This window comes from Ambystoma mexicanum, chromosome 4p (assembly GCF_040938575.1).
Source record: "Ambystoma mexicanum isolate Mex_15411 chromosome 4p, UKY_AmexF1_1, whole genome shotgun sequence".
NCBI lineage: Eukaryota > Metazoa > Chordata > Amphibia > Caudata > Ambystomatidae > Ambystoma > Ambystoma mexicanum.
Genome location: NC_090927.1, coordinates 451,474,322 through 451,546,410, shown reverse-complemented (window position 1 = coordinate 451,546,410; position 72,089 = coordinate 451,474,322).

The following is a 72,089-nucleotide window of genomic DNA, read 5'->3' as shown; positions in this document are numbered from 1 at the left end:
AAAATTACACATAGTTCATTTCGTCTGGCACATTGCGGTTGGAAAAGTGGCTAACAAGTCTCCTGTGGCACTTTATTTCTGGCGTATTTATTTGTACATTGCTATTGTAAATGAGCGCTCATTCCTGTGCCTGATGCAGGAAATTGAACATAGTCTCCAGCTCTTTATTTTCTCCAGATGCAACCTGTACTAACAGTGGATCAGTGTTCAGAGACATACTAAGTACACCCATGTATGCCTACATTGTTGGGGTCTCTTGTTGCAGAGAAGCAAGACAGCCAAAGTGACAACACAGATTGACATGTTTATGCACATTTACTCCTACGTCCCGTCCCCATTCCTCCATACTATATGGGCGTCCCTCGCTAGGGATGGGAGACGGAACCTTTTTCACCAGAAAAATCATCTTCCCCTTTAAATTTAGATGCACACGGGCGGGGCGCCCTGGGAGTATGCGCTCCCCTGACTCCGCCCACTGGCACCACTCCTCAGTCCTTTTTGCCATGTCGACGGGAACGGTCCGCTTTCACCAGTGCACCTGGGTTAGGCCTCCAGCCTAGTAATTCCATATGCTCTTCCCCGGAGAAGTACTTTTCTCTTCTTTTTTCTTGTCTTTAATCAGGTACCTGTTCTCTGGTGCCATGCTCCTCCCCGGCGCATGTCGATGTCAGCGGGCTTCAGCAGGTGCCCAGCCTGCGAGCTTCTCTTCCCTACGTCTGACCCCCATGCTCTCTGCCTCCGCTGCCCTGGTCCCGAACACGGCTGGGAGGGCTGTCGCGCGTGCAACGCTCTGACACCACATGCTCTGAAGAACAGACTAGCTAGGTGCACGGCGAGCTAGGTGGAGGGAGCTTTTCGGAAGGTCGCCTCCAGAAGACTTGAACAAATTCGTCAAGCACAAGACCAGGCCTAAGGTAGGAGCACTGTTTTCATCCGCACCCCACAAAAGCGACTCCTTCCCCAGAAAGCGCATGAGCGGGAGGGACCTGTCAGGTCCTAGTACCAGTGCAGGTACCGAGGCTGCTTCAGCTAACGGCCACCAGGCCGAGGGGTCCCAAGATCCTACCAGTGACTACGCTGAGGGACCGCAAGTTTCTATTATCAGGTGTCTACCCGAGGGGCTATGCCCTAATGCCGGATACATGTCTAAGGGGGCGCCTGTACGCAGCAGTACTGGTGCTACAGCCGAGGGCACTCTGCCTACCAGGCCCCATTCTGAGGTGTCGGGTAGGCCTCAACCTCCACCGCTAAGAGTCCTTGAGGAGGCCAGGCCCAGAGAGGCTAGCGCCACGACGCAGGAACGTGGCATGCATCCTGACAGAATTGTCGCTGGGCCAGACAAAATGGCAGCTCGCCCGTCACCATCCCCCTTTGGGGACCAGGTAGGGGAATGAGTTTCCAGGTGGGACAGGTCATCGTCTGGCACGTGGCCCATGGCGTATCCTGCAGTGTCGCAACGCAGATAAGCCCTGCATACAGCAAGTCAGAATGTGCCCAGGTCTCAGCAACCTCAGGCCCCGCGCCCATGACCGCCCCACTAAGCGCTCCGCCTGCATGTGAAGACAGGTTTTTTGAAAAACTCCTGACTCTCATAAGGTCTCCGCAGATGGGCACCATCCTCAAGGATGTTATCAGGGACATGCTCCCTCTGGTACTGGCTCTTGTTCTGGCATTGGAACCGCTGGCAGTTGGCATCAGAGAGGAGGGGAAAATACAAGGTGTTCAGTACTATGGAGTAACGTAGAAGTTAGGGTTGTACGTAGATGACCTATTGCTGGTGTTATAGGACCTAACGTCTTCGATGCCTTCGCTGATGGAACAGATAGGCGAGTTTGGTCAATTTGCAGCCTACAAAATAAATTGGTTCAAATCAGAGGCCATGCTTTGCTCTCTCTCCTGTCTTGAAACGGATTTAACAAACTACGATGCAAATGGTGCCCTCAAAAAATCCTCAAAAAATGCTGCACTTAGGATTTTGGCAACCTAGCGATATGAACGAAATGATGGAGGTGAATTTGAAAATGGTTGTGGACAAATTGTCGTTAGATTTGATAAGGTGGGAGTCTCTCAGGCTATCGTTGGGGGGGGGGCAAAGTCAATGCCTTGAACATGAGGGCAGCCCCACAGATCAACTATGTTCTTAGCATGCTTCCCCTGCCACCATCGAAGTTCCTAATGAAGAAAATTGATACATTATGTCAAGGCTTTTTGTGGGAGCACAAACTTCCCAGGTTGAAGCTGTGGCCTTCCAAGTGACAAAGGGGATCTGGGCGTGCCTGACTTCTCTAAGTATCACCATGCTTTTATGGTCCGTCACATGTTGACTTCATTAAGAGAACCTTTGATGATGAATGGCCAATCGCGGAAGCCATCATGAGTGGTCCATTGGAACCAGCCGCTCTGCTAGCTACTAGGAATGGCAATAAGAGAGTCTCCCCTGCTCTGAACGAATTCCTGCATAATTGCTGGCAGGACCGATCAAAGCATTTTTAACAAGAGGTATTATTTACGAAAGGGGCATCTATTAGGTTGAATCTTTCTATCAGGATAAAAAAAGATGTTATTCTGGCCCAATTGGTATCCAGGAGGTATAAGATGGATTGGAGATTTGTTTCAGAATGGAACCTGGATGTCCTTTAAGAATCTGAGAGATGTTCACGGCCTCGGTGACTGTACATAAGGAGAGTACAGAACTCTCTGATCTGCAATACTAATAGAAAAACTTGCTGATACTGACCTCCATGAGAATATTGCTCGCTTGACTGGACAGTACCACATGGCCATGGCTGTCTACAAGCTATTAAGTGGCACTTTGGAATGGACGCTTTGAAACACAATTTACTTGTGACGAATTGGAATGGCCGCTTTGAAACACAATTTACTTGTTGTATAAGCGCCTAACAAATGCACAATAAATTAATACCTAAATCCTAGAGAAATGGTTGGGCTGCCTTTCATCTGAGATGATGGAATGGAATTGGGAAGCACTCTGTAGAAGTGTCCCAAAAATTCCTGTTAATGTTGGTGAAAGATTGAGGCAGATCAAACTGCTTAACCGGATATATTGGCCTCCAGAGAGGATTTGCAAACAGGGACTTTGTATCTCCAATGCCTGCTAGAGGTGTAATAACAAAGTTGGGTCGTTGGAGCATATGCTGTGGGACTGCAACGAAGTGTGAACCTATTGGAATGAGGTCACAGAGGCGCTGAACCACATTTTGGGTTTGGATACGGAATATGGCTTTGATAACATGATCCTGAAAGAAGATACCAAGCTCGAGGGTTTGACCTATTCACAAACAAGTTGGCTTTTCGGGGTGTCTATGGTGGCCAAAGGGATTCTATGTCAAGACCAGAGGCAAGCATTATGCTTCAACTTCTATTTATTCCTCTCTTCAGCAGTTTCAACAAAAAATCAACTTCTTTAAAATATATCTTTTTTTTTTGCAATCTACATTTTCCTCTTAACATAGTTCCTCATGTAGTCCCTCTCATTTCCTGTTATGTGCTCCTAGTCCTTCCTGTTCCCTAGCTCCACCTCTTCTTTTCCTGCTCTTCAGCCAGTTAAATACCCTTTGCTAAGAGCAACATTGTCATTAATATTTAAGCGCTATAACATCAAGCAAGCGACTGAGAATCTATCTGATACTAGGGACGCCAGCGCACAGACAACCAGAGCGCTAGAGCGTGAACAGTGAATACTGTAAATCAGGAGAGCAGATCGGAGTAAATGCCGACGAGTGTACACGAGGAAAGCGGAGGAGGCAGAGCCTGTGCCCCATTCTCAGCACATCAGGGATCCAGCAGCCTGCTGCCTAGTTGAAGAAACGGCCCCTCCCTTAGCAGGGCGGGGCCTCAGGAGTCTCGCTCGGAGGGGTGGGGCCACAGGAGCAATCATCATGAAGGCAACTCCAAAAATAAAGCGACACAACGCTCGACACTGTAACGGATAGCCGCACCGATAGCAACACACAGAACGCTGCCCATTATCAGCGCAATCCGCATCCTAATCTCCCAGCGGAAAAGGTTGCATACGCACAGACCGCTGCCTATTATCAGCGTGATCCACATTCTAAACTCCCAACGGGAGAAGTCATATACACACGTTAGCTGGAGGCATAAGCTTACAAAGAAACGCAGAAATAAACACCAGCGCGAATCGCACTAAATCCTCTCTATAAGAGGAGAAGATTTTCCCCTCCTAACTCGAGGGACACGTTTAAAGGAAGCAAAGCAAACAGGTGCTGGCCACATATAGAAGCTCCACAGCGGCCAGTGGATGTGCCCCACAACCTGCACTCACGTATAGGCACAAGCACCCCAGGTAAAGAAAAATGTCAGAATTTGAATGGATTGAAGAGCAGGCAGAAGACATGGCTCACAGTTTTAGAGTGGTGCTGGGAAATTCGCTAGTCGAAGCGGTGGCCCAGGAGCTAAGACCCCTGCAAGATGGCTGAGAAAAGCGCTCGAAAAAGAAGCTAGGAAATGTATAAGAGCGGAATGTCCAAGGCCAGAATTACTGAGAAAGTAGCAGTTGCTCCTGAACTGGACCAAAAATTCTGGCTTTTGTATCCAAAAAGTCTAAAATCCCCCGAAAAAAGATTGACAGAGCATGGAGGAGCTGCCAAGAAAAGGTACAGGACCTCACAGGGCCTTTAGCCAAAATCATGGATTTAGCAGAATATTCCAGAGACACCAGGGAAGAAGTAGACCCAGATACTCTAGTGGATTGGGTGCAGAGAGTGTTATGACTCCTGGGGAACGCAAACTGTGCTATCGCCTCAGAAAGGAGGCAAGGACTCTTACTGGAAATATATTCTAAATTCGGAGACATAGCTTCTTATGAAGCAGGCAAAGCGGCCCAGGGACCTTTCTTCGGAGAGACCTTCGAGAAGGAAATGGGGAGATTTTTGGGGATATGCACCTCCCTAGAGAGAGCCTAAGCCTCAATTAGGAAGATATTTCCCAGCAGAGTTTTCGACGAGGTCGAGCGACCGGTCGCTATCAAGGCACAAGAAGACCTCAGAATAACAGAGCCCAGTATTGGGAGAATAAACAACAAGACGCTTTCTTCCCTGTCAGGGGTCGATTCCTGAGAGGCCGTCGAGGAAGAGGACCGGGAAGAGGACAGAACTTCCTTGCAGGTGAGACACACCACATACTCACCAGTGGGGGGGACACAGAGAAATTTTGGAGGAACTGGCATGCGCTTTCCAGCGACGCCTGGGTGCTACAGACTGCCAAGGGCCTGGGCATAGAGTTCACACAAGAACCACATCAGGAGCATTCACCACCCCCCTACACAAACTCAAACAGAGAGGGAAAGCCTACACAGCGACCTACAACACCTAGCACAGAAGTGAGCCATCGAGCCATGCACAAAACACCACCGAAGTTCGTAAGCAACATGTTCTTGGTCCACAGGAAAGAGAAAGTGAGACCAGTGATAAACTTGAAATAACTGAACAGCTGAGTGACTTACCGTCACTTCAAGATGGAAGGGATTCACCAGCTGAGGGACACTATAAGACAGGGCGACTGGCTTGCAATAATTGACCTCAAGAACACGTACCTCACAGTAACCGTCCAAGAGCAGTTTCGACCCTTTCTAGCTTTCGACTGGGACGGACGATACTGGCAATTTACGACAATGCCCTTCGGACATGTGGGCTTTCACAAAACTCATGAGACCGATAGCAGCAGCGATCAGGGAGAAAGGGATCGGATGATCATCTACCTGGACGACATCCTGCTACTAGCAGGAAGCAAAGAAATTCTCAAATATCAGACAGATCGGGTAATAAGACTAATCTCATCCCTAGGATTCCTATTGAATCAAGAGAGGTCTGACACTACCCGGAAAGAAGGATAGACTTCCTCGGATTCATAGTAGACACCAAGACAGCAACTCTAGAAATGCCAGCCAGAAAAGTAAGAGACATCAAGAGAGAGATAAGGGGAGAACTAGTTTAATTGAGAACACTAGCGAGGGTAGTGAGACTGTTAGCATTGTCTATTCAGGCCATATTTCCAGGGCTCTTACACTACCCGGCCCTGCAGGGACTAAAGATAAGGCACTTACAGCAGGGGCTGAGATACCATCAGACAGTAGCCCTAGATCTCAAAGCAAGAACAGAACTAGAGGGAAAGTCATATTTGGAGACCGTCCCGACCTGGTGATAGAGTAAGACGTGAGCAGAGCAGGCTGGGGAGCATGGTACGGGAAGCTGGAAACAGGAGGGAAATGGAGCTCAGAGGTAATCCAACTACATATAAATTGTCTAGAACTGTTAGCGGGATCGTTCGCGATCAAAGCTTCCACAAAACACAGATTGAATTCAGGTATTCTGTTGAAGATGGACAACATCTCAGCAGTCAAATATATCAATCACCTAGGAGGGACAAAGTCCAAGCTCCTAGCGGAACTAGGTAAGGACTTACAGCACGACTGCCTCCAATCAGGGACCTCAGTGACAGCAGAGTACCTCCCGGGAGCGCACAACGTAGTCGCAGACTGGAACTCCCGACACTTGTTGGATTCCAGCGATTGGAAACTGAATGGGGAGATATTTCAGCAAATAGAACTGTGAGGCCCAATCCACACAGACCTATTTGCATCCAGGTTGAACGCACAGAAGAGCAGCTACAGCTGGAGGTTAGACCCGACAGCGAGAGGGGCAGACGCCTTCCTACAAGTCTGGAGCAAGAATCTGCTCTATGCCTTTCCCCCCGTTTATGATGAGTTTTAGCAAAGACGCGCACGGAAGGAGCAAATCTGATTATAGTGGCGCTGATATGGAAATCACAGGTATGGTTTCCGGCACTCATGGAACTATTGACGGACTGCCCGAGAATCTTACCAGCAGGAGAACACCTGCTCACTGACCCAGTTGGGTCATTTCATCCTCTGAGAGTGAAAGGGACTCTCCCACTAATGGCTAGCACGATAGCAGGAGACGCTGGGCCCTGCCAGATATTTCAAAACAAGCTGTACAGCTCATCGCAAAATCGTGGGCGCCATCCACATGGCGGAGCTACAATGCGGCTTGGAGCAAATCGTCATGATGGTGCAGAAGGAGAAATGTTCATCCTGTTTCTGCCCCTGTAGTAGAAATCCTAAATTTCCTAGCAGACCTGTTACAAGACGGGAAAGCGTTTCGAACAATGGGAGTGTAGAGATCCACGATTTCAGCAGGACACCTTCCCGTGAACGGAGTGCCCGTGGCGGAGAGCGAAGCGGTAGTGAGACTCATAAAGGGAGTTTGCTGCAGAAACCCACCAGAACCAAAGTACATACACTTATGGAACGTAACAGTGGTGCTGAAGCTCCTTGATAGCTGGCCGGCGAACAGATACGTGTCTCTGAAACAGTTATCGACAAGCTAGCCATGCTCCTATGCCTAGTATCATGCAGGAGAGTAGTGGATGTGAAAGCACTAGAAGTAGACAGGAAAGCTTTCGGGTCAGAAGGGCTTACCTTCACCCTCGTCAGAAGCACTAAAACAGGGTCCACATCTATCTCATACCCCTATTTACACGATCATCCGAAGTGGTGCATAGCAGCATGCATAAAAGAGTATGAAAACAAAACAGAAGATATGAGTCTGGCAGGGACGACACAGTTACTTATAGCGCAATGAAGACCATACAAAGCAGTAGTGGCAGCCACCATAGCCAAATGGGTGCGCAAGGTCATGCAACTAGTGGGGATAGACCTGACTAAGTTTGGGGCACATTCAGTGAGAGGAGCTATGGCCTCTAAAGCTTTAGCATAAGTTAGCGACGCTACAGGATATCTTGCAAGCAGCTGACTGGGTGAGCAATGGCACGTTTAGGACTTTTTACTTTAAACCTATCCAGTCAGTAGTGGCAGCAGTAATGGGAAGCTTTGAACAAGCATAATGCTCCCCTCCGGTCTTGACATAGAATGAAGAGGTTATAGGTTTTGAATGCCAAAAGGGTCGAATCAAAAGGACCTAAAACCAAAGGGTCGAACTTTTGAATTTTTTATTTTAAAATTTTGGGGGGGGGGGTTCCCCCCAAAACCCCTTTTTTTGCGGTAAAACCGCTTTTTTTCAAAAACGGAAACTCAAAAAAAAATATTTAAAGAAAAAACAATTTGACCCTTGTTTTAGGTCAATTTGAGTCGACCCTTTGCCATTCGATCCTTTTGCATTAGGTACTTTAACTGGACACCAAATGTGGTACGTTAACTGGACTCCAAATGAAGATTACCCCTTGCTAATTGCGCATGAAGCTTTCATTCTATTAAAGACAAGGATAATATGATCTGATAGTTTATTTATATAGCGCCTATACACAATGTGTTTCAAAGCGCTTCCAAAGCAAGGGAGGGAACAAGGGAAAATACAATGATATTCTTACAGGCCATGAACAGTAAGGATGTGAAATTAACTATCATACTCGGCCTGACGACATTTGAGATAGTGCAAGAGCTAAGACATAGATAAGGAAGGGAGGGGGAGAGTGGGAAGGAAATGGAAACAGACAGGCGACTACCGTACTAGGCCTGACGACATTTTTGGTAGAGCCGGAGAAAAACAAGAAGTGAGGGAGAGGGGTGCAGAAAGGTAGGGGAGGAAAAAAACAAGCGACTATAAGTCTAGGCCTGACGACATTTCAGATAGTGCTGGAGGAGGTGTGGGGAGGAAAAAACCAGTAAGGGGAGGGTCGAGGAGGGAGGAGACAGACGAGGTTGCTATCATACTAGGTCTAGGTAATGCTCGCCTCATACTAGGTCTAAGGAGGCAAGCATTACTTTCCCACCCAAGGCAAGCACTGCTGTGTATATGTGAACATGTGTAATAAAGCATTGGCATTTCTTCCTATACAAAATAGGGCAGTGCATTCTACACCCTAAAGCATGTCTTTTCTATCCTGATAGGAGAAGACCAGAAGAACAGTTGAGCTGGGACGACAGGAGAAGCAAGATTAAAGAGTCGACAGGGCAGCCGGGATGAGAGAAAAACAGTTACAGGATAACCTAGAAGTTTGTTAATAGATCTCAGCGTTCCGTTGAGTTGGGATTCTTCCAGTTATAAGTTCGGAGTGCAGTTCAGAGCATTCAAAGAAGAGGTGGAGCTATGGAACAGGAAGGACTAGGAGCACATGACAGGAAATGAGATGGACTACATTGGGAACTATGTTATGAGGGAAATGTAGTTTGCAACAAAAATAAATGTTTTCAAGAAGTTGATTTTTTGTTGAAACTGCTGAAGAGAGGAATAAATAGAAGTTGAAGCATAATGCTTGCCTCCTTATCTTTAATAAAATCAAGACACCCTGTACAATTAACTGGGGTAATCTTCATTATATTAAGTCTGTGTGGCTACATGAGATGAATTCCCACTCCAGTATTGACAGGGATGTTCTGAGATGTCAGAAGAGGAACAAGATGTGTGAAGAAATTTGGAGTACATTTTTGCAGATGGACTTGGAATAATCCCTGTTTGGGATGCTTATTGGATGGTCTCTTTTTAAAAAAAATGTTTAATTTTGTTTCGCCCTTTTCTCTCTTCTCCTTTCCACTCTTTCTTCTTTGTCCTATTTTTCCTTAATAGGCAGCCTTTGTATTTCATTGTGAATGCTTTAACTGTGCTAAGACCATACATTTTTATTTAAAAAAAATGTTAATGAGCACGTGTTAGCAGTCCACAGCATCATATTTGCATTAAACGTATGAGCCATGAAACAGTTGGTGGATAACAGCACAGGTTGGTAAAATTAGAGAAAATAACCGTCCTGTGTATTATGTGCAAGTGTAATGTTATATGCAGTATAAAGAGGCTTTCATATTAGAGGAAGTAAAATGTTGCTCAAACTTGCATTCACTAGTTTTCTTTGAAATGTGTTTCTTTTTTGTTGGGCTACCACACAAATACCCTGTCATTTTTGTCCCCCTTCCTTTGTGTTTTATCACAAGTTATATTTATAAAGATGCTACATGCCTGTCAAACTGCATAATCTCTAATAAATGCTTATTTTATACTGACATCAGTTATTAGGAAATTAAATTGTGGGTTTGTGGGTGCCAACTTTTGATTGCACTACAGGGGCTGAAATACCCCCATCTCCGCTGAATATAAACATGCGACCAGATCAACACATTTTATAGCACTTGTTTTTAATAAGGAACTGCAAAAAGTCATATAATTAACAACCAGTTTTTAATATATAACATCCCAGCAACGGTCTCTCAGCCTGCTGAGCTACCCCTGGGCCTTCTATTGTAGGATGTGTCTATGGATCCTTCAATGTACTAAAAATCATTGCATTATCAAGAGTATTTTGTACAGATATTGCTGCTCCACATTGTGGAGTGTGTTGCTTGGGACACCTGTAAGCCGAAACGATTGTATTAGAGTACAGATCGGGAGAAATGGCATATGAGTAGACACACAGCTTGTAGGTGTTGTTTGGTTATTTGCCCACCCATTGACTGCCCATGGGAATGCTAATCCCTATGGCAATTTCCACACAGTTCCTGCCCCTGCCTGCCCAAAACAACGTCCTCAGAAACACTTTCAGCTCGCTTTAATCAAGCCTTAAAACCAAACTTGCTCTCTAGTTAGCGGGCCTCATTTCGAGTTAGCCGTTAATTCGCTGGCGATTCCGTCATTCCGGTAGCACCGTTCCCAGCAACTGCAATGATGGAATCACTGGTACATTACAACCTTGCAGGAGCGCGCAACCCGCATTGCCGGAATCGGTATTACCCGCATGATGGAAACACTGGCAAAATCAAGAAATGCCTGTGGTTCCTCAAAGAAAAATGCTGGTAGCAGCGATTCTGGCACTATAATCAGAGAAGCAAAGGAGCAACCCATGATGGTAACACCAGTAAGCGAATCAGCGGAACCGGAAACAGCATCATCCCAGGAACTGCAAGCTCGGCGGCTGCCATTTTGAAGAAGTCAGTCCATATAAATCGCCCACTTCCTTTAGCCATCCAGTCACAGAAACAGTGACAACTTGGCAGGATCAGCACAATCATGTGTCCCTGAGGTCTGTCAGCACATGTTACGCTTCTCTGACCCTGAGCTGACTGTGTTGACCAATACTATAGTTGCCAATGTAGATTAACTATTTGGCACAGACAACCAGTGAACCAGCGAGCACAGAAAGTGGCCCAGAAGGTCTTGGCAGTAGGCCCTGTCCCCCCCAGCGAATAAGACTGCCATAAATGGTGGGACGACCTCCACCTCTGAGTGAGGAACCTGTTCACGGCACACAGGAGGGAATGCCTTGCGACCTGAGGGAGGAAAGCGACCCCACTGAAGCTGATGTCCTGGGAACAGACATGCAGCACGGTGCTGCACATGGAAGGGATCGAGGCAGTAGGAGCGGCAGAGGCCTGAGCTGAGATGCAGAGGACGGTGAGTACAAAAAGCCACATCAAAATACTAAACATGAGATGCATGTGAAATGCACCACACACATCATTGAGTCAGGTCCAAGTGGATGCCAACGATACATGACTACAACATGAATATGGGCCATGTTAAGACAAGCATTGCACCCAAAATGCATGCACACACACATATGGGCACATGAGTACCAGTCATGTACATAAAGAGACAATATGAGAAGTAACACATATACAAAGCACACACCAGTACAAGGCAGCGTGGCAGAACTCGGACAAATGTGCATCTATACCACACACACATGCACGAATCAGAGCAGTCCTGACAACCAGACAATATGTACTGTGTATTGCAAACCCGTTGAGGTGACACACAGGTGAATAACTGCATGTCCATCTCATCCTGACAGGCACATCCTGACAGTGACCATGCCAGACCCTCCACATCCCAGGAAGCCACACAGAAGAAGGTGACTACACTACATCACAGCTGACATCGGCTGCTGCAGCGCAGCCCTCTGGCCTTGTGGCCCAACCACCTGCATCAGCAGTGCAGCCCTCTGTCACAGTGGCCCAACCACCTGCACCAGCAGTGCAGCCCTGTCCCAGTGGATCAACCAACTGCACTGGCAGCACAGCCCTCTGGCCCGCCAATACATCCATTGCCCACCCAACATCAGCCACTGTCACATCCCAGCACATCGACAGACGATTATGTGGTATTCAAAGCAGGGGACAGTACGAACAGGTCCCCAGACCACACCACATACGACAGGCAAACCTGCATAGCCCACCACCACCTCCAACACCAAACATCCGTGAGATGGATGCACGCATCTGCAGAATCGAGCACAGGCATGATGAGATGGCAGACATTGTCAGGCAGCAACAAGAGTCCCGTATGATGTTGGAATGCATGCAGGCCAGTAGCCGGAGCTGTGCCCGTGCCCTGGGACACACAACCTCCGCCCTGGTGGTTCTAGCACAGAGGGTCTGGGAGGGAAACAACGGCGTTTCTGCTCTTGCTGAGTCTCTCACGCACACCATGCAGGCAGCCCTGGATTATATGGGTGTTCAGGGATCAGACCCCCCTCCAGTGTTACCACACCAGCAAGCTCCCATCAGGGCAGCCCAAGGCGCCGCTCTCATCAGCTGTCAGGGTCACCAGCACAAGGCAAAGCCTGTGACATAAATAAACATAGGGAGTGACTATGAACCACACCATTAATAACACTATGATTCATGGGGGTGTTTGGTGAGGGAGGTTTGGGAGGGAGTGTTTGGGAGGAGGTTTGAGGTGGGAGTGTTTAGGGAGGGGGGCTTGGAGAGGGAGTGTCTGGTGAGGGGGGTTTGGAGTTGGAGTGTTTGGGGAGGGGAGAGGGCAACGGGCATAGATTGTACATAGTTCCACCTAATAGATATATCTTGTTATGCACGTACATCAATGACTGGACATTCCTTATTTGTGTCGTCTGATTTATTGGTTGCATGTCACATGCAGTGAGGGGCATGGGTTGTGCACAGTGGATGGGTAGTCAATAGAAGTTGTCAAATATTTCCTGATGCGCTACACTCCTTTCCCTGACACCAATGCCTTATTTCCGCTATGCCAGTGTTTCAGGCATGTGTCCTGGTAGGTCCCGCAAATACCGTTGGCTTACCGGCATCAGTGTTACCGGCGATACATCTCGAAATGCTACGGTCCGGAAAAAGTGGCGGTAACTGGAATTACCCGCACTTTATTTCCAGACTGGCACTTGTAATGACCCTATAAGTGCTCGTCAGTGTTTTTTCGAATCAGTCTTCTGAGAGTTAATGACTTAATTGGAGCTCTAAACCCACTACTCCCATCGACCACTCGATTTATAAGCACTATGCGTGTGCTTCACTGAAGTCCTGTTAAAAACAAGCATTGGCAAAGCCAAACTTTTTGGCTTGTGCATACATATTAGGCATTTGCCAGGTATTGTTATTAGATGCACAGGTACTTGCACCATTTTGCACCTGCTATCATCAATGGCCAGTTAATACCAAAACAGCAGTGCCTGGCAAGTGCCTTTCCCATGCCTACACAAAGGCCCAAACTGTTGGCATTGACAATGCTTGTTTTAGTCAGAGAAAAGCATATGTAAACTCAGGGGGATGTTTGGGGCGAAAAGCATATGAGTAGGAATGCTCACCAGTACTAAAGCATGACGCCACACCATCAATTCAAATGTAGGTTATTTATGGGGGGAAAAGTGTGTTGGGAGTTTGGGTCTTTTACTGTCCATAGTTGTAAAAATGAAAAAGTACTGTAAAATTACACATAGTTCATTTCGTTTGGCACATTGCGGTTGGAAAAGTGGCTAACAAGTCTCCTGTGGCACTTTATTTCTGGCGTATTTATTTGTACATTGCTATTGTAAATGAGCGCTCATTCCTGTGCCTGATGCAGCAAAATGAACATAGTCTCCAGCTCTTTATTTTCTCCAGATGCAACCTGTACTAACAGTGGATCAGTGTTTAGAGACATGCTAATTACACCCATCTATGCCTACATTGTTGGGGTCTCTTGTTGCAGAGAAGCAAGACAGCCAGAGTGACAACACAGACTGACATGTTTATGCACATTTACTCCTACGTCCCGTCCCCATTCCTCCATACTATATGGGCGTCCCTCGGTAGGGATGGGAGGCGGAACCTTTTTCACCAGAAAAATCACCTTCCCCTTTAAATTTAGATGCACACGGGCGGCGCGCCCTGGGAGTATGCGCTCCCCTGACTCTGCCCACTGGCACCACTCCTCAGTCCTTTTTGCCACGTCGACGGGAACGGTCCGCTTTCACCAGTGCACCTGGGTTAGGCCTCCAGCCTAGTAATACCATACGCTCTTCCCCAGAGAAGCACTTTTGTCTTCTTTTTTCTTGTCTTTAATCAGGTGCCTGTCCTCTAGTGCCACGCTCCTCCCCAGTGCATGTCGATGTCAGCGGGCTTCAGCAGGTGTCTAGCCTGCGAGGGTCTCTTCCCTACGTCTGACCCCCATGCTCTCTGCCTCCGCTGCCTTGGTCCCGAACACGGCTGGGAAGGCTGTACCGCATGCAACGCTCTGACAGCACATGCTCTGAAGAACAGGCTAGCTAGTTGCAAGGCTAGCTAGGTGGAGGGAGCTTTACGGAAGGTCGCCTCCAAAAGACTTGAAGGAATTCGTCAAGCACAAGACCAGTCCTAAGGTAGGGGCACTGTTTTCATCTGCACCCCGCAAAAGCGACTCCTTCCCCAGAAAGCGCATGAGCGGGAGGGACTTTCAGGGCCTAGTACCAGTGCAGGTACCGAGGCTGCTTCAGCTACCGGCACCAGGCTGAGGGGTCCCAAGATCCTACCAGTGACTACGCTGAGGGACCGCAAGGTTCTATTACCAGGTGTCTACACGAGGGGCTATGCCCTAATGCCGGATAAATGTCTAAGGGGGCGCCTGTATGCAGCACTACTGGCGCCACAGCCGAGGGCACTTCACTTACCAGGCACCTTACTGAGGTGTCGGGTAGGCCTCAACCTCCACCGCCAAGAGTCCTTGAGGAGGCCGCGGCTAGCGCCACGACACAGGAACGTGGCATGCATCCTGACAAAATTGCCACTGGGCCAGACAAAATGGCGGCTGGGCCAGACAAAATGGCGGCTCGCCCGTCACCATCCTCCTTTGGGGACCAGGTAGGGGAACGAGTTTCCAGGTGGGACTGGTCATCGTCTGGCACGTGGCCCAGGGCATATCCTGCAGTGTCGCAAGGCAGATACACCCCACATACAGCAAGTCAGAATGTGCCCAGGTCTCAGCAACCTCAGGGCCCTGTGCCCATGCCCGCTCCACCAAGCGCTCCGCCTGCCTGTGAAGACATGTATTTTGAAAATTCCTGACTCTCATGAGGTCTCCGCAGATGGGCACCATCCTCAAGGATGTTATCAGGGACATGCTCCCTCTGGTACTGCCGCCAGCACCCACAGCCACCTTGACCTTGGGTTCAGCGCCGCCGGGTCCAATGCAGCCCCGGCTGCCTGCGTCAGTCCCCACGGCACCGGCTCCCCTGCCTCTGCTAGTCACATCAGCCCCGTATCTGCTGCCGCATCCCCCTCCGGCACCTGTCAGTATGCCGCAGCCCCCTGCATCCAGCACTCCTCCAGCTGCACCGGACCAACAGGACACATAAATAGACACAGAAGAGGAGGAGGACCCCGACACGCACCCATCAGCCAAGGCCTTTCATGAACTGCTGTCGGCGCTGGCTGAATACTTGGGGCTTCCACAGCCTGAGGTGGAACAACCAGAGGACGGGATCTTGGCAGAGGACCTCAATCTACGCCCCACGGCTAGAACAGGGATTCCAATGCAAAAAGATGTGGTGGCGCTTGCCAAAAAAGGATGGCTTAAACCTCCCTCTACACAGCCTACCAACAGGCGTCTCAACGCCAATTTTAGGCAAATGGAGGGGGACCCCCTCTTCCTGTCGACACACCCCCAGCATCGCCGCGGCCTCAATCTACTCCATGCCTCAATCGACCTCGGCTACAATAGCCTCTGCACTCCTGGGTAAGGAGAAGATCCTGGAAGCATACGGAAAGAAAATCTATTCCAACGCTTCACTTCATCTTCATCAGTCCAACGCTGACGCCATGCTGGCGGCTGTCAACCAAAGGCTCTGGCAAGATAGAGCCGATTTCCTTCTGGAACTCCATGTGCAGAGCCAGGCGCGCTTCAAGGCTGGGCTGGCTGAAGCCAAAATTGTAGCGCAGCATATAATGGAGTCCACAGTGGCTCACATTGACACCTCAGGTCATGCCATATGTATCACGACTGACATGAGAAGGACGGCCTGGCTACGGGCGACAAAGTTCAAGCCTGATGTCCAGGGCCGTATAATGGACCTGCCTTTCGAGGGTGGTGATCTGTCCCATTCCACTACAGACAAGCAACTTGATAAGAACAGTTCACAGCCTGCCAAATCCTTATTGATCCTCACTAAGGCTACTCCCAAGGCATATAGCCAGACGAACCAGCGCTCAGAGAAAGGTTGGTCTTTCTGAGGTTTCAGGGGCTTCGAGGAGGAACGGTCTAGGCAACCGGACAGATCCCCGAGCCAGCACAGGTGCAAGCAGCACAAGGCGGCTCACAAGGGCTTATTCCAGACCCCCTCCTCAGCCCCAGCCTCAGAGTGCAAAAAAGCATGACACAGCCATCCGGATCCATGAGGCTCCGGTGTGGGGCAGGCTTTCCCTTCACTCTCAACGCTGGTGTGCAAGGTTCACGGCCCCATGGATCCTTTCTGTAGTATCCACAGGTTTCCGGCTCCCTATCCTTCCTTCTCCTCTCTGCTCCCCTCTGCTTCCACAGATTGAGACAGCAACTCTGTTGGCGGAAATTCACCCGCTCGTAGAGTCAGGCAGTGGAGGAAGTCCCATCTTTCCAGCCTCCCTGCGGGGTCTGGGCTTCTATTCACGGATTTGCGCCATACACAAGAAGAACCAGGCTGACCTGAGAGTTGTGTTGGACCTTTCCACCTTGAACCTGTCCCTTCTTCTTAAAAAGTTCAAGATGGTTACCCCAGCGCTTATAGCAGAGACATTGTGTGCAGGAGACTGGATGTGCTCCCTGGATCTGAAGGATGCCTACCTACACGTCCCGATCTGGCAGCTCCATCGGTCCTTTCTGAGGTTCAGGATCATGGGTTTTTATTTCCAATACAAGGTTCTGCCCTTTGGCCTCAATTAGGCCCCCAGGGTCTTCAAAAGACTGATGAACGCAGTGGCAGTCCGGCTCAGGGCCTAGGGATCACCATGTCTATCCATACCTAGACGACTGGCTCGTCAGGGCAAGATCTCCGGAGGCAGTCCACCACACCGCCTCCGCCCTGATGAATACACTACACGAGTTGGGATTTTCAATCAATCTCAAGAAGTCTCAGTTGGAGCCCACGCAGAGTCTAACGTTCCTGGGCCTCATCTGGAATATGAGCTCCGGGAGGATTTTCCCCTCAGAGGACAAGATCACAACCATCAAGAGGGCCAAGGGGCATTTTCCCAGCAAAGCAGTGAATTGAATTGAACTGATATTTGATTTAAATCGTGCTCGCACACAAGTGTTTCAGAGCTCGACAAGGCAAGGGAGGGGAACAGGGGAGAACAAAACAACGATCTTACTAGGCCCAGTGACATTGAGAACACGCAAGTGCATGGGGAACGGAAAAGGGGAAAAGTGCATGGAAGGGGGGAGAAGTGGAAAGTGCGGAGCAGAGGAGAAACAAATAAATAATAAATAAATAAAATAAATAATAAAGGCAATAAACAGTGGTAGTGCTGCCAGCAAGTGGCAAGTGCTGGGTTTAAGGTAGCAGACAAGGCATGTCTGATAAGTGCAGAAAAAAAGAAAGGGGGTGGGGGAATGTATGGGTACAGATACGGATCCCAGTGTAAGGGGTGGCCCAAAGGCAGTGTAAGAGGGTGGCAGGTTGAGCAGTTGCCTGGGCCCGGAAGGACAGAGGGTGGTCAGGTGCATGGTGCCGAGAGAGAAACAGAATCAGCAAGGGAGAGGGAGGGCGAAGTCAGAAGCAAAGAGGAGGGACTTGAGGTTCTTCTGGAACCAGAGATGGTTCTCCTCAAGTTTCAGAGTGGCAAGGAGGCTGTTCCAAAGGGAGGCCCCAGCCGAAGACAGCGATCTACGCTTAGCTCGTTTCTTTGAAAAATGACTGAGACTGTGGTAGTTAGAGGTAGAGGAGCGAAGAGCTCGAGAGGTGAGGTATTTACGGAGGGAAAGTTGAAGGTATTTTTGACCCAGGCCCCAGAAAGCCTTATGGACAATGCAGAGAGTTTTGAATGTAATCCTTGCATCCACTCGGAGCCAATGAAGGGATTTCAGAGCTGTATGTATACGATCCTAGGGCTTGAAGCCAAGGACAAGCCTTGCAGTCCTATTCTGGATTAGTTGTAAAGGGTGGAGAGAAGAGGCAAGTAGATTTAGAAAGAGGCTGTTACAATAGTCCAAACTAGAGAGAACCAGAGCTTGGGAGACAGAGAAGGAGAGGAAAGGAAGAGTACCTCTGAGGAGGTGCAGTAGGAAGTTTGACTTTTAGAGACATCAGAGATGTGGGGGCGGAAAAGGAAAGTGTGGAGTCAAAGATGACCCCGAGGTAGGGGTAGGAGGAGGGCCAAGGGAGGCCGGCCAGAGAGTGAGAGGAGAGGACGGGGAAGGTGTACAGATGAGGAGAATCTCAGTCTTGTTGGCACTTAGACAAATATCGTGGGCGGCACACCAATCTTGAATGGCAGTTGAGCAATTAGAGATGGGAAAAGGAGAGGAGGTGACCGAGGGCAGCCTGAAAATGAGTTTAGTGTCGTCAGCGTAGCACTGGAAATTTGAGCAGAAAATGGCAATGCAGTTGGCGTGAGTTGCCATGTATTGTTTGAAAAGCCAGGGCGAGAGGTTAGACCCCTGGGGAACAACACAGGTAGAGAGGGAGATGATAGGAAGGACCCGAGTTGGACCTGGGAGAGTCGATCAGAGAGGAAAGATGCCAGCCATGCCATAGCCTGATCAGTGATACCCAGGTTATCACAGAGATGTGGTTGACCGTGTCGAAGGCAGAAGAGAGATCAAGTAGGATGAGGACAGAGGGAATGTTAGAGTCAAGGTTAGAGACCAGATCTTCACGGATGTTCAGGAGAGCAGTTTCCGTGCTTCTGGCAGCTCTAAAGCCAGACTGGCGGTCATGGAGAGAGCCAACAGAGTCAGAATGAAGGTTAAGCTGAGAGATGGCCAGCTTTTCCAGGAATTTACCCAGAAAGTTAGTAATAGAAATTGGGCAATAGTTAGCCGGACAAGAAGGATCAGCTGTGGGTTTCTTGAGAAGAGGATGCACAAGGAAGTGCTTCAAAGGGGAGGGGAAAGATCCATAGGCAAAGGAGTGGTTGCAAACATCAGCAAGGGCCGGAGCGAGGGTATCAATGTGGTTCTTGAGAGGAACTAGGATAAACCTGTTTTGACGAGGCTTTCACAGATCGGACTTGTCTAGTGACCTCATCAGGGGAGAAAAGAGGAAAGGATGAGAAAGCGGGTGGAGGGGTGACTGCAGGAGGGACAGCAAGTGCAGACGGAGAGGGGGGAGTAGCGGGAGGGTTGGAGAGTGTGGACAGGATGTCCTGGGTTTTAGAGATACAGTGAGAGGCAAAGGCATTGCAAAGAGCCTGGGAGGTAAGAGGAGGGGTAGAGACTGCAGCAGGGTTAGCCAGCTCCCTGCAGATTTTAAAGAGTTCGGCCGAGTTGTTAGATGCCGCAGAGACATAGGCCTGAATGTGGACTCTCTTCTTGGTGCGGACACAGAGTCGGTATTGCCTTTGGAGCAGGCGACAGGCCAGTTTGTCAGAGGATGAACAAAACATACGTTTAAGTGCAGCTATGTCGGAGTCATAACAGGAATTGCACTTGACTTTGGACTTTAAACGGATCCTCATGACAGGGGCAAGAGCATTGAGAGTATCAGAAATAGAAGAGTAGAGCACGGACAGGGCTGTGTCTGGGTGTGAGTCAGCTTGAGGTGGAGGGGGGAGAAAAGGTGGCAGCGAAAGCCTCAACTGACACGCGCTTCACGGGCCGGATGTCCGAGTAGGTAGGTGGCAGCTTTGGGGTAGGCTTGGCTTGGGGGGGAAGAAAGGGAGAGATGAGAGGAGAGGAGGCAGTGATCGCTCTAGGAGAGAGGAGTGGTCAGAGGGGACGAGAGGGGATCAAGACATCAAGTGTGTGTCCTGCAGAGTGAGTCGGGCCAGAGGGGAGGATAGAAAGGGACAGGGAATCGCAGAGGTTGCGAAAGAGCCCAGATGAGGAACAGGGAGAATCAAGATGGATGTTGTGGTAACCAAGGAGTAGAAGTTGAGTGGTTGAGGCCAGGAGGGAAGAGGTGAGGTCTGCCCACCCAGAGAGAAATTAGGTGATTTGACCAGGGGGCCGGTAGAGAGTAGCAACAGTAAGAGAGAGAGCCTGCAGACAAAGCATTTGAAAGAGGAGTAAATCTGAGTGGGAATGATAGGTGCAGGAATCCACTCAGGAAAGATCAGGGCTACATCCCCTCTGGGCCGGGTGGATCTAGGCACGGAGAGGATCTTGTAGCCATCAAGGAGGAGAGAGTCAAAGCACCTCCTGGGCATCATGGCGGCATGCCTCCTCGCTGTGCTGCATACAAGGCTCGGGATGAGGCGCTTGCAGTTACACTTTAAAGCCTCCTGGAGCCAGGAGAAGGATTCCCAGGCGCAGATGGTCAGCATCCCACATCATCTGGCACTTGCAATTACACTTCGCAGCCTCCGGGAGCCAGGAGAAGGGCTCCCAGGCGGAGATGTTCAGCATCCTGCATTATCTCCACCAGGACCTAGTGCGGTGGAGCAGAGACAGCAACCTGCGGGGAGGCAGGCCCTTCCATCAACCAGGGCCTCACAGGTCACCATCACCACGGACTCTTCCCCAGAGGGCTGGTGGGCTACCTTGGGCAGCCACAACGTCCATGGGGTCTGGTCCTGTCAGAGGCAGGCAGCCCACATCAACTGGCTCGAGTTAATGGCCATCTGGCTCGCTGTCAAAGCCTTCCTCCCGATGATCAGCGACAAGGCTATCCTTATTCAGACCGACAGCTCCACCAGCATGTATTATATCAAGAAGCAGGGTGCCCTCCCCTCTGCACTCTAACAGTCGACATTTGGGAGTGGGCTCTGTTAAACGACATACAGCTGACAGCAATACACCTCCCAGGGGATTCCAACCAGGAGGTGGACAGTCTCAGCAGGCTGGGTGTGGACAACTACGAATGGCAGTTGAATGAGGAAATCCTTCAGGGGATATTCGACAGGGCGGGTCATCCTCAGGTGGACCTCTTCGCCACCTGGTAAAACAGGAGGTGCCCCCAGTTCGCCTCCTGGCAGGGACAGGGCAGGAGCTCCCTTGGCGACGCGATGCAGATCCAGTGGAACAACATGCCTTCCCTCCGACCCCCCTGGTCCACAGGGTAATTTCAAGATCCGGGTAGCCTGGCTCCACCGTATCATCCTGATCGCTCCACGGTGGCTGGCAAGACCATGCTTCTCGTAATTGCTCAGCCTGTCGGATCAGGTCCCGGTGCATGTTCTGCTGGGTCCAGCACACCTACTCTCACAGCAGGGAGGGACAGCCATCCACCCTACCCCCCAGAAGTTAGCCCTTGCAGCATGGTTCCTGAACAGGTCACACTGAGGCATCTGCAGCTGTCGCTAGCCACCCTAGAGATTATACTGGGGGCTAGGAGCGATGCTACCAGTAGCCAATACAAAAGCAAGGGACCAGGTTTTGTCACTGGGCAGAATTAAAGGAGGTAGATCCCTTGACCTGCACGTTGGACAACATGCTATCCTTCTCGACGCACCTCGCCCACTTAGGGGAGCAGGTAGACACATGCTGCACCTATCTGGCGGGCCATTGGAGCCTACAGGAACTCAGAGGAGGAGGTGTTTTCAACTTCTAATCCGGTGGTTAAAAGACAATTGGCAGGCCTGACCAGGCTTTACCCGCCCAACAAGAAGCCACACTGTTGGTGTGGGACCTCAACGTGGTCTTGGGCGCCCTGGCACATAAACCATTCAAGCCTATGGCGTCTGCGGACATCATGCTAGTCACTGTTAAGATGGATTTCTGAACTCTGACCTGGTGGGCAGAGGTTCAGAAGGTCAGCCTAGTTTCTTAGAACAGGGTAACATTCTGGACAAGCCAGACTAATCAAGGTAGAATTGGCGGCAGTCAAGACTAGGTCTCAAGAGCGATGAGGGTGACTGAAAGACCTCAATGCGTACACAGAGTAAAGGACACTTACAAATCACTCCCAGTCAGGTGTATATATATTAAAAATACAAATACATTTATTCAAGGCCTTTGAGTTTCAACACCACAGTTATTAACAGTAACACATCTAAACAAACACAATCCTACTAAAATACATATATACCAAACCAAGTGGCCTAAAGGGTTAATGCACGAAATGGGTCCACCACCTAGAAAGGGAAGGAAGCAGGTAGTACAAATAGTCTTTAGGTAGTTCTGCTGTAATCACTATCCTAACTGAAAGGCAGTCCAGTCCCTAAGAAGAGGGGAGCCTATTGCTCAAATGTACTTGCAATGCTGGCGCACGCGGTAGTGCAGATGGGCGAACCAGGGTCTCTTGTAGGGTGTGTAGTAGCTCAGGAAGGTGGGTGAGGTGATACAGAACAGGTTCCCACTATTGGTAGTTGGTCTACCCAAAGGGGCAGAGCAGGTTCCAAGAGTTGGGAATGGGTCGATAGCTCGGGCTATCTATGGAAAGGAGAGGGGCCCTCAGGGGCCACTCATGCATAAAAAGGGGTGGATGCGCTAGGGGCCACCGGTAAGTGTTGCTAGTACTCACCGACCCCTGGCGTACTCCGGGACAAACTTTGGCAGTCGAGTCCAATTCGGCTGCAGGTTCAAATGCAGCAATTCTACGGCTTTCAGCAACGCAGTTACAGCGTTGAATGGGACAGTGGCGATTTCTCCTCTCCTGGTGGATGGATCAGGCCAGTTTCACTGATGCAGGCTTCAAGGCACAGAGGAGCACAGCTTTAATGCACTTGCAAAGTACGTCACCACGGCTGGGTGACACGGTAACTGCGTACACTCCGGTTCGGGGAGCTCTCTCTTTACTCCAGATCTGGGAACGCCAAGTGTACGAAATTCAGTGTGAGAGTGCCAGACCTGGGAACGCCAAGTGTACGAAATTCAGTGTGAGAGTGCCGTGAACACAGATCTTGCGATGAACCAAGTTTCAAGGGCTCCTCGAAACGGCAGCGGTATCAGAGCAAAGGTGCTGCGCAAGCTGGTTGGCCCAGGGACACTTCCAAGAAGGCTTACTTGCAGGGTTTGATGAAGTTGCCGAGAATAGTTGGTCCCACTATTCCAATGGGTCGAAGCGCCTTTGCAGACCTTCTAGTTCGATCAGATGCAGAGGGGTCCAGTGGGACGACAGCGGGCTCAGGGTTCCTAACCTTCCAGTGGGTCACCAGCGGTTCCTCGACTCGGGCTCAGGATACTTGGATCCCATCTTTCGTTCAGTGAGAACTCAAGAGATCAACATGGTATGGGTGTTTGGAGCCTTCTCTTATCCAGAATCTCCTTCACGCCAAAACGAAGAGGACCCAATTGAGATCTGCTCACATACAAGCACACCATACGTGGACCAATCATGGACCACAGTGGTCCCAGGCAATCACAGCACACCAGACTCTCTGACACCCAGGATGTGTAATGGAACCAGACAGTCCAACCCACACCCTGGAAGCACACACACAAGGCATGCAGAAGCCTGCGAAAGGTTGGCGTTTCGCGGGAGAATGCATGCCCAAATAAGGACTGACACGGGTCAGCTCAACCTGGGGAAGGTGAAGGGGCAATATGATGAAGCTGTGGTGGCTACTATCAGGCGAGAGAGGGGTTCTATGTGATATTTCTGCATTTTAAGGGCAAAACACAAGAAAGACTGATTTGTTTTGGCCGTTTTCTTTTGTGCCCTTTAAAATGCCAAAATATATACTGTCCCCACCCCCCTCTTTTGGAAGGTGATCCCATCCCCACCCACTGGTTTTCCTCTAAATCAGGGGGAGGGGGTTTAAACCCCGATCCCTCTATTTCCTCACCCATCACACGCTTCCAAAACCAACATACACTTACTCACCAAACATACACACACATTAAACATACTTAACTCACTCGATGCACCTTCCCTCTCCTGCCTGCACTTGTCAGCCTCTGCGCGCAGCAGGCGCATGACAGTTTGATTTAGAAAGACCACTCGGAGCCGCCACAGAGCAGTCTTTCTAAATCAATCTTTTTTTTCCTACTGTTTTAATAACACTACTTTTTCACTTGATACCGACACATACAAGCATCAAACATACAGGGCAGATGGTTACCGAGAAGGGTTGGAGAGATGTATTTTCTTTATTTCATGCCAAAGCAGCAGAAATGGAAATGATGCATTGAAAGGTGATAAGGAACCTCTAGCTACATGTTATCGGACAAAAAAAGCCATGAATGAAGAAAGTATTGAACCTGTGCAACAAGACACTGCTATTTCTCCAAACAAGCAGGCAGATGAGGACTTAACATTCCTCTGAAACAGGTCATCAATCAGAAACCAATATTTCTCTCTTAGGTAGTGCAGGCTGCCAGAAGAGAATCCATGCAAGCCAAGAAACCAACCCAGAACTCAGGGACGAAGATGCAATTGACACACACATGCTGCAAGAAGCGCAATTGCAAGGGAATTGTACTTTTACTGCACAAATGCACACATTTACAATCATTACAATGTTGGCATATCCTACAGATTCAGCTCTTTTTGATGATGTCCATCTTAATACCACCATAGTGCGAGAATTTTTAGCTCTTGGCCCGTGCGAGCTGGGTTTGAATGACAAATTTGTTTTCCAAAAGAAAAAGTTGGAGACCGAATCTTTAGGCGTGAATGGTACAAGGAAACACTACAAAATGCTATGGCTCATTACTGCCTATCTTCTCCCATAAAGAAATGTGCCTTCTGCCATCCTTGTAGGTTATTTGCCAAACGCTATGACAAAGGCTATGAGCAGGAATTTCCAGATCCAAAACAAGGAGGATTAGCAAACTGGAAGAAAGCAACAGCGAGGTTCACCAGGTATTCAAATACTGTACACTAACTGTCAAGCATGTGGATTTAACCATGCACATCATTTGGTGGAAACCTGTTTTTTCTTTGCATTAGTAAGCAACTGATTTGAAATTGCTGGTTGATATTTAGCTCCTGCTTCTACCCTATGAGAGCCTGGTTGGCATCAAACCAACAGTTACCAGGAGCTACGTTTGGCTACCCAGGCCAACTGGTGCCTTACAAACATGCATATGCGACATTAACTTTGAGTGTTTAAGAATGCAAATAAAGATGAATTAGGGCACATTTAAATATAATGGATCGTACACAATGGGCTAAAAGGGCATCTCATGTGTAAGTTAGATTTTTAATCATTGTGTACTTACTCCTGGTTCCCCAGCAGCAGCTCCTGCCGACTCTGGGATGCCTGATATCGAGTAGCTGGTTTTAGTTCCTGCTCACTGAATCTTAATTTTGAACCACCATATCTGAGCATTGCTCCTTTAGCCATATCTAAAGTAGTGCTTTGGTCATTGGCATGGTAATAGTTATTTTACTTGTGCCAGAAAACACCACAAATGATTTCTAACTTGATTGCATTTTCAACCTTACGTGCAGGATAACAGAGAGGTGTTTCGTAGACGGTTGGAGGTAACACTGATTCTTGTGAAGCATAATCGTCTCTTCCATGGCCACAGGGAAACAATATACTCCTGCATGGGGAGATCATCCTCATCACAGACGGCCGCGGCGGCGACCGTGACCTCTTACTTAAAAAACTAGAACAAAGATGGATCCACCGTCTAGACTCAGTTAACAAAGGCCTTAACGTTTCAATAGGATGGAGTCTTTTCTTTAATTGAACTTCCCTTCCATTTTTAGGACAGTCAGAGCTCCAGACTTCTGCTGTCTCTGACCATCTCATGTATGCTGTATACTTTGACAGTTCATCCATTTGTTTTTGAACATATATCTCTGTTTTTTCTATAATTAACCTCCGCATCACAACAATGAGGCTCTATTCTACTATTTGGACCATCAGATATGTACTTTAGTTTCTGATCTGATGTAATCAAAATTATAAGCAACGTTATATGTAAAATGTAACAATGAAGGTATAATACCTTTTGAACCATTAGTCATGTACGTCTTTACCTGGATTGCCAAAACAAACTTGCAAGCAATGTTATACCTCAAACGTCAATATCTGCAATTGTCTGTGACTTCTATTGCATGCAATGATGAACTTGATTAATGTAACCAGTTGTTGTGCATGGACAAATGTATTGCCTTCATCTTTTGTACTCATTCTTTGTATAGACCATTTGATGTAGCTCAATCATACATAGACATGTATTTTGGTACTTGGACTGCTACAATGTCAAATGTATTTCGACGGTAGCATTTGCAATTATCTTTTCATTCACTACACGACTTTATGGATCAGCAGTAAAAACTACTAACTTCTTTTTAATACACCACCACATTCCGTATCAACATCATGATGCTTGCACACCATGTCAAATATTACACTGTGCCACTATCCACGCATTTTCATTTGGCAAGTTTTTCGGAATAGGCAACTCATTATTGCTCAAACACATTAGCAGCAATGGCATTCCGTGCTGCTTCCTTAGTTTCTTGACCTTTGCCAAGTAAACGCGCCGTCATTGGCCGCATCTGACGACGCCTTTAACTCAAACTAGATCTCCCTTTGCAATGGAGACTCCTTGAACATCACGTAGGCCACTTCGTACCTTACCACGCAGGCGCAAGCGCGGAACACTCGCCTGCTCGCAACATACCCACAAGGTACAGCTCACTCTTTGTTCGCTTGTCCTTATTTTACACCAAACGTCTTTTCAACGCAAGTTGTTCAGATTTGAGAACTGACTGAGCCCCTCTTCCCCTTTCTTTACAAGCAGGTGCCATTTACTTTGCACAGCCCATTTCGCGTCCATCGCTGATGACACTGCACTCTACAGCTATTAATAGCTTATACTACTCGATACAGCCTAACAAATCCTGTATGTAAGTAAATCTCTTTCTCCAATCGACCAACACCTTCCTGTATATATTTTTTGCAGGGTATGCGTACCATTTAGGTAGTTGCCTGGCTAGACTTACAACTAGGAACTCCAGCATACATTGTGTCTAGACACTGCTGTCCATCCACCTGCGAGACTTCACTCAGAATTGCAGCTACTGCCTCCCCTTTTGGCTCTCATGTTTTCATTTTTTCAATTATTGGCTTGCTTTTAATTTAAATTTAAATTTTGCCATGATTTGCTAATCCCCTCTAAGCAAATATCACCACCTGATTATTACAGGTCCAGAGTGAACTTAAAAACTCTGACGCCATTCAATGAAGACTGTGGCCCCCTACCCAGCAAGCTCACCCAAATTATATAGCGTTATGTTCACTAGTTCACCCCTCGTTCTCTTGCATGATTAATTCAGCGCATTGCCATCCATGGCGGCACACCCACTCATTCTCTGTCCTGTTTGTATTATTTTTAGATGATGCTATGACCAGCATCTTACCAACCAAGATTCAACCTGCCCCTTTGTCTTCAAAGACCTAAAGTCCTGACGAGAGTTCAGAACTATTTTGTGCATTACGCCATCACAGCCACTTTTTTTTTGTTTTGTTTATCTCACTCCGAACTTGAAACACCTACCATAGTGTCGACAAACCTCGATAGAAGCAATATATTGAACAAACAGCTTCTTAAACACACTCTGGATTGTCTCAGCACTGCAATTTCTAATGTCAGTCTTTCGAAATTTGTGTTATGTCACCACTCTCTTGAATTGTGTAGAGTATACATTGTGGTCTTTTAATCCACATACATATATGTATTTTGTTGTCTAAATGTCTGCACCATGTTTATATATTTTTCTGAATGTTTTCCTGAATACATTTGTTTTTATTTGACCTTTTGTGCTCCACTGGTGTAATCTAATCATGTTACACTAGGCTTCTGAACTTTGTCAACTACCACCCAGCGCTGTTAGGGAGAGGAAGCCTTTGACTCAGGTTACTTTTGCATGCACTTGGTGTTAATGTACATGCAGCAGTGTAACAAAGACTATGGATATGTGTGTGACACTCATGCTGACCAAGTACGTTCATGTTTCCATTTGTCCTTTGATTGTCGTGTCTTCATGTGCACAGTGTGTACTCTGCAATGTGCCCCATTTAATTTATGGTGACCTTACTGCATGCACCACACCCTGTGTCTCTTTGCCACGGTGGTGCAACCCTTACTTCAAGATGGGGCTCCCGTCATATCTGCCTGCTCATGTACTATGTTGTTGAGTGATGGGTTGTGGCTGTCTCCGTGGCTGTTGGTGCATTTGGTAAATGCATAACTTGCCTGTATTTGGACAGGCATGTGAATGTCCTTTCAGGGGTCACTATCTAAGGGATGTACATGGTCCTGCCCTCACCTAATCATGGGGATGTGTTTCCGATTGGACTCACTAGGCATTCATGTGTGGTGGGTAGGGTCTGATTGCTCTTTGGTGTCAGGGTGAGAAGCAGCACTGCAAGACAGACAAGATGCATTGTGGTTGTTGGGTTTCTGTGTGTGAATGTGCATTCACAAGTGTGTGGCATTCACCTTATGTGTGTTATGCTGTGGGAAACATGTGCAGGGGTCCTTGAAAATGGTGCTGTGATAGTGCTGGATGTGATTCCTGTGTTTCACCCCCCCCCTTTCATCTGATGAATGTTGGCATGCATTTCATGCAGGATTTCTACTCACCCAACATCCAAGTGCGTTGGCCTCGGTGCCTCTACATGTATGCTGGCACGAGTCGTGGGTAGGTCATGGATGACGGGCGGAGCAGTTGCTTTAAGTCAGGTCAGGGCTACAGGTAATCTGCACGTTGATGGAATGGGAACTCTTACGGTTCCTGTGTGCTGCCTGATGATCCCGGGGTGCAACAAGTGCAACATGTAGGGCTGCAATGTCGTTTGGAACATTGCCAATGGCATAGAACTGTGCCTTGACTTGGTTGGCCTGAGTGGCTGCCAATGCTCATTGACATGGAGCAGCAGTGCATCGGGCACCTGTCTCAGCACGGCAATGAAGGTGGACTGGGTCATACCAAGCACCATGGCAACTGTGTGTTGGAAGCTGCCAGCCCCGAGGTACTGTAGGACGGACACAGGCTACACAAGTGGGGGCACAGCAGAGCTGATGGCTATCCAGCTGCCTATGTCACCCTGGAATGTGTCTCCTTGGAATGTGTCCATCAACTGGATAACACCAAATGCCCATCAGTCAGGCTCAGGATGGTTGGTCTGACCCTGGGGATGGCTGGCCGCCCTGCTGGTGCTGGTCTTCTCCTCCCCCCGAACCTCCCTCTGCTCTCAGGGCCCTGGCCTGGTGGTCAGGCCTCTGTAGCTCTTGGTGCGAATTGGGGCTGTTATACTACGGCTGACGTAACCGCAACGGAAATGACTGCATGTGAAAAGTCTGTTATACCGAAATGTTCGTAGGTTTCCCAATAGCAAAAAGAAAGCCTAATAAACTAGTAATTTAATACAAAAATACTGAAAAGTGAAGTTATGACAAGATAATTTAATAAACAGATCAGGAAAAAAGGACACTAAGGTCTATCAAGATACTTACTCATACGAAATAAGATTGTGAAACTGTGATTGGACTGCAAACAACGCAAGAGACATGTTTCAGGAAGGGAAAACACGAGAAAAGAAAAAAGTCAGTTAAACTGTCATATAACGACTGTGAGAGGAAAACGAAGGAGTGATACGCTGTCTATGCTGATGAGACAAAACAACGTGAAATATTGAGAATCCATAGTTTACACAGTAAGATTCTAAACAAACATTTACTGTAGAACAAATCACTATTTAAAAAAACGTACAATTACAGTAAAAAGAAATCTAAAAATATGTATTTTACTACCATAGAGAAAACGGAAATGGAGACAGCAGACTATTTAGTTTCCAACAAATGGAACAGTTTTATAAAGCAGTATATATATAAAATATTGAAAGGAAAAAGGCAGATAAAACCTGGTGGAAATGTACTGAATATAAAAAGTACAACTGTAGAGGAAGAGCCTGCACCAAAGAAGATTTAATTGAGTATGTTAGAATCACAACCATGAATCGAATGTATCCAAAATCGAAGTGAAGCAAAAACGTACAGAATTAAAAAGGAAAGCGGACACAGATGTAGGTACAAGTGGAGAAATTGTAAGACAAATACTAAACGAAATACCCCAACATTTGGCAGGAGAAATGCTGTGTGCGAAACTACTAAAACAGGCAGGCAATTTACCAACGTGCACCAAAGCAGAATTTGCCACCCGTTCCGAAGCATGTAAGTGAGGTAACAATACCAGAGAGTATGCGAGTTACACAGGAAGGAGAGCCATTCCTGATGCATGAAAGTGTAAATTTGCCACAGAAGACAATATACAGAGATTAAAAATAAGCAACACTTGGATACTAGATGGCACGTCCAAAAGCTGTCCCAAACCGTTCCCTCAATTGTATAGCATTCATGGTGAAATTTCCGATGATTTCTTCCCTCTTGTATATGTAATAATGAGCCACAAAACAGAAAAATGTTATCAAGAAATATTCAGTATTATCAAAGAAAAAATAAATGGCACCGACGCATATCCCAGAAAAGGACTATGAATTATCTCCAATGCATGCCGTAAAAAGATTTTTAAAGACAGTGAAATTCAGGGATGTTTTTTCATTTTAATCAGGCGATATGGCGGAATTTACAAAGACTTTGGGGCCGATTCATGGAACAAATGTGTGCCAAATATCGTGGCGCAAGCGTGAAAAAGCAAGCGCACGCGCACGCGTGCGATTCATGGAAGGGCCTGCGTGTGTTTTCCTCTGGATGTGCGCCAAATCCGTGCGTGGCGCACACGTCATTGCCACATCCAGAACGCCATGCGTGACGCGCACAGCGAAAGCGCACAGCGAAAGCACACAGCGTTAGCGCACACACCAAAAAGGGGGTGGAACACACGGAATAGGGAACAACGCGTGAAAATAAGGGCGCAACTGGGGATGTATTGCTGGGAAGTACACGGAGCGCCCACACGCACGCAAACCACACGTATTCATGGAATCGAATAGGGGAAACCCGCGCACGGCCAAGAACATGCATAGGCCTAAATACGTCCGCCACACGAAGGCAGTCGGTAGCGTCCCTGTGCATTACAAAAGTGTGCGCGAACAACAAACACGTATATATAGCTACGATGAATGTCCCATTCTGTGGCCCCCTAGGGGAAATTACATGCCACGCAACACTCAGGCATCGCAAAAAAGCAAGAAAAAGAGATAAGCAACCCCTGTAGCCCACGTGCGTGTAAAAAACACACGCAGTACGCTGTGGCAACCAGGAACACAAAAAATACGTACGTGATCAACACGCAGGCTAGTATGACCGGAAAAAAAGGGGTACGTGACTAACAGGTACACCTGCACTATGAAAAATAGCGGGCGCGACTCACCGTTTGCCTTGCGTGTAGAAGAACGCGCAGCCAACACCCACGCCAAAAGAAGAAGTACGCACTGTAGCCGCTGTGAAGTAATCGCGTGTGAACCCCAACGTCTGGAAAACACATGCACCGCTTTCCATGAAAAGCACGTACAGAGCGATTGAAACCCACGTGGGACCTTCAACCCGTGCCAGGGAAAGGCCCGCGCCCACGTTACGTCACCTACGTGCTTAATCTGTATCAAGCTGGCCACACGACAACACACGGAAGACCACGCTCCTGCACAGAAAGCCGAATTACTGCCCCCAGAGACCCGAGCAGCCCCCACGAGCCAACTGCTGCTGCCTGCCTGCTGCCACCATGCCCTGCCATTTGGTGCCTGCACATCTGCCATCTGCAGGGGTCCAGTTGCTGTGACCACCCCTGCTGGAACAGAAGACTCCCGAATGGTGCTTCATCACTCCACAGCCCAGCCCCTGGACCCAGTTGCCCACACCTACCTCGGGGGTTGCCATGTCCGACACAACACCTTCCGGCACCAGTGGCAACCCCCCAGCACAGAGGCAGAGGGCTACCAGCTTCAGTGAAAAGGAAGTTGGTATCCTGGTGGAGCAAATTCTGGGCATTATGATGCCCTCTTCACACCATCGCACGCCGACAATGCAGGACGGAAGAGGATCTGGAAGGACATAGTGGGTGCCATCCACACGGAGGGGCTGGCACCCCGCGACATGAGACTACAAGTCCAGGACCCTCAAGAAGGCCCGGCGCCTCTTGGAGGCAGCGGATGCAGTGGGGCGCCGGGCGACGCTTACCACCCAGCAGATGAGGGTCCTGGAGCGCTTTCGCCCAGTGCTTCACCACCAGATCCTCAGGATGTAGGCCTGTCTGGAGTCGAGTGGTAAGTGGCCATGCATTCATGTTTAAAACAGTGCATGTTGCAGTGTGCTGGTAGTTACTTGGCTACATGTGTGACATGGGTCATGTATGGATGTGTGCAGGGACATGATGGTGTAGCATGTGAGCCCAGTCAGGCGTGACCCACATGGATGGTGTATGTGTTACAATGCATCATGCGTGCACCATGGATGCATGACACATGTCCGTGACGATGTGTTGAATCACTGATACAGCCTAGTCATCCTTGTATCCACTTTGTCTGTGGGCATACGGGGCCAGACGCATGACCCTCCGGTGATGCGTGTGCATGTGATCAGCATGTCCCATTATGCATGTGAGTTTCAGCCCACCATTGGATGTTTCTACGGTGCAGTGGACATGGATGCAAATGTTTGTTGCATGTGCCATGCCGGTTCCTGCATATGTGTGTTGCCTGCACTGACCCATGTGTTGTTGGGAGACATGATGGAAGAAACGTTTGACAGTGCCACTCATGTGCTATTGCTTTCTGTCTAGGGGGCTAATGTACAGTACCCTGATGCTTTTGTTCAATGTCTTCCTTTACACAGTGGCGAGTGAAGAAGAGGGTGGAGACGGCGCTGTGGAGGAAAGCGGCAGGGATCCCTCCACTGGCCGGCGACGCAAGGCCCAGTCACCCTCCCAGGACATTCCATCATTCGGGAGCGAGGGGACTGGTGCCGCGTCTGCCACTACGGCTACAGCAGAAGGGGCGGATGAGCCCCAACAGGGGCTTAGACGGTGCAGAGCAATCCAGGTTGGTGGTGTCTATAGAAGAGGAGGAGGCCGCTAGAGTCCACTACGAGGCCACTACGAGGCCGCTACAGAGCCGCACATGGGGCCTGGTGGGGGTGGAACCACTGGTGCAAGTGCTGCAGTCCAGGGGCAGGAGGCAGCACAGGTCACCGCGGAGGTGCCTGTGCATGTCTCTGTCCCTGACACTGTGACTGCATCACCACGCACCAGTAGGGATGCCACATCCCAGGACCGTCCACAAGTAGGGGGGGAAGTCCACGTCATCGGGCACTCCTCTACCTGCGAACGAGGGGATCCGTGACTGGATGGAGTCCGTCCTGATTGGTGACGCATTGCGCACATGTGACATTCATGATGACGTGCGTGTGTCCTGGTGGGACCACACACGTCATCACGAAGAGCTGTGTGCCAACGTGGCCCAGTTGGGAGGGTCCATGGTCGGGGGTTTCCTCCATATGTCAGCCAGTCTTGCAGCCCTCTCCTCCTCTGTGCACACTATACGCCAGTCGTTCTCCGTGCCGTCTTCTGGCCCAGATGCCACCAGGGCCCCCTGTGGATCTGCCCCAACCAACACAGCCAGCCAGGTGGAGATCCCATCCCTGCCGCAGTCGGGAGTCCGAGGTCCAGCAGGGGTGGCCACCCCACCAACTGGACCCCAGCGGATGGAGGATGTGCCGGCATCATCGGGCAGGGCACGTGCACGATGGCGCCGGGGGATTCCATCAGCCCGGATGCCGTTCTGGTGGCAGAGGCAGTTGCATCGGAGGCAGCAGCAGGCTCAGTGTGGGAGGCATCAAGTCTCGGGGCCATCAACACCCCAAGGGCAGGCATCGGCCGAGTGGCAGGAGGACCCTGGATTGGGAGTGTCTTCCGTGTGGCAGCGGTTGGGTCGGCAAATAGATGCGGAGAGGCGGCGGGCCGAGAGGGCACGGCTCAGGATGGTCAGGGCGGGGAGAACTCCATGCACCGGGCTTTGAGGCGGGCGTAGGGCCTCGAGGAAACTCGCAGGGAGTTGAGGGATTCCATGGTTGCATCCCTGCGAGACCTCGAGTCCAGGGAACAGGCACTCCTCCGGAACATCGACATGGAGTTCAATGATGCCCTGGGCCGGAACATCAAACAGTGCGCCGCCACCTTTGTAAATAGTTACGTAGTTGCAGCTTTCCTTTATTTATTTTTTCCTTTGGGGCGCATGGACTATGCCCCGCCTTTTTGTTAATAGTTATTTATTAGGTAGATTTTTTCTTAGGTTTCCTTTGGATTGTTGGGCACATGGACCCTTTATTTTTACATTGTATATAGTTATGGACCTGATTTTACATATTTTTTTTACCATGGAGGAATGGTTTTGTTTTTATTTTGATTTTGGATTTGGTGTTATGGACAGACACTTTGGAGGCATTTTCTTTGCATTTTATTCATTTCGCCATTAATAATTTTTCCTTCATTTCGGACATCCTTTTATTTATCATTTTATTGTTGTGTAATTTAATTTCATTCATTCATTTTTGTATATAATCCATTTACATTTTTTACTTCATTTGTGTGGTCTTCTCTCATTGGTTTTGTGCATGTCATGATGTGGGTTTTCTCAGTCATGTGTCGCCATTGTGTGGGTCTGATGGACTTGTACTCATGCGCATACTGGTTATTAGGGATCTATCATGACATGGGGATTTCAATTTGGAGTGGATGGAATGCTTGGTTGGGTGTTTGGACTGGGGTGGCGTTGGGTGGGATTTGGGTGGCCATAAGGGCCATGGATCTGTATTGTGATGACGTGTTGGGTGGGGGACATAAGTCGGGCCTGCTGGCAGGTGCCCCTCACTGGCGGTGGGGACATAAGTCGCAGCCTGCTGGCAGGTGCCCGTCACTGGTGGGTGGGTGACATGAGTCAGGGCCTGCTGGCAGGTGCCCGTCACTGGTGGGTGGGTGGGAGACACGAGTCGGGGCCTGCTGGCAAGTGCACATCACTGGTGGGCGGGTGGGGGACATGAGTGGGGGACATGAGTCGGGGCCTGCTGGCAGGTGCCCGTCACTGGTGGGTGGGTGGGGGCCATGAATCGGGGCCTGCTGGCAGGTGCCCGTCACTGGTGGGTGGGTGGGGGCCATGAATCGGGGCCTGCTGGCAGGTGCCCGTCAACGACATGAGTCGGGGCCTGCTGGCAGGTGCCCGTCACTAGTGGGTGGGTGGGGGACATGAGTCAGGACTCCCAGGGCATGCCCAGGGGTGATGGACTGCCTGCGGGGCATGCCCAGGGGTGTGGGGTGGTCCCCTGTGGTGTTGGCTGCCTGTAGGGCATGGTGATGGAGGGGGCACACCCGGGAGGGAACACACTGCCAATACACGTACCCTGCTCGCGCTAGGCCTATCGCGTGTGAAACTCCACGCGTACCCCCGGAATACACGGGGCACACCCGGGAGGGAACACACTGCCAAATTGCGTGTAAAACTTCACACGCACCCCTCGAAATACACGTACCCCGCTCGCGCTAGGCCTATTGCGTGTGAAACTGCACGCGTACCCCCGGAATACACGTACCCTGCTCGCGCCAGGCCTATCGTGTGTGAAACGCCACGCGCACCCCCGGAATACACGCAGGCAGCCCATCCACCCTCCCCATGCCCCGCAGGCAGCCCATCACCCCAGTCCATAGCCCACAGGCAGCCCATCACCCCTGGGCATGCCCCGCAGGCAGCCCATCACCCCTGTCCATAGCCCACAGACAGCCCATCAACCCTTGGCATGCCCCGCAGGCAGCCCACTCTACAGGGGGGACTTTTTCCACGTATTTTTGCTGGCGCGAGTGGGGTACGTGTATTCCAAGCGGTGCGTGTGAAGTTTTACACGCGATTGACGTGATTGGCGCGAGGGAGGTACGTGTATTCCAGGGGTGCACATGGAGTTTCACACGTGATAGGCCTGGTGCGAGTGGGGTACGTGTATTCCGAGGGGTGCATGTGAAGTTTTACACGCGATTGGCCTGGCGCAAACGGGGTACGTGTATTCCGGGGGTGCGTGACACGATCGGCCTGGTACGATAGGCCTGGCGCGAGCGGGGTACGTGTATTCCAGGGGTGCGTGTGGATTTTCACAAGCGAAAGGCCTGGCGCAAGCGGGGTACGTGTATCCAAGGGGTGCGCAGGGAGTTTTACATGTATTTTTGCTGGCGCAAGCGGGGTACGTGTATTCCGAGGGGTGCGCAGGGAGTTTTACACGCGTTTTTGTTGTTGGGGGGCTGTATGCTGGTCCACTGGCCTTTGCGCCATGTAGTACTGGATTTGTGCATGTGTTTGGCGCACGGGTGGGGTTGGGGGCGTAACTGGCGCTGCTGCTGGGTCGCTGCGCCACTGCGCCACGGCTGCTTATGGATGTATACATCCATGAATACGATGTGCGCCTAAATGGGTTTTGGCGCACACAGCTGGCGCAGACTGCCGCACGTGCACTCTGATGCGCCAGTCGTGTGCGCACCTTGTGCGCCGAATTCTATGAATTACCCCCATGGTCTGCAACAATTTTACGTAAATGACAGGAGTTCTAATTCCACATAAAAAAAATATGTGCCTTAACATTTGTGCCAAAAAGTGATCTCGTTATAGCATATGAAAACACAAACAAGGAACATTACCAAAATCATGAGAATAAAATGTAAGAATTTCTAAATTACTTCGAGGACACTTGGATAGGTGGGCAAACAAGATATGGCAGAAAACAACCTAAAATGCCAATAGCTAACTGGAATTGCCTCAACGCAATACTCGAGACAAGTAACAAACTTGAAGGTTGGCACCATGCCTTGAATATATCAGTTGGACACACAAAACCAACGATTTGGAAATTCGTCAAAACATTGCAGAGCAAACAAAATATACAAGAAAAAACAATAATGCAAACAATAAGTGGAAAGAAACAACATAAAAAATCAAACAAAAGTGTGCAAAACATAGCAACATTAAAAGAAAGAGCAGAAAAATATGGTACCTTGCCATTGAAAGACTACATAAACAGGCTTGCATTTAATGTAAACTTTGTTCTATATTAGCATGAAATCAGTAAAACATCAAGTTACACAAATGCATCTGTAAATAACGTTTATTAATTCATCTGTAAATACTGTTTATTAATTGTAAATATTGGAAACAAACGCAAAATTACATTAATAATAACAAAGAAATGTTACTTCAAATTTGGAAGATTCCTGAGAAAATCAAATGTATCCAAAAACCATCAATCCATTCCAAAGGAAATTCAAGAACCCAAAAAACCCCAGAAAAAAACATTCATTGTAAACGCATACTCCACTGACAATCCAAAAATCCAACCAATTCAGAGGAAAATGGAAAACAAAAAAAAAAAGAGTAGAAAAATAAAAAACATCCAATAGCAATCCAATTTTGAAAAAAAAACATACAAATCCAAGACCGAGAAAACGGAACGTTTACTCAAACGAGGCAGCAAGAGAAATGGAAAAAATTGTGTACCGGAAATGACAAAACTTGAACTATAGTATTGTAAAATATAGACATATAGTGCATTCAACGGCCTCTAATGCCATCTAGTGGACTATTATAGACATTACCTTATCCGTTGTAAAAATTATACAGTTCGATAAATTATTACATATATAGATAAAAAATGTTTCATGTATTCATTAAAAACATACTTTTACTTAAATAGAAAGAAGAAAATTGAGAAGAATATTAACTAAGAACGAAAGAAAAAAGGTGAAACATAAGGAGAAAAAGAAGAAAAAAGGTAAGTCGAACTTTTGGTAGTTGGAACTTTTTGTGGTATGTATATTAGGTCTTTTTGTGGGGTAGATAAATTGGATTCGGTCATTTTGGCAGAATCCCCTGGCTCAGCATCTGGATGTCCATATCAAGGCTCCTGGCTCCAAATGTGTACATGGTTTTGGGAAGGGTGAATGGTGCATGGGTGGGTCTTTTGTAGGCTTCCTGTGCACATTGTTTCAACATGGGGCCTTATTGCTTATTGAGGCCCATTGAATCCACAGAATACTCTTATTTTAAATGTTTATGTCCCAACCAATGGATTCAGTTAAGAAATGATATCCTTAATTCCAACCCTAATAACCTCATTGTATGTGGTGACTGTAATGAGATTATAGATCTCTATCTGGATAAGAAATCTAATGTACGGTTCAAGATAACTAAATCCCACTCGCAATTTACCAACTTTGTTTCTGAATTAGGTCTAACTGAGGCTTGGTGTGTGACTCACCCATCCGATTTAGAACACACTTTTTATTCCAATCCTCACAACTCCTTCTCAAGAATTGATTATGTTTTTATTTCTAATTCCATGACTAATCGTCTGCTGGACGCCAAGATAGAATGTATCACCTTGTCGGACAATGCACCTGTTCAGATTCAACTCTCTGATCCATGAAATGTATATAGATCTAGTAGATGGCGATTTAATCCTGCTCTCTTGAAAGATGAACAATTCACACAATTCCTCCAGCAACAACATATCCATTTCTTCTCAGAAAATTCGAGTGCAGACACCTCCACTGTAAATAAATGGGATTGCTATAAAGCCGTACTCAGAGGACATATAGCGGCCGATTCATGGAACAAATGTGCACCGAAAATAGTGGAACAAGCTGGCGCAAGCGTGAAAAAGCAAGCGCAGGTGTCCGATTCATTAATGGCCCTGCGCGTGTTTTCCCCGGGATGTGTGCCAAATCCGCGCGTGGCGCACACGTCACTGCAACATCCCGAACGCCGTGTGCGACACGCACAGCGAAAGCAGACGTTAGCGCACTCACCAAAAAGGGGGCAGAACACGCGGAATGGGGAACAACGCGTGAAAATAACGGCGTAACTGGGGAAGTACTGCCGGGAAGTACACAGACCGCCCACACGCACGCGAACTACACGTATTCAGGGAATCGAATAGGGGAAACCCGCGCACGGCAAAAGACACACACAAGCCTATAAATGTGCGCGCAAAAAAAACCCACGTATATACAGCTACGATGAATGTCCCATTTCTCGCAGCACTGATCATGGGACACCGCAGAAGGAGAATAGCCAGGGCCTGAATTTTTTTGCCCACGACCAGCCTTATTGGGATGCCTGATGACCAGGTCTATGGCAGGTATAGTTTTCCACCTCATATCATCCTATATCTGGTCCAGGAGTGTGAGGATGACCTCACATCACCCACCTTGTGCTCTCAAGCACTGAGCTCCTTGGAAAGGGTGCTCAATGTACTGCATTTCTTGCCCACTGGGTCATTTCAGCGGACCACTTACATAGTGGTGGGGGTCTCACAGCCCACAGTCACGCTGCCCACACCAGGCGTTGGCAATCATGACTGCGCGACCCTTAGTCCGCAGGCACATATAGATGCCCCGAACACCCTCAGAAAGGCAGGCCATGGTCCTGAACTTTTACAGGGTGGCACACTTCCCCAAAGTGCCCGGTGCCCTAGATTGCACCCATGAGGTCCTACGTCCACCTAGGGCCACAGAGAATATCCACCGCAACTGCAAGCACTGGCATACCATCAACGTGCAGGTAGTATGCGATGCACAGGGGATCATCACCTCTGTCAATGCTAACTATCCTCGGTCCACCCATGACAGTATCATATACAGAATGTCCTCCTTGAGCCAGGACCTGGAAGCTGTGAAGCATGGCGACACATGTCTCATTGGTGAGTACAAATGCCTGTGCACATGCATACATGTCACACACAGACAAATAGACAAACCCAACAAATGACAACCATCCTCACCTCCCCAGGGGACAGTGCCTACCCTCTGAGCACCTACATGATGATGCAAATACGGAACACCACCACCCCACCCCAGTTAAGATACAACGCAGCCCATATTGCAACCAGGGGCATAGTGGAGCGCACATTTGGAGTGCTCAAGTCACGGTTCCGTTCCCTTGACTGCTCTGGCGGGAAGCTACTCTCTGCACCCCCAGTAGGGTGCAGGATCATTGTGGCAGCATGTGTCCTGGACAATGTTGCAATACGGCGGGGAGTACCGGTGAACATGGTGGTGCCCCCACATCCCCAACCACACGCACAGGCGCAGCGCATGGGAGGGGAAAGGGCACGTGGAGGCCACCCAACTGAGGCGCCCCTCACCTTTTGTGGCCTCCCAACCATGGCTCAGATGTACTAGTACCAATAGGAGGTGCACGCAACAATTGTTCTGGGCAACTTGGGTGATGGGCCAAGGTATGTGATGCAAACAGCACCCCTGTGCTCCTGCAAGGATGCCTGTGGCCCCTTAGGAAAAATGACAGGTCACGCAACGCTCGGGCATCCCAAAAAACAAGAAAAAGAGATACGCGACCCCTGTAGCCCACCTGTGTGTAAAAAAACACACGCAGGAACCCACAAAATGCATACGTGATCAACACGTGGGCAAGTATGACCGAAAAAAAGGGGTACGCGACAAACAGGGACACCCGCAGTGGGAAAAATAGCATGCGTGACTCACCGTCTGCCTTGCGTGTAGAAGAACGCATACCCAACACCCTCGCCAAAAGAAGAAGTACGCAATGTAGCCGCTGTGAAGTAATCGCGTGTGAACCCCAAAGTCTGGAAAACACACGCACCGCTCTCCACGAAAGGCATGTACAGAGTGAATGAACCCCACGCGGGACCTTTATCCCATGCCGAGGGAAACGCCCACGCGTTACGTCACATACGCGCTTACGCGCTAAGCGCCTTTCCTAGAATTACGCGCTTACGCACTAAGCGCCTTTCCTAGAATTACGCGCTAAGCGCCTTTCCTAGAATTACACGCTGACATGCTGTTTTTTCACATGCCAAATCACTCAGTATCAAGCTGGCCACGCAACAACACACGGAAGACCACGCTCATTTTCCTGTCCCTCAGAGCCCCAAGCCGACTCCCACCAGCCATCTGCTTCTGCCTGCCTGCTGGCCACGTGCCCTGCTATTTGGTGCCTGCACGTCAGCCATCTGCAGGGGTCCAGTTGCTGTGACCACCCATGCTGGACCAGAAGACTCCCGACTGCAGTTCCATTGCTCCACAGGCCAGCACCAGGACCCAGTTGCCCACCCACACCTGCCTCAGGGGTTGCCATGTCGGGGCAAACACCATCAGAGACCACTGGCGACCCCCAGCCAGAGCGGCAGAGGGATACCAGCTTCAGTGCCAGAGAAGTTGGTATCCTGGTGGAGCAAGTCCTGGTGCATTATGATGCCCTCTACGGAAGAAGACGCGCCGACAAGGATGGACGTGAGAGGATCTGGAAGGACATCATGGCTGCCATCAACGTGGAGGGGGTGGCAGCCCGCGACATACAACAGGTCCGGAAGCGCTGGGAGGACTTCAGGTCCAGGACCCTCAGGAAGGCCGGTGCCTCTGGGAAGCAGCGGGTGCAGTGAGGCGCCGGTTCCTCCTTACCATCAACGACATGAGGGTCCTGGAACGCATTAACCCAGCGCTTCACCGCCAGACCCTCGAGAGGCAGAGCAGCCGGAATCGAGCGGTAAGTGTCCATGCATACTTATTGGACGCAGTGCATGTTGAGGTGTGCCAGGAGTGTGTAGCTTGGACATTTGCCTGAAATTGCCCATGTATGGATGTGTATGTGCAGGGACATGACCGTGCTGCATGTGAGTCCTGTCATGTGTGATGCACATCAATGGTGTATGTGTGCCAAAGCATGATGCACAACTGCATGTGGAGATGCGCACATGTTAGCATTTCTGTGTATGTACTATGGCATGGTTGGGGTGTGACACATGGATGCTGGTTCCACCTTCATGTGCGTGCACAGCATACATATGCGTGTGTGTGTTTGACATGTGTGCGACTGTGATACGTCATGGATGCATGTGACAGAGACATGTAGGAACCCGACTGGCAGATGTGACATAGTTTCCGATGATTGCACTGTGACAGGTGGTGGAGATGTACAGATGCATGTCTGTCTGTTGGCTTGTGTGCATGTGTTCGGCACTCCCCATGTTTCTTGTGATGTCAAGCCAACCTTCGGATGTTCATGCTGTTGTGTGTGTGTATGGATGCTGTTGCTTGCTGCACGATTCCTGTGAATTTGTGCATGTCTGCGTGTTCAACTGATATGAGTGTTGGGGAGTGTGATGCCATCTAGATTGACACTGCCACTCGTGCAACTGTCATGTGTGTATCCGACCATTGTACAGTGCCCTGATGCCTGTTTTCTGTCTCTCCCTGTCTGCAGCGTCGACTGATGAAGAGGGTGGAGACGGAGCTGTGGAGCACAGCGGCAGGGATCCCACCGCCAGCCGGAGATCCAAGGCCCAGCTCTCCTCCCAAGGAGTCATCTTTTCCGGGAGTGAGGAGTCTGGTGCCGCGTCCAGGGCTCCAGCTGCCGAGGGAAGGTCCAAGAGGTGGCAGCAGTAGGGGCAGCTGAGCCCACACAGGGGCCTATGGAGGAAGATGGCACGGAGTCATCCAGGTTGGTGGGAGGTTCGGTTGAGCAGGAGGCCGTGGAAGGATTCCACTGGTGCTAGTGATGCAGTCCAGGGGCAGGGACAGGAGGCAGCACAGGCCGCCGCAGAGGTGCCTGTGTGTAATCCTGTCCCCGAATCATCCCGCTTCCAGCAGGGATGCCTTCGTCCAGACCCGTTTTCAGGGAGGGGATGCACATACAACTGGCCTTCCTATCCCTGCGGACGTGGCAATCCGTGACCGTGGTGAGTCTGTCCTAGCTGGGGTGGCGTTGCGTCAACGTGGTATTCGGGAGGACGTGCAGAGTTCTCATGAGGAGAATGCACGTAATTTCAAATATCTCATTGACCGCGTCGGACTACTAGGACAGGTCACCAGCGCTGAGTTCCTCCGATTGCTGGATCTTCTCCTCAAATGCACCCCCTATGCGCCAGTTGTCCTCCGTGCCATCTTCCTGCCCAAGTATCACCTGGGCACCCTGTGTAGCTGCCCCTGATCCAGCGGCCAGGCTGGTGGAGGACACATCCTTGCCACAGTCGGGAGTCAAAGGTCCAGCTGGGATGGCCACCCCAGCAACTGGACCCCAGCAAGAGGAGGACATGCAGGCATCGAGAGGCAGGGCACATGTACGGCAGCAGCAGGCTCAGGGTGGGAGCGATGATGGCTCGGGGCCATCAACATCACAGGGGCAGGCATCGGCCGGAGGGCAGGAGGACCCTGGATTGGAAGTGCTCCTGCCCCTGGATTGGAAGTGTCTTCCGTGTGGCAGCGGTTGGGCCAGCAGACAGATGCGGGAGCGGCGGCGGGCGGGGGAGGCGCAGTTCACTATGGTCAGGGCGGAGAACTCCATGCGCAGGGCATTGAGGTGGGCTGAGTGCCTCGAGGCAACTCGCAGGGAGTTTGAGGAGGGCATGGCTGCATCCCTGCGAGACCTCGCGGCCAGGGAAGAGGCCCGCCTCCGGCCCGGAACATGGCCGCCACCTTTGTACATAGTTCTTTGAGGTTAGGTTTCCTATATTTTATCTTTTTTTTTGCAGTTCATGGACTTTGTTTATTATTCATAGGACTTTTTTGTAGGTTTCCTTTTGTTTGGGGATCATGGACCCTTTGGACTTCCATTGTATATAGCTCCAGACTTGTACATACTTTCATTCTTTGGACATCCCATGGATCAATGTCTTCTAAAAAATGTTATGTACTTTATTTGGACATTGGCAATGGACCACTTCTATTTTTTTTCTGTTGTGCATTTTTGTTTTACATTCGATTTTTCTATTCTTATTTTTTTGGCTTTCATTATTTCTTAATTTGCAAGTTTGAATTTTCATTATGTTTTTTCATTACATTTTAGAATACATTTCATATATCTTCATTATTGGTGTTGTGTACTCTCATTGGTTTTGCATGGTGCCATGTGGCCTGCCTGCGGGACATGGAATGGGGTGATGGGCTGCCTGCGGGGCATGGACTGGGGTGTGGGGTGGTCCCCTGTGGTGTAGGCTGCCTGCAGGGAATGGGCACACGTGGGAGGGCACACACTGCCAAATCGCTTGTGAAACTCCATGAGCACCCCCCGAATACACATACCCCGCTCGCGCCAACAAAATCATGTGTAAAACTCCACGCGCACCCCTCGGAATATATGTACCCCGCTCACGCCAGCAAAATCACGTGTAAAACTCCCTGCGCACCCCTGGAAAACCGTCATAATCTCTTACACTGCTACTAAAAAGAAAAAACTTAAACAAAAGCAATGACATTCTTAAAACAATTAAATCTTTACAATCTAAATATATACATACTTATTCTGCATCAATCTTACAAAAAATGACTTAACTTAGAATACAGTAAAATAATATGGCCACACAATACTCCTACGCCACTCTTCTAAAATATAAATCAAAAATATATCACTTCTCTAATAAATCTAGCAAATCTCTAGCATCTTATCTTAAATTTAAAAAGGAAAAAGCCAAGATTGTAGTTATCAAAGACCATAATGGTAATAGAGTCTTCTCAGATAAAGAAATCATACAATCATTCTCACATTTTTACCAAAAATTATATACTTCTTAAGCTTCGCCTAACAATGCTCATGATCAGGATTTTCTTCGGCATGTAACCCATAATACATATCCAAAAACAGCTCTGAGGAAATATATAAAGCTATTAAGTGGCTTTCCTATTGAGTTCTTTGCCCATTTTAACAATCTCTTACCTAAACTTAATGAATTATTCACCTTATTCATCGCAAACAAAAAAGCAGCTGGAACCTTTTCAAAAGCTATGTTAATCCTAGTCCCTAAACCCAACAAAGACCCTCAACTGAACCATAATTACAGACCAATCTCCCTAATTAATACAGTGTGCAACATTTTCGCCAAGATTCTAGCTAATAGACTTCTACCTATTCTCCCAAATCTAATTAAAGGTGATCAAGAAGGCTATGTTAAGGGACGATTATCATCAGCCAATATCAGACTTTTTACTAATATTCTTGACACCATTCACAATCTACTGACCATTGTGTGGCCATAGCTCTTGACGCAGAAAAAGCTTTCGATAGGGTAGAGTGGAATTACATGTTTAAAGCTCTAAAACAGCATGGGATTAATGATCCTTTCATATCTATGGTCAAAGTACTGTACTCTAACCCTAAAACAGCAGTTTGCAAAATCTGACAAATGTCCTAATTCTTCCCATTATACAGAGGTACACGTCAAGTGTGCGCCCTATCCCTACTTCTCTTTATTCTTGCGCTGGAGCCTTTCCTAGAAGCAATACGTCAAGAAGACAATATAACAGTTATACATTTTAGTGGTATTCAGATTAAGGCAGCGGCTTATGCAGATGATGTATTATTGCTTCTGAATATATCAGACACCTTTTTACAATATGTACTTAACATTATTACACAATTCTCCCTAGCATCAGGATACAAGCTCAATACAGATAAGTCAGAAATCCTACCACTCAATTTGCATTGTACACTCAGCTCTCGGGTACTAAATGGTGCCCCACAGGTATCAAATATCTAGGTATTCGCATATCATGCTCCACCAAAGATATTATTAAACATTATACTGCTACTATCCTAGCCAGAGTAAAGGAGCTTACTAATTCATGGTCCCCTCTTTATTTATCATGGTGGTGTAGGCTTGAATCCGTCAAAATGATGATCTCCCCAATCGTACTTTATTTTCTATATATGCTCCCAATCCCCTTTCTTTCTTTAAATCACTAGATTACAGTATTCTAACTCTAACGTGCCTAACTGGTTTCTTTTAGAGAGAGCAATGGTTTTCCCCATACTCTGGCTGATTGCCCCAAAATCAAGAGAAACAATAAACTCTTTACTAGTATTAGCATTAATCTTTCTGTCCAATATCTTCGATCTTACTTATTTCCATCTATTACAAAAACATCCCAGTTTATTTGACAATATATTTAGATGAACCCCTTAATAAAAATTAACAAAAGAACTCTCTGGTGGAAACCATGGTTCTCTATGGGTATTATGTATGTTAAACAACTGTTTACTCAAGGTGCTCCACTCACCTTCAATGAGATTGTAACTAAATTCAGTTTGCCGATGTTATTTATGCAACAATATTTGAATTTGATTGATGCAACTATGGAAAATTATGATTTATTAATATGTAAAGCTATCGTCTCCCAGGTTGAAGGAATACAACATATGTCAAGCTCAAATTTTACGGCTTCCAAGTTTTATAAGATTCTGTCATCAATGTCAACTAATGAAGATGCTTGGACACGCCTAGCAGCATGAAAGCAGGACTGCTCCTTAACAGAAATCCCATTAGTATGGCCCTATGTGTGGAAAAACATCTCTAAGGCTATCAAGTCAGCGAGCCTACTTCAAACCTTGTACTTCTTTCATCATAGAGCCTTTAATACCCCAATAACTCTATTTAAGGGAGGAATCTTACAAAGTGACAACTGTTGGAGTTGCCTTCATACTCAAGGCTCCTTTAAACATATTATTTTTTAATGTGCGGATGTTAAAGTATTTTGGAAAAACGTCTGGAAAACTCTCAAGCGTATTTTTAACCTGCAGTAGGATTTCTGCATCTTGGAAGCTCATACAGCCAGTGATAGACAAAAACAAATGTCATCTGTTTGACCTCTTAATTGTAATGCAATTCAAGCTATAACATCTAACTGGAAAGATCTTAAGCATCTACTTTTTAAAATATGGTGGAACTCTGTGTGTAATAGCCATAGAATGGAAAGTTGTTATGCAACATCCCCATTTTTACAGCTTGGGTATGAATTCAAATGGCAGCCATTCATAGAATGTTTAGAGAGCGCAGCTTCTAATTAATAAATATGACAATATTATGTTTGACATTGCTCATCTCAGTAAATACCTTACCCCTCCCTTTCTTTTGTTCATGTTAGTCCTGTCTGTCACCCGTTTGTTAAAGCTCAGGGAACATGTTATATCATAACTATTATTTTATCCTAAGCTGTATTTTTGTGCATCAGACTACTTACGTTCTATATTACCATATAAGGCTTTATTATTGTGTAACTCTATTTTTGACAAGTTATTTGCTCTATCACTTGCATGTCTCGGGAGGATAGCTTAGGGGCAACATGCTCGCCTTGGAAGCAAGACGACATGGAGCAACACAGGTTCGATCCCCGGGTCCGCGCTTATCTATCATATCATATCTACTTTTGTTCCCTTATATGAATTGGTAGCCTTATATGCTTATTGATCTCAATAAAATATTTTAACAAAAACAGGGATGCAGAAGGCTCCCAAATAATTATAATTTATTATCACTAATGGACATTACTGGTAAACTTGTCTCATCCCTTTTGTTGAGTGAATTGCAAAAATGGTTCCAGGAGAAATAACTGTTGGGAATGTTCCAAACAGGATTTAGGAGTGGGGCATCAACCTCCCATAACCTATTATTTTTGGATTCGCTTGTGGGGAAAGCTTTGTGTAAGGGGACTCCACCCCTGTACATATTATATGTTGATCTAAGAGCCGCCTTTGATATTGTTGACCATCGGATATTGTGGTTAAAACTGGAGATGTTGGGTATATCCCCTTGGCTATTGGAGGCAATCAAACAGAAGCACGTGGCAACATGTGTACATGTGAGATTGAACAGCGTGCACGCCAGTACGGAGTAGATACCCACTAATGTGGGGGTGAAACAGGGGTGTGTGCTGGCCCCCCGCTGTTCAACCTCTACATGGCTGATCTCCCAGCATAGTTTGAAGGTGTTAATTGCCGTCCACCCAAATTGGAGGGAGTGCACGTTCGCTGGCAGCCCTACGCAGATGACATTGTACTATTCGTTCAAACATTTGTGGGGCTGCGTAGGGCCACCGGCAAACTTTATAATTATGCTGCAGCGAATAACTTGTCTGTTAATGTTGAAAAAACTAAGATGGCATGTTATGGTGAAGGCTGTAGTAATTCACCCCTGATGATTGGAGGAGGCATTATAGAAAAGGTAAACTCATATAGGTACCTTGGTCTGGAATACGGTCAAACTAAGACCTTTAGGTGCCATAGAGCCATTACACAGACAGTACTTAGTAAAAGATTTACATTTAATACGGCAGGATATAGCTATGCTGACAACTATGCTGTACAAACAGTTTTTGCCCTGCTATAGAGTACGGTCTAGAAGCATTGAACATGAATAACCATACGTGGCTAAAAACAATAGAAGGGCGATTTTGGAGATTAGTACTGGGCTTGGCAAAGTCTGTTCTGATTGAATTTATACGGTTGGAGTTTGGACTAATGTCACTTACCTCACTAGTGTTAAAGAACAGAGGAATATTGTACAGCAAGGCACGGAATAAATTGGAGAGTATGCTACTTAATGAGATGGGTAATGCCATGAAGAAAGCTGAAAGGAGAGATGCACTGTGTGGACAGGAGAGATGCACTGTGTGGACAGGATAGACACTCTGCTGAGCTATTTGCGAGAATTGACGTTGCTACTTCCTTGAAAAGATCATTTACAAAATGAGTGCCATTGTCTGAACATATTACATCGCATATGCCCCAGGATTAAACCTAAGTGTGTATGGTCGCCATATTTTATTTTAGCCTAAGTGTATAAGGTAGCCTTACCTTGCTTTTAGCCTAATTTTGTTAGTCAGCCATATTTTGCATTTAGCCGAAGTGTGTAAGGTCGCCATATTTTGCATTTAGCCTACGTGTGTACGGTCGCCATATTTTGCATTTAGCCGCCACAGCTGCAGAATTGAAAATGATAGATGATAAATGGTGCACTCTTGAATAGAGAATAAATGAATTAGAGAGAAGGGTAGTGATACTGAGGACCTAACAGGTAGAATGGCTACACTCGAAAATACTATTAGCTCTCTACAGAAACAAACAGAAAATCTTGAAAACAGGAATAGGAGGAATAATCTACGGATTGTAGGCCTTCCGGAAAACATCAAAAAGGAAAGTCCCATTCAATTCCTATATTACATGCTTTGTATACTCCTGGAGCTTCCACCGTCCATACAGTTTAATATTCAAAGGGCTCATCGTGTAGCGCCTGGGCCCAATGGACTTACGAATAATACCTTCAAAGGGCATCCTGAATTGTGGGCCCACATTCTGACCAAGCTTTACAATAATGTGGTTGCTACTGGTATTATCCCCCCTAGCTGGAAGTCTGCCCATATTGTTCCCATATTTAAGAGAGGGGATAGAAAGTTGGCCAAAGATTATCGACCCATTGCATTGATTGATGCTGATTGTAAGCTTTTATCCTCCCTGCTGCTTTCCCATCTTAATGATTGGATTAAAAAGAACCAAATTCTAAACAAATGTCAAACTGGGTTTAGGGTGGGCCACTCTACAAACTTAAATGGCCTGATTATGACGGCCCTTCAGTCCACCACTTGGAGCAAATTTGGGGGAGCTCTTTATGTCGCCTTTATTGACCTGTCAACAGCTCATTAGAGGGCGACATTGGGCTAAACTTAAAAAGTGGGGTATTCCAGAAGGACTTTTGAATCTAATAAAGGCCATGTATGAAAATTCAGGTATCCACGTCAGGCTCAATATGGAGGGGAATCTATCCAGAAGAATCAAAACCTGGATAGGGGTTCGACAGGGAAATTCTCTGGCACCCTGCCGTTTCAATCTCTACCTGGCAGACGTAGGGGAATTCCTCTGCGAGGCAGGGCTGGTGAGTGCCAAATTGGGGGCCTTTAGATACTCGTGGTTGGCTTTTGCCGATGATTAACTTTTGTTTGACCATAATAAAATTGGGTTACAACGGTTGATCGACAAATTCCAACATTATGCTGAACTTAATGGGCTATAGATTAATCCCAACAAAACCTGTATTTTGGTGATATAAAAGGGGAAAAAGACTAAACACTTAGATTGGAAAATAGAGGGGAAATCTATTCTGAGAGCCCAAAAAAGTGTGTATCTAGGATTTCCAATCTTAGCCCAACCATCAGTCTCTGAGTTGAAATTGGTGATTAAACATAAGGCGATCCATCCCGCTGGCTATTCAAATGATCAAGTTAGACAGAAAATATGGAAGATTCTCGGTAAAGCCGGTGGTAGACTTCTATGAGGGGAAGGTTGTCCCTAAATTGCTGTATGGTATGGAGTTACACTACAAGGATATTTACCCATACTGGGACACCACAGAAGGAACAATTTGGAGAAAGGTTCTGAAGGTTCCTAATAGCATCCCGGTGGTAGCCAATTTAAGGTCTTATCCGACAGAACCCTTGCTGACCTTTCGACTGATAAGGAAACTCTTATGACCAACCCAGATAAGGTTAAGTCACTTCTATACACACTAGACTGGATTAATACGATTGAACGTCTTCACTCTTATCCTTCTATGAGTAACATCAAAGAGGAACATAGAACAAGAGGAACTCCATCATTTATGATGTTCCAATTTCCAAATCGGTACTACCGTTCCCTCCTCCTGAAACTTAAGTGGAACTCACTATTAACTAAGGAGGTACTTAAGAGAAGGAACCTGATTGATGATTCCAACATCCTTTGCAGATTCTGCATTAGGATAGGGGTGCTTGAAACAGCATGTCACCTGCTCTTAGAATGTCCTGAACTTGGTGTTTCAGGGCTCTTGGGTGATGAAGACTATGGGCCTCATTACACGTTGTGCGGTAAAAAAAGGTATTTACCGGCATGGCGTTATTTGCGTCTCCGCCCTCGCAAGAGCCTGCAAATTGCGGACTATTACGAGTATGGGAACACAAGCATAGTGCCATGCCGGTAATCCTCCTACCGCCATGTCGTAAAAGCCCCCAAAAAGTCCATTAACGGATTCGACCAAAGTGCTAATAGCACCTCCGCCTTCTTACTGCATGCAAATTGCGGTCACCGCTAATTGTGGTCACCGTAAAAACGCGGATGCGGAAAAAGCGTCAGCGCACAGGAATGGGAAATAGCGCGGCAGCTATCTTTAAAAACACAATCCATGCCATCCTCCGTATACAGGACACCTTTCCAGGAAACTCGGACAAAAATCCTTCCAGGACACCCTAAAGATGCCCAAGGCCATAAAAAAATCTACAGAGCGGCAACGCAAGGAAAAATTCTGCAACGAGGAGCTCATAATGCTGACCGAGACACTAGCGGCAAATGCACATGTGGGCTTCAGCAACGACATGCGGCGGGAGACCATCCTCAAGAAGGCCATCTGAGCAGAGGTTGCCAACAAGGTCAGTGCGGTGGGCACCACCACCCGCACAGTTAAAGACTGTCGAAAGAGGTGGGACGACCTCCGGCTCCGTGTCAGGAACATACTGGCAGCGAACCGCAACCTGGCTATGGGCACGAATTGCCTATTTAACTCCGTGAGGAGACATGTGCATCCACAATTGGAGTGGAATCCATAGAGGGAGTTGGAGAAATGGAGCATGGCGTGGCCACACGTCTGATGGAGGTGAGTGTATGTATCCAAAAATGCACAGTGAAGTGTGGGGGGCCCCCCAATTATGTGTCCATATTAATGCCGTAGATCCAGCCACAAACATGCATGCATGCATCACCACATACACGTGCAACACAGACCCATTCATGCATGACCCACCCAACATCACCATTACCTGAATCCACAATAAAGAGGGCCAAATGCATAGAGCGGCATGACGTAATCATTCAGCATAAGGCAGGTCGAACAATAAATGATGAATATCCCCATTTCTCACCCCTACAGGATCACACACTGAAACCGAGGAGCCACGCACTGCGACACCTGCTCCCCCATCCACCAAAAAACCCAGGAGAGATGCCACAAGGAACACCGCCACAGCCTCAAGGGGAACCGGGAGGAGTGAACATGACCAGAGGGACAAAGGCAGCAGGAGCACCAGTTCCATGCAGCCTGAGGCCATGCCTGCTGCCACCGTAGCACCCACTGTAGTGTGTCTCCCTGCAAGTGGAACCAGCATGGAGGGCACGCACTCTGCTGCCACCAGTTCAACTGGTGAGGCAGCAGCCACTGTCCCACTTTCGGATGAGGAGAAAGCACATGGCATTGTTGATCAAAGCCAGACCCCCAGACCAACACGCTCCATACTGGCAAGCCCAAGGTTGTCATCAGGTCCGAGTAGCCATGGAGGATCACCCACCCCCACCCTGGAAGGGTCATGGAGCCCCCAGGTATTCTCACCTGATGCCACTGCCATGGATCAAGGCGCAGCAGTCATCCCACCAGCACCTACCATGCAACATGACCTCTCATCCACCGTCTGAGGGAGGACCTCTGTATGTATGCACGGCAGACAAGGGAGGGCAGGCCATGAACCGTATAGCTGATGCGATTGAGCGCCGATGCCCACTCACAACCCAGGATGAACCGGGCATCACCTACTCTGGGAGTTCCCAGCAAACTAGCCCCCTACGCCGGTCTCTGCGCAACCTGAGGCGCACCACATCCCAACCACCAAATGGCGGAGGAGGCACTGACAATTAGGGCCAGCAAGGACTAGGTGGCACATGTGTAGAAGGACACGTTCACACCATGAGGCTCACATGGGGAAGTTGTGGGGGGAGGGGATAAGGGTGTTCTTGGGAGTGTTGTGGGGGGAGGAGGGTAAGGGTGTTCTTGAGAGTGTTGTGGGGGGTAAGGGTGTTCTTGGGAGTGTTGTGGGGGGAGGGGGGTTAGGGTGTTCTTGGGAGTGTGTTGGGTGGAAGTGGGGTAAGGGTGTTCTTGGGAGTGTTGTGGGGGGAGCGGGGTAAAGCCGTTTGAAACACAGGCTTGGTATTCATCATTGTGTGTGTGTACTGTATTGGGGAGATGGTTCTTTGTGGCACTGACCACATGCATCAGGGCAGTAATACCCATCTGCATCCATAATAGTCATACCTTGGATGTCATGGAATCTGATACATCAGATGCTGACGCACATCGTGTCCCTCCTGGACATTGCCACTTGCATGTCCCTGCGGGCCTTTTGACCCATCCTCATCACCATCCACATCATCCTCATCTGAAGCTTGCATGTCAGGTGGCATAGGCACATTCCGTCTGATGAAAGTTTAGTCCGGCATCACACATGCCATGGTTATCTTCGGCACTTTGTCATGGCCGTACAGGAGAGCCTCACCCGGCACGCTTAGGCACCAGAGCTGTGTGTTGGAGAGGCCGAATGCCTGCTCCATCACGACGCAGGTACAGGTATGTGCAATATTGTTGTCCTCTTCCTACTGGTTCTGTGGGTTCCATACAGGGGTTAGGTGCTACCTCTTCAGGGGATAGCCGGCTTTGCCTGTATGGGGTGAAGAATGGGTACCTGTTACCGGCCACCCTGCTGTGGACTGTACATGTCACACATGTCTTCTTTGCATTGTGATTGGAAGTCACAACTGACAGCATGCATGCAGACAATCTGCGTGACTGCAATGTACAAAGCTGGGCTCAACCATGCAAGTCGACATGCCCGAAACATGCCTCCGCAAGTAATGGAAATGTCCTGGCTGAGGCCAGGCCTCAGGTGTCCTTGAGGCCAGGCAAATTTTGTACCGCTATGCCAGTGTGCAGCCATCCCTACATCCATGTTGCTGTGCTGCGGGGCATCACTTCAGTGGTGCTATGGGTTTGTGGTCATGTGCCATGGCTAGGGTTGATTCCTTTGCATGCATTCTAGGGCACATTGCGGTAATGATGTTGTGCTGCACAAATTCTGTATGACTGTCCTGAGGGCAAGATGATGATTTGTGTATTATGTGGTGTGGCATGATGTGAAATGTGGATGTGGATGGATGTGTCATCTTTGAAATGTTGGAATGTATGCAATGTTGTGCAGCTTCGCATTTCATGTGGGGTCTTATCAGGTACATTGTGAAGTCACCCAATGGACATTGAAGTACATCTGTATGACCATTTGTCCCACGCACGCCAGACAATTCACAGTTGGTGTATCGTTTTCTCCCCCCCAATCACACCGCCCTGTGCGTGGCCTGCTACTCACCAAGTTGCCAAGATCGTTGGCCAGCTTGTCGCTCCATGTTGCTTGGTATGGTTGAGTTCTGCAGGACCATTGAATCATGCGTTGATCCGGGATGTCTGGCACAACAATGTGTGATTGTCTTGTGTGCATCACATGCCATTTGGAAAATGATTGGGTGTAAATATTTTCTGTTTCTATGGACTACTTCATTGTGATGTAGGACCACCAATTCCACATGGGTACAGTTGCTGGCACCGATGCTATTTGGGATGTTTGCAAGTGAATAGATGCATATTTTGGTGTTTGCAATGTCCTGGGCAGTCCGTGGCAGGAATATGTGTTCATGTCCAAGCTTCAGGAGGGCATTGTGTACCTGGTTCCGCGTGTATGGGAATACTGGTTGTGAGATGCCATGCATCTGCCACACATTATGCTGCTGCGAGCCTGTGGCCAGGAGGTGGAGCACAGTCAACACCTGCACTAGAGGGGGGATTGCAGTTCTGATGTCTACATGAGTCTCACGCTGTCGTCATGTATCTTATCCACTATGATGGTGATGGTATCCCAGTGCAGACGGTACAGGGTTTGTATGTGCTCAGGTGTCTGGTTCAATGGACTGGCTTGGATCCTGGAGATTGGTGGCTGGCTCTGTGGTATTTCTGGGTGCCTTAGTGGTGCTTGCTGCGCCTGTCTTGCCCTACTCCTCCTCCTCCTCCTCCTCCTGCGTCTCCTCTGTGCTGCCTGTTGTTGGTGCTGCTGCACTGCAATCATGTCCTCCAGCCCATGTAATGCGGGCAGTATTGGAAGCATTTTTGTGTGGGAAGGGGTGTGGTGTGCTCTTTTGTGCTGCCACAGTCTCCATCGCCTCCATCTGTGCTGGATGTGTCCACCTGTGGCAGGTAGAAACACTGCTCAGGTCTCTTAACGGGTGGTTCGCGATGCCGGTATTTGCGCCATGCAGGTAAGGGGTTTTTGGGTCTTTCCCATGCCGCTATTGCCATGTCCGCCTACCTTGTGATGGGATGCAATTAGCGCCATGCCGCTATTTCCGACCTGGGGGTCGCGCGCCCACGGACTTGCCGCTATTAGTGGCACCGTACTTACCGGTGGCGCTAATAGCGGCAAGTCCGGGTCGTAATTAGATTGGGAATTTAGCGGTACCGGTATTCGCTTACCGGTACCATTATTCCCTTACCGCCGTCTGTGTAATGAGGCCCTATATCTGGTCTAGACGTGTTTCAGTTAACAATGTGTCGGAAGGTCTAGCAGTGGCCAGCTTCATTAAATCTCTGGAACTGGGCACTGCTTTGCCCTGAGAGTTCATTGGCCTGCCCGGGATGGTTATTTTTTTGTCTAGTCCCTTTTCCTCTTGGGTGTTGTGCCTACTTTTCCCTCTGGTAACCCGACTACCATTTATATGAATTTGGGCTATCTTGAATTTCTTATCCTTTAATTATATAATGAATTATGTAACTGTTTTAAAATAATCAATATGTACTGAATCTCTGTTATTACTGCTTTGTACTGTATCCTAAATTTATACATCTTGTTACTCGTTCACTTTTCTTTTTTTTTTAACAATTGTGTTTTTACTGATCAAATATGTTTTTAAAGGTTTCATATGTAAACCACATACAATAATAAAGAAAAAGAAATGCTTCGTATACTCCTGGAGCTTCCAGCGTCCATACAGTTCAATATTCAAAGGGCTCATCGTGTAGGACCCACAATTTCAACGTGCAACGCTCCCAGAACTCTAATCTTTGCCTTACTGGATTACATTCATGTCCTACTCATCATGGACAAAGCAAAGCAAAAAAGGGTGCTCATGAGGGAAGGCTGCAAAATCTTTATTTCTCAAGATGTATCTAATGCCACTGTGGCGAGATGAAAGGATTAATGACTTTTAGACACGCTCTAGACAATTAAATGCCAGATATGAATCATTCAGCCAGCTATTCTTAAGGTTACTCTTAATGATTATACATTCACTTTCCAAAATCCAATTGACCTGCAAAACTTCATCCAAAGCCATAGAAGAGAGGAAATGGATATATCCAAGTCACCTACTTGAATACACATGTCTTGTATGAAGCCAATATCAGCATGTAACTAACTCGTCGAAGGGGGCACTAAGTGAGCTTTTTCGGGTCTGGCTCTTCACCCCCATTCTACATTGTTTCAATCCCAACATAGGGCCTCATTACGACCCTGGCGGTAAGTTCCGTAAATTACCGCCATGGCGTAAATTACGTTAACGCCGAGTAGCGAAGACGTAAATAGCACCTAATTCCGACCCATCGGGCACGTGCTTTACGCCATGGCGGTAATGTAAAGTACGCCATGGCGCTAATGGGCCAAAAACGGCCCTTACCGCCATCGCACACCGTCCATGGAGCACTACCGCCACGCACACCATAGCGGTCACCGTACTTAGCGGTCACCGCAGTTAGCGGTCACCGTAAATAGGCGGAAGCGGAAAGAGCGCCATCGCGCAGGAACGGGAAATGGCATGGCGGCCATCTTTAAAAACACAATCCATCGCCATCCTCCACTACCATACCTCATCCGGCCCCCATAATCATCCACACCCATCACCCACCCCAAAACCACATCCAACATGCCCAAAGTTGTAAAAAAGGCATGTGACAGGCAGCGCCAAGACCGCTTCACCAAGGAGGAACTTAACATGCTGGCAGAGACCCTGCAAGAAAATGCGGAAGTCGTATTCTCGACACAGATGACAAGGGCGGCTATCATGAAGAAGAAGGCGATATGGGCCCTAGTGGCACAGCGAGTGAGTGCAGTGGGGGCCGCACCCCGCACAGCCCAGCAGTGCCGGAAGCGCTGGGACGATCTGAGGCTCCGTGTCCGTAGCATCATTTCGGCTAACCGCAACCTAGCCATGTCAACTGGCGGAGGCTCAGAATCACCTATCAAGCTCCAGGCGTGGGAGGAAATATGCGCATCCACCATAGGGATGGAGAGCATTGAAGGTGTCGGAGCCATGGAGAGAGGAGTGCCGACCCCAGGAGACGCAGGTAGGTGGCCAGAGCTATGCATGCCACACTCAACAAAGCCCCACTGTGCGAAGTACCCAGTCGCCCCATAGTGCATATGCAACACATCGACAGGTGAACGTGCACAGACACATCCCAACACCACCCTGCAAACAAGCAGCATGCACACCCTAACTGCTGGAACACACATAGCACCATGCTACCTCCACACAAAAGCCACCAAACCTGTATGAAATGCGCTGCATGCACCGATTGTATAGATGTCATCCCCTAATGCACGTCCAATGTCCGCGGACCCATCAATAACACATCCCTCCTTTGCTCCACCACAGATTCCGACACAGAGCCCCAGGAAGAGGGCAACACCGCATCCTGTTCCTCCAGAATGGCCAGGCCGCAGGCATCCACCCCAGCCGTCGGGAAGGGAAGTGCCAGCCCCCACTACTGCTGACACAGACACAGCAGCAGCAGCAGACATGCCACTAGTTGTGGCCACTGAGGGGACAGCCTCTGCCGCAAGCAGCACCCTTGGGGAGAGTGCAGCCATAGCGGCAGACTCTGACAGCGGGCCAGGCAGCATTGAGGACATTGATGTTGAAGGGCCCACTGCCCATCCACATTCCCCCGCAATTTCCCTAAGCCCCCTGCAGGCGGATGCCACACAGGGGCAGTCCGACTCCGACGAATGGCCAGCCACCCCATCCCCCCAGCCTGAGGTGGGCATCGCACCGGAGATGCAAATGGCACTGGCCATAGGCCAGCAGAACCAGCAGGCACTACAGGACATTGCAACACGGCAGCAACAACTAACTGACCTCCTCAATGCACATGTGGCACAGTGTGGTGGGGCAAGGGATGCCATGGAGCGGTCAGCTGACCGTGTCACAGCTGCCATAGAGAACTCCACAAGGAGTATATGCACTGAGCTAGCGGCTGTGCGCAATGAACTCAGTGAACTTGTGCACACCATCAGGGACATGCGACCGGATGTGGGGCGTGGAGCCTCATCAACCACCAGCTCAGCACAGAGCAGCCCCGTCCGTAGATCTGGGCGCACTCTCCGCAGCACGGCCAGGGGTGCCCCAGGGGCCATGGGAGGGGATACACATCCTTGACTTGCCTGTTCAGCAGGACTACTCCGCACCTTGTAGCACGGACACTACTGCACCATTGTTGGGGTGTTCAGGGGGGAGGTGGGAGGGGGTTGGGGGTGTGTTGGGGTGTTCAGGGGGGAGGTGGTGTGTTGGGGTGTTCAGGGGGGAGGTGGGAGGGGGGAGGGAGTGTGTCACAAGATTTCACTGTTGCAATACACATTTATCATTACCACAAACCAAATGTGTTGACATCTTTATTGCGTCCATGTGCTACATTGTTGTAGAGTCCACAGTGTGCATGTCCCACACACACACAGTGCGCCGAGTGCCGTCTCCATGTGACACGCATACGCTGTGTGTGCTAGAAGCATTGGTCAATGAGAGTCTGACGCATGACACGCCCCTCCTGTGCATCGCTGCCTCCTTGAGGTGGTGCCCCATCCCCACCCTCATCATCCTCATCGTCAGGTGGTAGCAATTCTACGTCAGGGGGCAGGGGCACATTTCTTCTGACGCACATATTGTGTAGCATGACACATGCCATGACGACCTTTGCAACCTTCTCATGCCGGTACAGGAGTGCCCCGCCAGACCTGCTGCTGCAGCGGAAACGTGCCTTCAGTAGGCCAAAAGCTTGCTCGATCACTACACGCGTACGGGAATGGGCACGGTTGAAGTCCTCCTCATGCTGGTTTTGTGGGTTTCGGACTGGTGTAAGGAGCCACCTCTTCAGGGGATAGCCTGCATCACCTGTATGTGGGCAAGAATGTATGCGTCAGGGATGAGCTTGAGTTATGTACATGAAATGCCACCATGAATTGCATTGAACATTGATTTTGCACCAGTTTCTTCTGTGCTACTGGTTTCACACCGTGCAACCGCTATATTGTTATTGTTATTGTTATTTTGCACTTATATAGCGCCTTATATACCATTGGTATGGTCTGAAGGCGCTGGTAGGTTGAACGTCCTTGGGAACCGAAGTTCAGATCAGTAGAGAGAGTAGGGAGAGTCAAAAGGTGCGTGTGAGCACCGGGTATGTGTGCAGCTCGTGCGGTACTTGTGTAATAGCTGCTTCTTAGCGGCAGATGTGGTGGTTGAGAGATCAAGATAATGTGTTCGTTCTGGCAGGATTTATCCAGGACGGATGTGGCTGCGTTAGGCCTGAGGAAAACGCCTGGCTGGGGGTGTGAAACCAGCAGTGTTTACATAGATTGATGTGGAGTAAGCGGTGTTAGTATGGGAACAGTTATACCGAATGGTGTCATAGTATCTCTGTGTTCTAGTTGAGTGGTGATGTAAAGGAGAGAGTAAGCGTGGTGGTGTGATTTGATGGGTTATATGCTCTTTCAATGTGCACATTTATTAATGCAACTTTTCCCAGAGAGGGTACCGGGCAAACTACAAAATTCATTTTCCCACGAGAGGCTAATGGGCGGTTTTCTAAATACTATTTTCCATAGAGAGGCTATTGGGCACACTTCTAAATTGAGTTTTCCACAGAGAGGCAACTGGTCGCACTTGTAATATCAATATTCCAGAAAGGCTATTGGGAGCATTTCTAAATTCAGTTATCTAGAGGCTATTGGGTACATTTCTAGGTGCAACTTTATGGAGCGTCTATTGGATATACCTCTATAATCGACTTTCACAGAGTGTGCCACATGTCTCACATGTGCCGCTTTTGAATTCCAAGGCACGAGGTATGCAGGGGTGACATGTGCCTTGTGAGTGCCGATCCACTGTGTCCGTTCAGGCTGTTTCTGTAGGTGACCTGGCACGTGTCCCGTGAGGGTTGCATTCACATGATAGCGGGAATGCAGTCTGGCTCATCATTACCCCAGTGAACAAGACTGTTGCCCATGGGGACAGTCTGTGGGCCTTGCTGTCTGTGTTTTGGTGCATTGTTCTTCCAGTCCATCATGTGCCTCCTTTGGGCACAGTCATGGGGAACAGGCCTTTCAGTAGGAGCTGTTGGTGACGTGCATGGACGTACATTTCTTTGGAGTGTATGTGGTCACGGTATGGTCAATGCACTTGTAGGTGGTTGTGTCAGGGTTGGGTGACACCTTCATTGACATGTCAGGTCTTCTTAGGTCAGGCCTCATGTATGCAGGTGTCAGGTGACGTGAGTGCTGCCTCAGGGTGTGTTGTGGCTAATGCTAGTCGCAGCCAGATGGAGCATGCATCATCCCCCCCCCTTCCCGCCAGTTGGAGTATGCATCATTCCCCCCCCTGCATTGGTATGTCAATTACCCACCCACTTCACATTTCAATGCCCATGACATTGGACTCACCGAGTAGCCAGGTTCTGGGCCCTGCCTGTTGCTCCATGTAGCGTGGTAATGTTGAGTTCCTCAGGACCATTGAATCATGGGTTGATCCGGGGAATCGGGCACAACAATGTGTGAAGATACTGTTGGAGTCACAGACCATTTGCACGTTGATTGAGTGAAATTGTTTGCGGTTCCGGTACGGTACCTCCTGGGCACGTGGGACCGTCAATTCCACATGGGTGCAGTCGATGGCACCGATGCAACCAGGTATGCCAGCTAGTGCATGGAAACCCACTTTGGTGTTGGCAATCTCCTGGGCAGTCCGTGGTAGTGAGATGTGGTCATCTGTGTGCTTGAGGAGTGCATCCAGCACTTGCGTCAGTGTACGCGAAAACGATGGTTGTGATATGCCATGCAAGTGCCCTACTGTGTGCTGGTAGGTGCCTGTGGCCAGGAAGTGGAGCACGGACACTACCTTCAGTAGGGGGGGGGGTGGCGGTGGGTGTTTCAATCATGCTGGCGATGTCGTTGTGTATCATGTCCACGATGGTGGTGATGGTGTCCCGGTCCAGTCGATACAGGGTGTGGATCTACTCAGCGGTGAGGTTGAATGGGTTGGGTCTGACGCGTGGGATTGGGGGCTGCCTGCGTGGTAGCACTGGCTGTGCTGGTGGGGCATGCTGGGCCTGCCTTGCCCTCCTTCTCCTCCTGCATCTCCTCTGTGCAGCCTGTTGTTGTTGTTGTTGTAGTTGTTGTTGTTGTTGTAGTTGCTGTTGTAGCACTCGCATTGCTATCAGGTCCTCCAGCCCCAACATTGCTAGTCCTATCGGTAGCATTGTGGTGTGTGACTGGGTGTGGGCAGGGGTGGGGTGTGCTCTTTTTGTGCTTCCTGTGTCTGTATTGCCTTCACCTGTGCTGTTTCTGTGCACCTGTGGCAGCTGCATTCACTTAACATGTCCCTTTGCGGTTGATTCGCGATGGCGTTGTTAGCGCCATGGCGGTAAGGTACTTTACGGGCTGGGTGATGGCGTAAGGTGCATGTCCGCTTGGGTCGGCATTCGCGTACCTTACCGCCATGGCGCTAGTTACGGTGTGGGAGGTCGCGTGCACGCGCCCTTGGCGCAGTTAGCGGCAGCGTTGTCTACGATGCCGCTAATGGCATCGTAGTTAACGGTCAGGGGTCGTAATCGGCCCTAGCGGAAAACGATGGCGGTAATCGTTTACCGCCATCGTTTTACGCTTAGCGCCAGGGTCGTAATGAGGCCCATAGACTGGAGTGGCTGTTTCCCGTTAGCCACTACACCTTGCAATGTTATCTTTTCTACATGGAAGTTATTGAAGTTGAAGTTCATGTTGTTTTTGGTTGTCTACCCCTTTCCCTTATGTGTCTCTACCTCTAGTCTAAGAATGCAATTACAGATACATTTAGCATTGCTCTCTAAATGGCTTTCACTTAGCATTGCTATCCATTATATGACGCTACAGGCTCATGTACTACGTTTTTCTATTTTGGTGGGCCATACCTTTGTGTATATCATCCCAATTGTTATATGCTGTTTCAATTCAATGTCATTGCTACTGAATCGAATGATGTGGGAAGATGGTTACTTTTCAAATTACTTATTAAATCCACATAATACTGTATTTTAAATGTTTATGGCCCAACCGATGCCGACCCCTCATTCTGGATTCAGTTAAGAAATGATATCCTTAATTCCAACCCTAGTAACCTCATTACATGTGGTGACTGTAATGAGATTATAGATCCCCATCTTGATAGGAAATCCAGTGTACGGTTTAAGATAACTAAATCCCACTCGCAATTTACCAACTGTGTTTCTGAATTAGGTCTAACTGACGCTTGCCGTGTGACTCTCCCATCCGATTTAGAATACACCTTTAATTCCAATCCTCAAAACTCCTTCTCAAGAATTGATTATGTTTTTATTTCTAATTACATAACTAATCGTCTGCTGGATGCCAAGATAGAATGTATCACCTTGTCGGACCATGCACCTGTTCACATTCAATTCTCTGATCCACAAAATGTATATAAATCTAGTAGATGGAGATTTAATCCTGCTCTCCTGAAAGATTAACAATTCACATAATTCATTCAGCAACGACATATCCATTTCTTCTCAGAGAATCTGAGTGCTGACACCTCCATTATAAATAACTGGGATTGCTAAAAAGCTGAACTCAGAGGACATAAAAAGAAAAAACTTCAAAAAGTGGATTATATTCTTAAAACACTATAGGGGCAAATTCATGGAACAAACATGCGCCGAAAATCTTGGTGCACGCAGGCGCAAGCGTGAAAAAACAGGCGCACGCGTACATGTGCGATTCATGGAAGTCCCTGCGCGTGTTACCCTCAGGATGTGCGCCAAACCCATGCGTGGCGCACACGTCATTGCAACATCCCGAACGTTGTGCGCGATGCGCACAGGGAAAGCGCACAACGTCGGCGCACACACCAAAAAATGGGGCGGGACACGGGGCGTAATATGCGGAACGGGGAACAACGCGTGAAAAAGAAGGCGTAACTGGGGAAGTACTGCAGGGAAATACACGGAACGCCCACACGCACGCAAACAACACGTATTCATGGCATCGAATACGAGAAAACCTGCGCACGCTAAAAGAAGCGCATAGGGGTCAACACGTCCATCACAAGAAGGCAGGCGGACGCGTCCCCGCACACAGTATGAATGAACGCAAACAACATACACGTATATCCAGCTACGATGAATGCCCCATTTGTTGCAGCATTGATCGTGGGACACCGCAGGAGAAGGAATACAGCAAGAGCCCTCATTTTATTTTCCCGGACTAGCCTTTTTGGGATGCCAGACGACCAGGTCTATGGCAAGTATAGGTTTCCACCCCGTATCAACCTAGACCTGGTCAGGGAGTGGGAAGATGACCCTGTGCTCCCAAGCATTGAGCCCCTTGGAGAAGGTGCTCAATGTCCTGCATTTTTTGGCCACTGGGTCATTTCAGCGGACAACTGCCATAGTGGGGGGGGGGGTCTCACAGGCCACGCAGTCATGCTGCCTACACCAGGTGTTGGCAATCATCACTGCGCGCCCCTCTGTCCGCAGGCACATATACATGCCCAGAACATCTGCAGAAAGGCAGGCCGTGGTCCAGGACTTTTACAGGGTGGCACACTTCCCCAAAGTGCTCGGTGCCATAGATTGCACCCAGGTGACCCTATGTCCATCTAGGGCCACTGAGCACATCTATCGAAAACGCAAGCACTGGCATTCCATCAACGTGCAGGTCGTATGCGATGCAAAGGGAATCATCACCTCTGTCTATGCAAACTACCATGGCTCTACCCATGACAGTTTCATATACAGAATGTCTGCCCTGAGCCGGGCTATGTAAGATGGGCAGCATGGCGACACATGACTCCTAGGTGAGTACAAATGCCTGTGCACATGCATGCATGTCACACACAGACAAATACACAAACCCCAATAATCACAACAATTATCACCTCCCCAGGGACAGTGCCTACCCTCTGAGCAACCACATGATGACGCCAATCCGGAACCCCAACACACCACCCCAGGTAAGATACAATGCTGCCCATATTGCAACCAGGGGCATAGTGGAGCGCACATTCGGAGTGCTCAAGTCACGCTTCCGCTCCCTTGACCGCTCTGGCGGCCAGCTACTATATGCACCCCCAGTAGTGTGCAGGATCATTGTGGCAGCATGTGTCCTGCACAATGTTGCAACACGGCGGGACGTACCGGTGGACATGGTGGTGCCCCCACATCCCCAACTACAGGCACAGGCGCTGCCCATGGGAGGGGAAAGGGCACGTGGCGAGGCAGCCCGGACCCAGCTTGTGGCCACATTTTTCACCTAAACTCCCACCCCTCGATAATGACAAAGAGACAGTCAACTGTCACAACCTTACCACTCTGAGAATGTTGCCACAGAAGTGCTACATTGTGTGCATTCCTAGCTACTTAAACATAACCAATCCTGTGTGACCAAAAGGAACACATGCAAGGTGTGTATAACCCCCCCTCAAAACAGGACATCACAATCCCTGGTATGTCACCCAAACCCTCCCAACCCACATCACCCTTGTCTGCCACACCATGACATGGCATGCAAGAGCAAAAGCCCAACACATGACCAATAAAATACGAACTGACAAGTCATAAATTAAAACTGGCCTGAGACAATGATGCCTGACATGGAATCAGATGAAATGACTGACCAACAACCTCGTCAGTCACAAATGCTTTCCACCAGTCGTAGCATGAACACAACACTGAATGCCTGTTCACATGCACATTGGGCACGGCAAAATCCCAACTCCCGAACCCGTGTGCTGTGTGTGTCTCCTGCAACACACTGCTCTGCACACAGCACACACTGCTCAGCACACAGCACAGTGAGCAGCCATTGTGTTGCAGATACACCTTGAGCATCACATGAAAAGGACAAATCAAATAAATAACGAAATGACGCATGTACAGGATCCCCAAATGGTAATAGATAATGTGCTGCAGGGACACAGCAGGCCCGAGAAGGCAATCTGTGTGCACCTGTGGCCATGGAAGGGTGGTTGTACGTGTGGTGGATCATTGTGCAACTGTTTGTGTCATTAGGTACATGCACTCAATATATGCATGTGAAATCAAGTGACCCCCAGTGTCCTGTACACATCACATGTGAACATTACCCATGTGAACACCCCAGCATGTCAAACCACACCAATCCCGACACCTGAAAAGTAAACACAACACAGGAACAGGCATTGACCAGCAGAACACATCATGTACATAATACCCCACAATTACAATGTCAGAGTGCCCAAAACACTGTAGCCCAAGCCAACTGTCCAACAACAAAAGGCCCTCCCTCATTTACACATCACCTTGACCTTCTGAACAACTGTGTCTGGGGTATGTAGCCTTCTTCCTTCAACTCTACCTGGCTACAGGATCACCCTACCCCTTGGTCTCCATGTTCCAGCTTGCGTGTAAATAGGGTCCAGCCCCCTCAGAGGCCACCTTGACTGGTAAAAATACCAAATCGCAGAGAATTCCAAGGAGCCAAACCCAGTAGGTACCAAAAAAACCCTGGAAAGAGTCTCCAGTAGATGACTTGAAGTAGCAGTAAATGTCAAAGCACATGTACAAGCACAATGATAGAACAACCAAGGGAGCACAGTTGAACAAAGGTCCTACAGGATAGATACCATTTACGGTACATAACATACAATGAGGATGCAACAACTGATGGGTAGTGTCACAGCTCCGGTGTCCAGGCGCAGGAGTGGCACGAACCAACCACCCCCTCCGTGGTCTGGGCGCCTGCAAGGTCAAACTTACACAGGCCTCTGAGACCCCGGCGGGGAAGGAGGGTCAGGGATATGTTGTATGGACAGGCATTGGTATGCAGGATAACCGGAAAGAGGGGCAGGAGAGGGGAGTCGGATTGGCAAGGAAAAGTAGTCAAAATATAAAAAACTACTATTCACAATAACACATACTTAATCATGCACATTGTACCAATTGCAAGCCAAAGAGAGACTTATCTCTGGAGTGAGTGCTGGCCTCCTGCCTGCGCACTCTCAGGTCTGGTAACAGGAGCAGTTCAATGCTGGCAAGAGAGCGTGAGTTACTAATCAGAATGTGTGTTAACAACACACACACAAAACACCATCCATGCCCCAAAGTAAGTGACTTCTCCACAAAGAAACACTCCAGTCTGCTGCTTTGTACCCATACGTTAGCTTGGTCCCCTCATGGTTCATACACTGTCAATGCAGTAAGGCAGGCGCATGGGGGCGCGCGGGAAGACCAATGCGTCAAGAATCACACATGATACAATGGTTGTGTTCTGGCAGCCGCGGATTTCAATAGGTAGTGCACGTGGCAATTTGCACATGCAAATGATATGCATTGCACGCAAGTCTGCGCCTTGCAGGGTGTCCCTGTGCGCTGTATCAGTTTCTGTCTAGGAACGCTACTGCCCTAATAACTCTGCTTCAATGGAGCAGGGGGTACTCGAGGATATGTTCGATGGCCCCTGCGTGTGTCCCTGACAACTTGTAAAGCCACTTGGCATTTAGCCCTCAACGCATGTCAGCTGTACTGTGCGCTTCTCCAACAATGCCTGGAAAAGCTCCGCAGCACTGGTGCTACTTATCATGCATGTGCAAGTGGCCTGGTTGAAGGTTGGCTGCGGTGTGGGCCCTTGTGCTGCTCATCTTGCCTGGAGCTCCTGGAAACACGTCTGCTTCTGTCGGACGTCTGAGCACAAGCCCTGTGCTTCTGCTTGCGCACACATGCACACGTCTGCACCACCGAACGCGGCCAGTTATCAGGATTACTCGTCCCTGTGTCTGCTGGCAAAGGTAGTGTGGAGGCTCATTTTCCTGCATAAAGGGCATAAATTATATTAATAAGGCTGGAAAGTTCCCTGCGTGTGTGCCTTCATGCTGGTTGTCACTGGGCCAGGTTACAGACCTACATCCAAACTCCTCCCCCCCATCAGTGTGACTTTGACAGGCCAAGGGTGCAGGCTACTGTCTACAGCATGAAGTGCATCAAGCACATATCCAGGCAAGAAAATAACATACAACACAATCCACATCAATTATTATTTATTTATTGAATATAGCTGAATTTATATCAACTTTTTAAATTTTTTTTTTTTTAACATAAAGAATTTCATAAACATAAACAATAATAGTAAAAAAGATACATCTACAAAATATCAGCCGATTAAACACATGATTTGACAAAAATTTGGCAAAAAAATATTAATAGAATATTTCATGATATGATAAAATGTCTACTAACAAGTTCGTCTTACTAAACAGATAGTATAGCACCAAATTCATTCCATGTTCAAAGCCTTTAAAAAATTAACAGTAGCAATTCTTATGCTCATACATTCAGTTGCAGCGAGGGCGGCCCATCTATTACTTGGGTCAATTTGTGCAAAATACCCAAAGTGATTCACAAAATGTACACTTCTCATGCTCATGAGGGCCGGGCAGTCCAATATTATATGTCGCAGAGTTTCAACAATGGTGGTATTTTTACAAAATCTGCACCAATTAAGATCTGGGGAGATCTGCTTCCTTCTTGTTTTAACCTGGCGAGTGGGCCAGATGTTGAATCGCAATCGCAAGGTAGCTGATCTAATAGCAGCAGATGGAGCCAAACATAGATAGGATGCAGTTTCTCTGTATCGTTTAGGACCAAATATTGCAGAATCAAAGTCTTTGTAAGTTAAGCATTGGGTTCTAGTGTCAATCCAGTCCATCATGTACACTTTCTTCTTTGCTTGTTCCGGATGGAACACCAGAAGATCAAGTGGAATATCAGCGTTCACCATGATCTTCAAAATACTTGTGGACCAATTTTTAGGAAAAGTTTCTGATGATGTAAGTAAGTAACTGGAAATAGATGATAGTGTAGAGTTGTCACATGTAGATAGCAAGCATTTACGAAATAAGGCACATAGTCGCCAATTATGAAGGGCCATTAAGGATATTAGGCCTAGTTCATAGCGCAGCAACGCACCAGGGACACATTGAGGTAGATGAAAAATTGCTCTCCAGAACTTGGCTTCTAATAAATTTAGGAAACCTTTAGGAATGATTTGCGTTTCAAGACCATAAAGAACAGTTGCCACTACGTTCTGGTTCCAGTAAGTAATGGCTGCCTTGATCGAAAACTTACCATATTTTGAAATAATCAAACGTGTTTGACAAATTGCCATAGTTAATTTCTGTTTGATTTTGTTCAGGTGTGACTCTAGTGCAGGACAGCCATCAAAAATGAGACCCAAGTAAACATAATTTGGAACCATCTTTATGGGGATGCCTTCAATTTGCCAATTTAACAAATGCTTGTGTAAACCTTTAGGAACAAAGGTGACAATCTGAGTTTTACCAGTGTTTATTATCAGTTCATTTTCTTTAAAGTAATGGCAAAGAACTGAGAGAAGGTTACGTAAGCCATTAGGTGTTTTAGATACTAAGACAAGATCGTCAGCATACCACAGGGCACAAATTTTCACGCCATTTAGTTTAGGTGCATCAGTTATGATTTTATCAAAAATCCATCGGACATCATTAATGAAGAAATTAAACAAGGCTGACGCTAAAATGCACCCCTGTTTTAGCCCTCTAAATGTACAAATTAGAGAAGATAAGAGGCCCTCAGCGTTTAGTCTTATGTAGACCTTCGTTTTTGAGTGGAGAGCATAAATGATATCAACTAGAGTGGAGGGACATCCCGCCCTGATTAGTTTATCTATAAGTATCGGTCTTGAAACCGAATCAAAGGCGGAATGAAGATCCACAAATGCAAAGTATCTAGGTTGTCTCTTATTCTGTGCTTGTTGTCTTATGGCGTTTATGGTAATTAAATTGATACTAGTGCCCAAGCCAGCCACAAAACCTGTTTGGGCTGGGTCTCGTTGACTAGCCAGTATTGCCCAGTCATTAAAGTCTCTCAACACCAGTCTGGAGAATAATTTTCCTGGAGCATCCAGTATTGCTAATGGACGATAACTCTTAGCATTCATGCGATCGCCTTTTTTATAAATCGGAATAATTACAGATGAACGCCAAGACTCAGGAATGGTTTTAGTTTGCAAAATATAGTGAAAAGCATTATTCAGGATTAACGCCCATTCTTTTATATGTTGTTTAAACATCCAATTCGTGAGCCCGTCAAGGCCTGCCGCTCTTGACGAGGATGAAAACTTAATGAAATTCTGAATAATAAGTTGTGTACAACGCAAACTCCAACATTTCACAGAGTTGCTATTGTAATTATAATGACTCATTTTAGAATCATCATACTGTGTAGTAAAATGAGTGACCCACACAGATTCAGATACTCCATTAATTTGCAAGTGGACTTGGGGAAATGTATTACATTTGTTCAGTAGTTCCCACACTGTTGCAGAGTTTTTATTGTAACAGGCTGCAAGAAAGTTTTCCCCATCCATTTGATACAATGTAGCTTTTCTGAACCGGATCCAACGGCGGTATTTTGCTTTAGCAATGTTGACAGCTTTGATCTGAGCATTCATGGGTAATTTACGAAGAATTCTAATTTCTTTTCTGTAAGCTTTTTTCCTCTCACAGAGAGCTAAATCAAACCCGTGAACATGTCTCTTTGATGGATTTTTAGGAACAGGAAGTAGGTTTGCAAAGGTGTTCAAAACATCTATATAAGAGTCAGCTTTGAGTAGTTTTTGATTACTCAAAATGGCATCATTCAGTGCTAAAAGTTTGTCAGTTGACCATTTAAAGCGATTTCTGGCATTATTGATTAATAAGGTCTGTTTGTACCAACGGGCAGGTTTAAGGTAATTGACAATTCGGACCGACCAAAATAATGCTAGGAGATGGTGATCACTAGCTGTCTGTTTTACAACGACAAACTTATTAGTGTTCATAAAGATATTATTGGACGTAAAAATGTAATCAATAATCGATTTAGAAGTGCCTCTCTCCCAGGTATTCATGGGAGGTATGTCGCCTATGATCGCACCGTTTGCCATTTTTAGATCAAGATCTTACATAAAGGCCAACCACCTCAATCCCTCACGATTCTTAGAGCTTGTACTAAACTCAAAGCAAGACAAATTCAAATCTCCCAATACTAAAATACCAGCAATATTATCCTGCACAGAGATGAGTTCAAATAGAGTCGAAAGAACCGTGTAAAAGCTATCGTCGATAATACCCAACGGATTACGATATAAGTTAATAAGAGCGTAAGTTAGTGAATTAAATGAGATCCTTACCAATTGCATGAATTTGTTTGGAGCCTGCCAGGGGGAGATTTTAAAACCCTTGCTTGCTTTTACAGCAACTAACAGACCAGCAGTAGGTCTCCCTTTATCACCTTGTTCCGCTGGGAGTAGAACAAGTTCGTGATCATCCCATATAGGAGGGTTTACGAGCCACGTTTCTTGCAAGGCTACTATATCATATGTATTCAGGTGCATGTTTAAAGTCCATTGCAGGTGAGATGAACCACGCGTATTCCAGCTAACGAGTGAAATTTCAGTTAAGTTGGTACATATTCGTGGTTATGAGTGAGGATTAGTGGAATACAAGGAATCAGGAAATGATTCTTGAGTGCAGAAGTTACAAGAGCACAAGGGTTCAGAGGCCGTGCTTGCAATGGATTCATTAAAATCAACCTTCTTAGTTTGCTGGCGTGCCGGATCTTGTGCTAGTAGAAAGCCAAGATTGAATAAATCCATTCTGGCATTCCATAAGGTATTACGTATAATTCCGGACTTCATCCATAGTCTAACAATGGAAAGGTTCTGATCACATAGAAACTCAATTTGGTCTAAATCAGTAGAGGAGATGGCATCCAATCCTTCTATGTCCCCAAAAATGTTAAGAACACTAGCACGACATAAATCATATTTTAGGAACGGCCCATCTCGACATTTTAGAATCAAACTATGTAACAATTTACATTTTTTTGTTAGTGCAACGCAGGGATCATCAGTGCGAGGTTTAATACCACCAATACGAGAATCTGAGTTCCTCTTGCTGTTTTGTTTAGGAGGAACTTGATTGCGCTGGCAATTTGGTCGTTTGGGACAAGTGTCTACTTGGGCTTTTGGAAGTGAAATTTCATTTCTAGTGATATGTTGAACATTAAGTGTTTGAGAAGGTTGGGTACTAACATTTACAGCTTCGGGCATAACCTCAGAAATTCTATTGTATAGGTAAATGTCAACTGCTGCTTTTAGTGAGCTTAATCGGTCATTAGCCCCTGTTGTGGAGATGGTGGATCGGGATGGCTTACCAGCACTAGAAGAGATAGCGTCACAATGCGCAGTCAGTGTTTGTGCAACCAGAGAAGGTTGCGTACTTTGCACATTGTCAGGTTTAGCTATAAGTAAGTGTACCAGCTCGTTCAAGGGATCATAGTTTGATGGAGTGTTAGATACCGTCTTGGGGGTAATTTGGAGTGGATGAGAGTCGCACGGCAACATTTGGTTTGCTGACATACCGGCTGTATCATTGTTTGTAGTTTCATTGAATGTTTGCATTAGAGCCGCAGGTGAGTTGTCAAAAGTATTGGTAGCACCCACGGGGGGAGTTAATTGATGTTGTTTTTTTGTTGGGCCACCCGAGGGTTTATGTTTTAGTGTGGCCTTAGAAGACACTTTTTTGGTTTTGCCAATGCTTGCAGATGTACGACCAGTTTTTTGTGAATTTTGTTTTGAGCAAGCAGGCAAATTGGGGTTGGCTACTAATTGAACAGCAGTTCTCACTGGGGAGTCAGCACTAATCCAAGACTCATTGTGATTTGAGATCAAGGCATCTTCAACACATTCAATCGGTCGAATGATCTTTGAAAAAGCTGGTAACACTGAATAGGTGGACGGGGAGACTTTATTTAGTGCTTCTAGATTTGAGAGACGTTGTGTGATGGTAGCTCGTGATTGTGCCTGAGAGCTTCGAACGGAAGACCAATTGGCTTCAAGGGTGGTTA